General features: G+C 43.0%; 1 protein-coding gene and 1 pseudogene across 1 annotated transcript; both read right to left on the bottom strand.

Moving 5' to 3' along the window:
• Window positions 1-24002: 24002 nt before the first annotated feature.
• Window positions 24003-33391, bottom strand: LOC116313077 (ribonuclease inhibitor-like; the record flags this gene model as incomplete). Its single annotated transcript, XM_039604356.1, has 7 exons — window positions 24003-24466; window positions 24720-24760; window positions 28943-29116; window positions 30742-30915; window positions 31197-31370; window positions 31677-31850; window positions 33207-33391. Coding segments are annotated over 7 exons (1386 nt in total), but the record flags the coding sequence as incomplete, so codon positions are not given.
• Window positions 33392-36845: 3454 nt separating this feature from the next.
• LOC116317373 lies at window positions 36846-45415 on the bottom strand (annotated as a pseudogene).
• Window positions 45416-72089: the final 26674 nt, after the last annotated feature.

Raw genomic sequence — 72089 nt, 5'->3', positions numbered from 1 at the left:
GATGTGCTTGTACAAGATGCAACGACTGGTAGTTTGAGGAAATCCTTTCAAAAACATATTTGCTTGCACAGAGCAGTGAGCCTTTGTAGTGGATTTTTGTATGACATGTATACCTATAAATCTAACATGATGGATTTTTGTACTTATATATCGATCTGAATAACTTTCATGTGGAGTTTTAGGCATGCAGTGGTTCACACACACACACACACACACACACACACACACACACACACACACACACACACACACACACAGTCATGCAGCACACTCATGAGGCATATCTTCACTGTCCTGTACACACACACACACACACACACTATAAACCTACACTGGAGTGTTTTATTTTTATGTTATGTATTTAACTCATATATTTGATGTAGTTAGGCCAAGTATTATTCACATGGATATCATAAGATTATCACAAAAACTATGCTATTTGCTGTACTAATGTGTGACCTTTGACCATGTTGTGACCTATTGTCAGAGGGTAAAGCAAAGGGTTAACCTAGGGGTGTCACTTTGGGCCGGGCCCTCAGCCAGTGCCCCGTGTGAACTCTGGCCGGTACTTGACCCTGCACCTGCTGTTCCTGGGCGCGTGGGAAAGTTACTCAGCAGCAGGAGGTGGGACTACTGGTACCTTTAAAAGGGGGCCTGGGAAAGCCCTCGGGGCTTTTTTCCTGCTGTCTGTCCGTGGGGTTGGTCCCTACCTGCATGCGCTTACTGCGAACACCCTAGGGGAGCTTTGCTTTTCCTTCTGTTTTGCTGAGCTACACTGTTCAATAAAACAGCTGGCATAGAACTTTGCTCCTCTCCTGTAATTTTGTGTTTTTGACTTTAATTGGAATTGGGAAGCTGAGATCCACCTATTGCTAATCTGAAGAATTACTCTCCATTGTGGCAACTACAATTTGGCGACGGACGAAGGGACAAGGAGTTGGAGGCGTCAGCCGTGGACCTTAAGCGTTGTTGCCACTCTGCGCACCCAGAGAGCACCAAGCGGCGCATATAAGATAAGGTAAGCAGAGCTTTTTCTGCATAAAACAATTGGTGCTGTCTGAGTGCTGTCTGAGGGGTTCCGCCCGGGTTCAAGGTATACTTCGCCTCGCCTTGAAAAAAAGAACATTAAAATTGTCCTTTGTAATTGGAGAGTTAAAATTGTTACATTGTTAAAATTTTTAATATTGGAGACAGGAAGGAGCAGAGTTTAATGCTGGGATCTATGTGTAACTTTGCTGTGAACCACGGCGCCGGTGTGTGTGTGTGGCTGCGAGTGGGAGCTGCTGTGTGTGTAAAGAGGTTATCTGTCTTGACCTGTGTTTGGGTTGATGACTGCTGAGCCGTGAGGGAGTGTGCGCTAAGTGGGATCTGTTGCTTTCTGTTTTGTTGTGGGTTATAGTTCTTGGGGGAGTTTGTTCTGTTATTCTTTAGTGTCGAAGCTGAAGGATAGACTTGTCAGTGTGTGTAAGTTGCGCAGAAGTAAAAAGATGAAAAGTGATGAAAAGTGATGAAAAGTGATAAAAGTGATGAAAAGTGAAATATATGTCGGCACCCCCAAGGTGGTTACCGCTGGAAACCTAGTTATCCATTTAAGTAGATAAGGTGATACAGGCTAACTAGGTTAACCATTTAATTGGTTAACCTGGTTAACCCAAGTGAATTGCTAGGTAGTCAGGACTGCTCGGGCTTTGGGGGATTTTTGGGGATAAATTCCAAGCCAGTAACGCGGGGACTTGGGGCTCACAGTAGGGATCTGAGGGCCTTCGAGTCCACCGGTCTGGACACGCTGGGTAAAAATGCGCGCGTCGCGGAATGAAAGGCGACACCTTCGGCCAAAGTGTAAATATGTAAATAGCTGTTACTAACCTTTAAGTAAATTCGCTGCTGTAAATATTGCTGATTAGTAGTTTAGAGTATAGTTTCTTGTTGCTGTAAATATTGCTTAATATTAATCTATAAATATAACTAATGTATGGCTGTAAATATGAGTTAAAGGAACACGCGTGAGGGGATGGGTTTTGATTCATAAATTACAAAAAAGGGAAAATAGGTAAGGTAATACAACGTTGTAAAAGAGATGTTAAATTAGACAAGGTGTTAAAAAAAAATATATTCGGCCAAGGGGGGTGTTAAAAGTCATAATTAAGGTACGTGAGGAAGATTAGAAAGGGAGGTCGGCAAATAACTAGGGCAAGTAAAGTAAAAAAGGAAAATTTACTCTCAAGGTTTGTGTTAAAAATAGGGAAAAAAGAAAATCATTGTCAAAATTGGGATTAGACCCTTTAATGTCTTGAGTAAGTAGATACAGGGTTAAATAAACTAATATTGTGCTGACAAAATTGGAGTAGAGTGGAGTAAATAAGTACTTATCGGTAAATAGGGAACGAATAGAATCAGATGAGTAAAAATAATAACAAGGTATAAAAACAGAATAAAATAACTGTAAGGTTATAGAAAATAGAGCTCTAAAAAAAAGGGGGAAGAGAAAGGAAAGTATAAGCACTAATACTTGCAAATAACTAAAATAGTAAAGAAATAATAATGAGACTAACAGTAATTCTAAGATATAGCTGAGATAATAGTAACAGAATGCGAGTGGTGGATGGCATGGCATAAAGTTAATCAAACCGAACTTTAGTAGGAAGTGATTTAAATGAAATCAATAAATAAATGAAAAATAAAAGATATTGATTAACCTATTTGCATGGAATGGTGTGTATGGAAAATAGCTGGTAAAGGGTGGTGAGTGCACAGCTGATAAACCTGAGGCTCTGGCAACCGTTTCACGTATTTACAATAAAATCTGTAAGAGGATCTGGTGTTCAAAACAAAAATTAAAAAAAAAAAAACGGGCTTGCCCAGTGTGGGGCGGATTGTGTGGGACTTCCCTGTGCCGTTGCCGTAGCAACAATAAGCCAGTGCTCGCTTGGGAGTGCTGGGTAAAAAGTAAGAAGTAACAAATTTGTGACTGTGTCCTCACATTCCGAGAGGAGGAGAGCGTAGTAAAATAGATAAGCGTGCTGGTTTAATAAGCCACAAGCATAACATCTCATCCAAATTTAGTTGAAAGAGGTGTTGTAAAAAAGAAAAAGAGAAGAAAAGAAAAATCAATGAATTATAAATATATAAATAAAATAAAATACATTTATTTTCGGGTGTGTGATTGTGATACATGGGAGTCAGTCAGAGCAAAGAAGGTGGGACAGGTTATAGCCCTAAGGACCAGGTGATAAAACGACACCCGAGTCAAAGGCGGAGGATTTTAAAATGTATGCGTAAGTGGCATAGTAGAACATCAGGGGCACATCAGTGGCCCCCAAATGGTACCTTTAATATGGCATGTTGTGAAGAGGTGGAGCTAAGCATACATAAGAAAGTGGCCACTGACCTCCAAAAAAATCGTAAGCAAGAAAATAAAAGATTAAAGGAGCGAGAGGTTTTGGGGTGGTTTAGACAAGAGGGGGCTAAATTGAGGCAGAAGCTTGTGGAAAACAAAAGTGTGTCATCACAAGGGAAAAAATGAGAGTTCTGAATCATCACAGGTGTCTCCGTCGGCCCCTTTGTGGCCAGAGAGGCCTCCACCACACGCACACACAAATCAACATTCACAAGCGGGGCAGTATCCTCTGAGACACATGTCCTCTGAGCAAGCTGTAAGTAGTGATGGCACACAGGATGTGGACTGTGAATTAACAGGAAGACTCACTGTCACCCTAAAGGATAAGCGCAATGGTGTTGGAGGAGAGAATTGGAGACATGATGGAGAAGAAAGCGAGTGTTCCACTGGCACCTGTTATTCTGATGAAGTTGAACCTTGGTATAGGACAGAGCTGAGTCGCAATGAGGCCACATCTCTACCTGGGAATAAAAATGCAGCAGAGTCAGTAGCACCTCAGACTCAAGAAGTGCTGCACCCCCTAACCAAAAGAGATAAGCTACACGAAATGCAGCAACAAAATGAACAGGTTTCACATCGGAAAGAGTTAAACACCACAGTTCTGCTAGAAGAGACACTTGTACGGCTGGATCAGCTGATAAATAGACATTCACAAGGATTAAGTGATCAGGAGAAAACAAAGCATGTGAAGCATCACACCTTTGAGGCCCCTGTACCAGGACAGACAGGGCCCACAATCAGGAGAATAGAATTGGTGGGAACAATAACAGATAATCCTCCCAGAGGAAAGGAGGCAGCCACATCTGCTTGTTTCTCACCTCATGATACTGTTTCAAGTCGGCCTTTGTTAACAGATATCACAGGCCTACAAGACGCCATTTCCAGGGGTCAGCCGGTGGAAAGGAGAGAGAACGAAGGCCATGTGAGGGAGGATGACAGAGGAATGCGGTTGCGGAGTGGGAAGATGGTGCACAGAGCAAGCAGTCTGCCACATGATTTTCAAAGTCACAAGGATTCGGAAGCAGCATGGCTGGAGCAGGGGAGTGATGAGGGGTATGGAGCCCCTATGTGCCCTATCATGAAGAAAGGAGGGGTCTCAACATATGTGCCGTGGTCATTCATGGACATGGTGGGACTGGCTGAGAGACTGCCTGACCTTTCACAAGGGGCGGGCAAATGGATAACAGCACTCGAGGAAAGTACAGCTGGAGTGACCCTGGCCTTGGGAGATATTAAAGCCCTCCTAATGAAGGTAGTCGGCAAGCATGCAACAGTAAACATCTTTGAAAATGCTAAACTGGGTCGAGTTTGCCAAAGCAATCTGCTGGATGATGTAAATATGGGGATGCATCGTACTGTGTTGTGGGAGGCACTGAGGAAACAATATCCTGATGATGGAGACCCCTCTAGTTTAGAGGGGAGGTTTTGAAGGATGAGGAGTGTCCTCTAAGTGGCTGCATGCTTTTCAGCGCAAATGGAAGGATGAGACGGGAAGCGCCTGGAATGCCAATAAATCTACAGAGGCCTTATTCAAAAGTATGGTGAAAAAGGGATTGCCTGCTCCAGTGCAGCAAAAATTAGAGCAAGTGGTGGGCCTGAGTAAGATGGACTGGCCACTGTTTGTGGAGCATATAGTACATCATGTGAATTATCACAGAAAAGAGAAACAACGAGAGGAAGAGACCAATAAACACCTGACTAATAAATTAACACAGCTACAGTTGGGAGAGCTGACAAAAAACAAAAGGAGAAAACTAAAACACAGGCCCCGCTGATAACCACACTAACTGAGACACAAGCCCCAGTGATAGCAGCTACTCCATCTCAGAACTATGCCACGCCTCCCCCACAGGCTCAGACAGTTTTCCAGCCTGCTGCCTCATCAGCACATACACACATCAGTAACTCTCCTGCTCAAACTGGGCCTGCCCTGCCTGCTATACATGTGTACGTGAATCAGGGTGAAAACTCATACCCACAGGGTCGTGGACGAGGCAGGGAGGCGATGAGAGGAGGATTGATAAGGAGAGGACGAGGGAGAGGAGGACAATTACCAACATTTAGGCTCACCCAGCCTAACCCGCAGCAGAGCAATGTGCCTAAAGGAGACATCATATGTTGGAGCTGTAACCAACCTGGACATTTGCAATGGGATTGCCCTGTTAATCCTTGGACAGGGCCCTCAGCAAACTGGTTATAGGGGTGTCCGGAGGAGCCTGAGGGGGAGATGGAGCTACCTGTGGTATCATTAAATTCATCAAATGAGCCCATCATACCTGTAGAAATACAGGGACACGAATATTCATTTATGGTGGACACAGGAGCGACCTATTCATGTATTGGAACTGAAGGTGCTGGGCTCCCCCTCTCTACAGCATCAGTTAAGACAGTAGGCTTCTCTGGAAAAACACAAGTGATACCCCTCACCCAGCCAGTTCCAATGATGGTATCAGGAAAATCAATTGTTGCACCTTTGTTGTATTCAGCCGACACCCCAATCAATCTTATGGGAAGAGATATTTTGTGCCCTCTAAAAGCAAAAATAATGTGCACCCCTGATGGACTGTATGTGGATTTTCCACAGGAGGAAATACATAGAATGATGCCAACTCAAACTGAAAAAGAGGTTGAACGTCTGATGCAGCCTCTAGTCTATTGGCTGCAGCTAACACCTGAAGAATCCATGCTGAAGCAGGAATGGACAAAGTGGAAAATCTGGGTGCAGACACAGATGGGTGAAGTGGAGGAAGTCCGGCTGCCGTTACATTGCACATTGCTCTTCGACGGAAATCACCGCTTTAAGGATTATGAAGCCTGCTGGGATGAACTGCTTAATAAAAAGCCATTCCTCATAACTAGTGAAGACATTTACATTGGCCCACAAGGAGCGGCAGCAGCAGTAACCCTCCCTGATGAATTAAAAGACTGGTTTCAAGTGCAAAACTCTGTGCCGCATATCACTCTTTTGATTGCTCAGGGACATGAATCTCATGAGTTGGGGCCTATGATAAAGCAGGCTCTGCAGGTACCAGAATGGGAGCCTACAGAGAATAAATTGATTCATCTATCCAAAGATAGACAGTTTGTCAGAATCTCCATGAAAAATAGTGATGAGAGTGTTGCAACTAAAGTAATGCTAAATGAAAGGCCTGTTACTTTAATGCCTTTGTCTGCAGAACATGAACACCTGCTGAAGCAGGTTCCTGCCCAGCTGTGGTCAACAAACAAAACTGATGTGGGGAAAGTAAAGTCAGCTCAACCAGTAAAAGTAAAACTGAAGCCTGAAATTAAGTTGCCATACATTAAGCAATATCCACTCAAGCCACATGCCATTGAAGGTATCAAACCTATAATTGAGGGGTTGGAAAAGGCTGGTGTATTAATTAAAGCAACTGCCCATGTAACACACCTATCTGTCCAATTCAGAAGCCAAATTCTAAAGATTACAGATTGGTGCATGATCTCAGAGCTATTAACGCTATAGTAGAATCTGAAACACCTGTTGTTCCCGACCCCCACACATTGCTTTCCAACATTCCACCTGACACATGGTGGTATACAGTAATTGATTTGTGTTCAGCTTTTTTCAGCATCCCATTGCACTCTGACTCACAGTATCTTTTTGCCTTCACATACCAGAATCAGCAGTATGTATACACACGTCTTCCACAAGGGTTCACTCAGAGCCCTAGTATTTTTAATAGGGTTTTAGCCCAAGATTTGCAACACCTAAGTGTCCCAAGTGTCGTTTTGCAGTACGCTGATGATCTGTTGATCTGTAGTCCAACTAAGGAGCAGTGTGAGAGAGATTCTATTGCTGTCTTATCCGTACTGGCGGAGGGAGGACACAAAGTGAGTAAAGATAAAATTCAGTTTTGCCAACAATCAGTGGAATATTTAGGAAGACAGCTGAGAGGAGAGAAAAAACTAATTGCTCCATCTCAAATAGAAGCTGTGGTCAAAGCCCCTAAACCGCAAACGGTGGGGCACATGCTTTCGTTTCTGGGCATGGCGGGATACAGTTGGCCTTGGATTTGTGACTATGCATTTAAAACAGCTCCCCTGCGAGCCCTGATAAGGGCTGCAGGACAAAATAACTGCAGATCTGAGCTGCAGTGGACGGAAGAAGCAGCTGCGGCCTTTGAGGCACTGAAGGGGGACATGCAGTCTGCCCCAGCACTGGGTAATCCAGATTATTCAAAACCTTTTCACCTGTATGTAGCCAACAGAGGGAGCTATGCTAATTCTGTATTGATGCAAGATACACCTATAGGGAAGCAACCTTTAGCCTATTACAGCACAAAGCTGGATAACATTGAGGCTGGCCTTCCACTCTGTTATCAAGGGTTGGCAGCAGCTGCATTTGCTTTTCAAAAAGCAGCCTCTTTAACTATGGGTCATCCTGTCATCTTATACACATCACATCAGCTGCATGCGTTGCTCTCTAGCCCGAGATTTGTTATCACTCAGGCTAGGCGGACTGGATATGAGGTAATTCTGTCCGCTCCAGAGTTAACTATTCAAAGGTGTAATACTGTCAATCCAGCCTCTAGAATGATGCTACCTGATGAGGGGATTCCCCATGATTGTTTGCAACAAACTGATAAATTTATGCGAGCACGAGAAGATTTGTTTAATGAACCTATTACAGCTGATTTAACATTGTTTGTTGATGGGTCCTGTTTTAGAGATGAAAAGGGATGCCATGCGGGATACGGCATCGTTCAGCTTAATCCTGCCAATTCAGGTTTCACCACATTGCAGACGCAGAAGGTTGATCAGCCGTGTTCTGCTCAGTTAGCAGAATTGAAGGCCTTGACTGCAGCCTGTAAGCTGGCAGCAGGTAAAAGGCTTAATGTCTACACTGATTCAGCATATGCATATGGAGTGTGTCATGTCAGTGCTAACATTTGGAAACAAAGAGGTTTTCAAAGAGCTGATGGCACACCAGTGATACATGGAGAAGCTGTAGCACAATTAATAGAAGCTTTGCAGCTTCCCAGTGCAGTGGCAGTAATCAAATGCCCTGCCCATCAGAAGACAGACACCCTGATTGCTAAAGGGAATAACTTAGCAGATGAAGCAGCTAAGCAGGCAGCTACAGGAGACAAAATGGCACCATTGTTGTTACAGGAGTCACAGGAAGCACCATTGGTGACACTGCAATCACTCATTGAGGCTCAGAGTGAGGTAGATCCTCAAGAAAAAAGGTTATGGGAAAGGAGAGGTGCAATAAGAAGTGCCAGCCCTCCACACGAAGGGCTGTGGAGAAGCGAGCAGGGTCAGTTTGTTGACATGGGGATGGAGAATAGGCGAGAAGGGATGAGATATGTTCTTGTTGTGGTGTGTAGGTTCAGTAGGTGGGTGGAAGCAACACCCACCCGCGCACCAGACCATAGGTCTGTCGCCAAGTTCTTGAGTAGAGAGGTTTTTCCTAGATTTGGGTTACCGGACACCATTTCTTCTGATAACGGGCCACACTTTGTTTCTCAAGTCATACAAGTGATGTTGAAACTGTTGGGCATAAAACAGAAGTTTGGGTGTGTGTATCATCCTCAGTCACAGGGAAGTGTGGAACGGCAGAATGGAATTATTAAGGCGAAAATCACCAAAATTATAGCAGATGTGGTAAAAGGCAGTGGAGAAAAGCTAAGTTGGTTGCAAGCTTTGCCTTTGGCTCTCATGTGTATGAGATCTCAAACTAACAGAACTATGTGTTTAAGTCCTCACGAGTTGCTCACAGGAAGGCCGATGCCCCTTCCGTACTATCGAGGGCCTTATGAAGGCCCTTCATTAGAGCAATTAGAAAATGAAATGGGAAGTTATTTGCGACAACTAACTAGAATACATAAAGTTATCTTTCAACAGGTGAAAGGAGCCACAGCGGACCGAGACGCAGAGATTCCTGACCATCTGCTGACCATACGGCCAGGCGACCAGGTGTACTTGAAAGTGATTAAGAGAAGGTGGGACCAACCTAGAAGGAAGGCCCGTACACAGTTATCCTAGCAACTCCAACAGCTGTTAAAGTTGCAGGTAAGGGGCATGGTTTCATTTGTCCTCCTGCACCAAGGCACCTCAGCCTGAGCCAGGGCGTCACAAGAAAACAGAGAGACAGAGGAGGGGGCAGGCCAAGCCACCCCACGGGTGACATCGCAGCCGCACGAAGGGGACGGTGCCATCTCCCCACAGGGAATCAGGAGATCTCAGAGACTGGCAGCAAGGCACAGCTGTAGTGACTCAAACCACAGGGGGACCCCTCCCGACCACCAGGAGCACCTGTGTAGTGAAGGGGGGGGGCTCTACCAGCTGAGAGTTAACTGGTCCAGACAGAAGCCTAGTTAAAATAGATCCTCAAAAGAGTGGTTTAGCAAGTAGGGATATTTTAATACTGAAAAGGGGTTTAATCGGTGGGCGGAGAAAGAGGGCGAGCAGTAAGTGTAGCAGAGGAAAATGAAGCAGGTAGAGAGGATCTGATGCAGGGCAGGGAGTGTCAGGCTGGTGTGGACCAGGTCCAAGGGGGGGGAATGTTATAAACTTGAAAATTATGTTGATAGCTTTCACAGCTTGGTTGGGTGTAATATGTTTATACAGCGAAGGGAAGATAATGGGACCTGTAGGAGTTAAAAGCAACCAAAAACAGGAGTGGTTACATGACTGCTTATCAGCTGTAGCCGTTATAGCAGCAGAAAAAGGTAAATTGCCCATGAGGCAGAAAGTTACACTGACATACGTAAAATCTGATGAATATGGTTTGATCATGGTCTCCGACTTCAGGGGACTGCAGGTAAAAGCTTATGCAAGGAGCATGCGGTGTGACGGGGAGGGGATGGTGACATCACAAGTCATATGTGCTCCTGGGCATTGTGTAAATGTTCATAATGGGAAGGTACTTACCATAAGGAGAGCATCTCCGTGGGTGATAGTGGTTGATAGGCAAAAGCGAGGAGTGACTCAACAGCTCACCCCGCTGACTAGCTTAAAATCGACAACCCTAGAATCTAATGTTTTTTATCAGTGGTTGAAATTTTCAGCTAAGCTAGTGGAAAAACAGGATTGTATAGTTTGCCATAAACGCAGAATACCTCAAGTATTGCCGATCCCATTTGAAGGAGTGGAGAAATGCTTAGTTTCCCCAGGAAGGCATTGTTTTGCTCACTGCGTGTTATGGAAGGCCCATACACTGGAACCATACTGTAGAAGGAAGCAACCCCCTAAAGGTTTTAAGCGTAAAGGCAAGTGTGTGGAGGAAAAGTTAGGAGGATGCCCTCTGCGGTTGGGCGACACTAAACAATATCAGATACCGCCAGTAGTTCATGTAGCAGTAACCACGGTGTTCCCATTCTGCTTAGCGTCAGGATTAGAACATGAGAGCATCCTGTGGAATGACACTGTGGAAATGGCCAACCAATTAATTCAATGTGAATACCATAATTATCTTTTTCCTCGTAGTAAACAAACTTGGAGCATGAAAGTATGTAACACCACTAGTCGAGCTAAAATACAATGTGCTAGAGTTGTTAGTGGAGCAGGAGGATCAGGACCAGATGTATATATTGTAGGGCATAATAAGTCCTATGCCCAGTGGTTGCATGTCTATAGTTTAACAAATGGCACCTATCCATTAGCAGATGTGTTTTGGATGTGTGAAGAAGACAGACGAATTAGATCTGTTCTAGTGCCAAATTGGAAAGGCATTTGTGCCCCAGTCATGTTAACGGGTCAAATCTATGTGATTCATTTTGCAGACAAAGAAGAAAATGGAGTTCTAAAAAGGATTAAAAAAGACGCCAAAGCAGCTTCACAATTCCCTTGGGAAGAACATGCAGACATTTACGTTACAGCCGACCGCATGGTTAAAGGAGTTCCAGCTGAACATCAGGCTATAGAGGAGGCGTGGATGTTACACCCCTGAAAACAGGGGGAAAAGAATCACGAGAGTGATTTTGACTTGCGTCTCTCATGCAGCGTTTATTGCAGTGAAAATGAACGTTTTACATTCTGTACTGCTAAATGTCACATGGTGGAAGAGGAACACTAAAAAATAAACCAAAATACTAAAGTGCTTACTATATATGCCACAACAGGTCATTCCTGACAAAATCGCTGACAATAGCGGCATTTTTAGCTCCTACCGTTATCTTACTGGCCATTACACAGTACAAAACCCAGGCTCAAAGCCGCCACGTATATGTGCACAAAACTGTAACACAATGCTTCTAAAGCTTACAAAACAATGAAGGATTACCTCTTAAATATCTTAACAGTTTACACATAGGAAATATATCAACCTTTAAACACTTTTACCTGAAAACAGGGGGAAAAGAATCACGAGAGTGATTTTGACTTGCGTCTCTCATGCAGCGTTTATTGCAGTGAGGAGAACGCGCGAAAGCCCCCTAGTGGAGAATAGAGACACTACTAATCGATCCCAGAAAAGGCTTACTAGCTGATCACTGATGTATAGATTGCAGTTCTCTTAAGTAACATGAAAGCCATTAATATAACATGAAAAATAATAAACTCTTAACCATTTTCTTACCATATTTACATTATTTTTGTCCTTATATCAACTGATATGAATTAGTATTAAGTGAACAGTTTTATATGCAGTAGACCTTCAACAGTAGTCCTTCAACCTGTCACACTCTCCCCCACTCAAAAAATGTCGTCCCGACATTATACCAACAAAGTGCTTTTCAGTCTATATTCTCTTGTAGTCAGGACATCAACAGTAGAGTGAACCAATGTCCTCAATTCTGTGGGTTTAACAACAGTTTCACCACAGTCCATCACTGGTGACTGAAGACAAAGTCTATAACCAGTCCATATGTGAGTCTTCACAAAGTCTATCGTCTATGGTTATAATCCACAGATGGGGAAAAGTTAATGTCGTTTTCTTGATGACAGTCTGTAAGTACAGTTTTCAAGTCATCCATTAAAAAGTGTCGACTTACATTTGCTAGAGTCCATACAAACCAATGGGCTGGGTGCAGTATGACTGCACAGCTGGAAACCATGGGACCAGGCCCGGGTACACAGGAAGCAGTTGCGGTGCTGGCTGAACACTGTAGCAGGATGGGGTGCCCAGTTGGTCATACGTCATCCGTCTCGGCGGGTGTCTCTCTCGCTGTGGCCGCGGAGGTGTCTCCTCCTCAAGTCTCTCGAGTACAACAGGTGAAGGAGGGGCAGGTATGTCACCTGCACAGGGCTCTGCCTCCTCACAAGTTGTCTCCACGACAGCTGGGTCAGGTGCCTCCAGATGGTCTCCAGCAAGAGGCTCTGGTGTTGGTGCAAGAGCAGGGGCTGAAGCTGCAGGCTGAGACGTTGCTGTAAGAACTTCTTGTTCTGATGTCTGTGGCACAGGTTGAGGTGGTGCGTAATGACAGCAGTATTCATCAACACTGCCCTCATCATCAGAATCTGGCACAACAGCGACGGGTTTATCAGTCTTTTTCTGTTCATGTCTTGTACGATTATCTTTTTCAGGCACGTTTTCAAAAGGCAAGTGGTCACATGACATAAGCAAGTTTCTGTGAAGCACTCTAGAGCGCCCTCTGCCTCTCTCCGGTCTTACCTCATAGATAGGGAGGTCAGGCCCCATTTGTCTGACTACTGTGTGAATAGTGTCCTCCCAATAGTCTCTCAGTTTCCCTGGGCCTCCTCTAGGTGTCAGGTTTTTGACCAGAACTCTCTCGCCAGGTTGTAACACAGAACTCCTTACTTTTGTGTCGTAGTGTCTTTTGCTCTTTTCAGCAGCTTTCTTTGCATTCTCATTTGCTATAGAGTATGCTTGTTCCATGCCCTTTCTCCATTTTTCAACATAGTCTCTGTGATCACTAAAATCTGTTTCTGAGTACAGTCCAAAGAGCATATCTACTGGTAGCCTGGGTGACCGTCCAAACAGTAGGTAAAATGGGGAGTAGCCAGTGACTTCACAACGTGTGCAGTTATATGCATACATTAGCTTATTGATAGATTCCTTCCAGTTTGACTTTTGTGTTTCAGTTAGCGTTCTAAGCATTTGCAACAATGTCCTGTTCATACGTTCAACTTGACCGTTCCCCATTGGGTGATAGGGTGTTGTCCTAGAACCGGCCATGCCACACAGTTTCTTGAGCTGACTGAATAGCTGATTTTCAAATTCACCTCCTTGGTCATGGTGAATGCGGCAGGGGAAGCCAAACTTTAGGGCATAGTCATTGAATATCAGGTTTGCAGCAGTTTTGCCTGACTTTGAGGTGGTGGCATAGGCTTGCGCAAAACGTGTGAAGTGGTCAGTTATCACTAGAATATATTCATAACCGCCTTTGCATTTTTCAAGATGGAGAAAGTCTATACATACCAGCTCAAAGGGCTGCATAGTTACAATGTTTGTTAAAGGAGCTCTCGTTTCATGGCTGGGCTTTTTCTGCTTTACACAGGAACAAATGTTGGTCACATAATGCTCGATGTCTGCCTGCATGTGTGGCCAAAAGAAGCGTTCACGTATCAAAGACACTGTGCGGTCAACACCCTGATGGCCCATATTATTGTGCAGCTCTTCAAGTACAGTCGTTTTGAACTGATCTGGCAGAACTAGCTGTTTCCGGGCAGAAGTGAGTCTGTACAAGATGCCATTGTTATCTAGCCTCAACTTGCCCCACTCTCTGAACAAGCATTTTGTCTTAGGGTCAAATGTTCTTAGCTCTTTGGGCAGTGGTTTTGAATCTGTCTGTTTACACTGTAATACAGGGCTTATAGCAGGATCAGACTTTTGCGCTTCATTAAGCTGTTCTTTTGGTATGGGTGTAAATGTTGCTTCTGCTGGCTCACCTTCTGCTGTGACTGACATTGCTGCAGCTGACAGTGTCCATGTGGCAGGTGTGTCTTCCTGTACCTCAATGGCCTGGATAGCAGCTGAGATAGTGTCCGGTGGCACTTCCTCAGAGCAGTCTCTCATTAAGGTTTCTACATCAAGTGGCATTCTTGATAAAGCATCTGCGTCACTGTTTTCCTTCCCTGGTTTGTACTTAATGGTGAAGTGAAAATCAGCGAGCTCAGCGACCCATCTTGATGTGGTGGCATTCAGTTTGGCTGTTGACAAAATGTACGTTAGCGGGTTGTTATCGCTATAGACAGTAAATGTTGGGGCATAGTACAAATAGTCTCTGAATTTGTCAGTGATAGCCCACTTCAATGCTAAAAATTCTAGTTTTCCTGCATGGAAGTGGTAGTTTTTTTCAGCTGCTGTTAGAGTACGGGAGCCATAAGCAATAACTCGCAGCTTACCATCTTGTCTCTGGTACAACACGGCACCTAACCCCTTGTGTGAGGCGTCTGTGTGTACGATGAACGGCTGTGTGAAATCTGGGAATCCCAGCACTGGTGGGTGGAGCAAACAGTCTATTAGTTCCTCAAGTGCACTTTGATGCTGGTCAGTCCACACGATTTGTTTTGAGGAGGGCACAACTTGACTGGCTCTCTTTGGTCTTGCCTTTGGCCCTTTTGTGGTGTCTGAGTCCTCTGTGGTTTTGTCAGCTTTTAATAGTTCATACAAACAACCTGCTTTTCTGGAGAAGTCTTTTATGTATTGTCTGTAGTAGGAGAGAAGGCCTAACATTTTTCTGAGCTGACCAACATTTTGTGGTTTTATACCTTTGAGTGCTTTGACTGCTTCAAAGTCTGCAGGATCCACTTTACTGCCCTCTGCAGACACTATTCTGCCCAAATAGCGCACCTCAGACTTAAACATGTCACACTTACTTGGCTTAAGCTTTATACCAAAGCCTCTCAATCTCTGGAGCACTTTTCTCACGTCCTCCAAGTGATCTTTGAACGTCTTGCTGTAAACTAATGTGTCATCCAGATAGGGGATGCAGATGTTGTCGCGCAGCCCATCCAGGCACTCTTCCATACAGCGCTGAAATGCTGCAGGGGCATTCATAAGTCCAAAGGGGATGCGAATCCACTCATATAATCCCCAGGGGGTCACAAAAGCAGTGAGTGGACGACTTTGTTCTGACATGAACCCCTGGTGGTACGCTTTCCCCTGATCTAAAAGCGAAAACCAGGAGTTTCCACCCAAACTGTCCATAATGTCCTGGATGCGTGGGATGGGCTGGCGGTCAGGATGGGTTTTCCGATTCAGGTCTCTGTAGTCTATGCACAGTCTTAAAGTACCATCTTTTTTCCTAACACAAATGACTGGTGAGGAGTATGACGAGTCTGACTTTCTGACCCAGCCTTGTGCTATTAAATCATGCAGGTAACTTTTCATCTCTTGGTAGAGCGGCCGTGGCACAGACAGGTATGTGCGTTTGACTGGTTCGTTGTCTTTGAGTGAGATGGTCATTTTCAGTTTTTCAATACAGCCTATATCATTGTCTGTTTTGGAGAAAGAATGGCATTCCTCTCTGAGCATCTGTTTCGCTAATACTCTCTGCTCTTCACCCAGGTGGCTAAGATCTACAGGTGGGTCCCACTCTTCACTAGAGCTACACTGGGCTTGTGTGTTTGTCTGGTTAACAGTAGCTACAGATGTGGCTTTTTCAAACATCTGGGCAGGTAAAACAGCTGTAATAGTCTGAACCGAGCCAACTAACGTACGGCCTGGAATGACAATTTCATGGTCAGTGGGGTTAGAGACACCTAGTGTTATGACTGGTAAAGTACCCTTCTTAACTTTAACCAAAGTGTCAAAAACTCAAGATTGTCTGGCCACTGAGGGTTTAAGTCTGGCTCAAATATCATGACCATGTCCTGTTTAAATGGCCCTGCTGCTATACGACCCTCAACATGCATGTGGCTTTGTTTAGGTACAGTAATACAGTCTTTCTTCGTCATCACTTTGTACTCGTCAACTGTATCTGCACTAACAGCCTGTATAAAAGCTTTCACCTTGTGTCTTTTGAGGCTGGGAAATGCTTTTCTCACTGTGCTGTACAGTTTAGCTTGGTCAGTCTTATTCACAATGTATTCAATGACATTGTAACCTATAATAGGGCATGTGAGCTGAAAACCTTTCATTACCAACATAGGGATGGTCAATTTCTCAGTTTGTTTAGTTCCGGAAACAAGTTGGAAGGTTGTCTCAACCCACCCAAGATATGGCATGTTGGTCCCATTTGCTGCGGTCAGGGTGAGTTCAGATGTGTCCATAATATCGGCTACATCTCTCAGCTCCGTGTGTGGCAAATAGTCCTTTTTCCATTTCTCATCGATGATCGACACCTGTGAGCCTGAATCCCATAGAGCTTGAAGCCTCTGGCCGTCCAGGAGACACTCAACCAGACATTGCCTGCCCACCAGAGATGTGACTTTGTGAGGGGTGTCTACATGAGCTGGCGGCAGTGGTACCTGAACAGTCTCATTGTCTTTGTTAGTCTTTAAGCCAGTGCATTGTCTCTTATGTTGTCTCCAGTGTTGTTTCTGGCATGCTTTTGAACAATAAAGTGCGTTTTTACATGCTGAACACCGTCTCATGCCTGACTTTTCTTGTTTACAGTTGGAGCAATGTTGGGACTTGTGGATGATGGGCATGGTTAACACTCGTCCCTCGGTGGTAACCATTGCTGGTTTAAATGTTTCTCTTTATATGGTCTCATACCTCTGCTTCTACATCCAGCCTGAAAGTGTTCTCTACTCCCACAGAGGTAGCAGTGTGTGCAGCGCTCGTTGACTCCATTCTGCTGGCAAATGTGGCACCTCCTCTCACGGCGGGCTGGACTACCTGTGTAGTGCTGTACAGGATACTGAGGAGGTGGTGGTCTTTGGCGGGGGCCCTGGAAGCCATAATACTGTTGTTGCTGCTGGTCCCTATCATACTGCACAACTGGTGGTGGGACATATGACTGAGGACCCGGCACCGGCTGCTGTAGAGTCTCTTTAATCTGCGCTATCTCTGCACTGAGACCTTTTAGGCGGGCTACACCTGTCTTAAGCTCCGCTAACTCAGTTAAAAGCTCGGGTGGTATCTTAGCTTTAACTTCTTTCACAGGGTTCTTAGCAGGCGACACATCATCTGACTGCACTGCACTCACACTTGTAGCAGTCTGTGATGCTAGACATCTTTTCTTGTTTTTCCTTTCTGCCTCATTGGCACAAGCCATATTTAACCTCTCTAACAGCAGTTCATCAGGTGTCTTAGAGTCTAACAGGAGTGGCTGCATATCTATCCTGACACTGTCACTCTGGAAGCCTGTGAGTATGGTGTGTAAACACATACGCTGGACTAAAGCTGGGTCGTATTTGAGTCCTGACTCTGATTCTTGGGAAGCAAATAGGACTTTCTGCTTTAGATCTAAAACTCTCATCAGGAAGCTTTGAGCAGTCTCTTTCGGGGTCTGTACCTCAGAGGCAAGTTGTTTATAGAGTTCGGTGGCGCTCTTCTCCTGGAAATGGGAGCGCAGGATGCGGCGTAGAGTCGGAAGGGTGAGTTGAGCTTTTCCTTCCAAATAGCTACGTAGTTGTAGACCTGGCAAGATAGCTCTGATGACAGCATCTACAATGTCAAGCTCTGAGTAGCCTCTGCTCAGTCCATTTTCGATCTGGTGAGCAAGACTGGAAAATGTCAGTTTGTCTTTTTGACCTGGTTCGCCAATCTGGCCTGATATTTTGAAGTCTCTCTGCCAGTAAGGGCTTGGTCGTTGGGGGGCACTTGACACAGATGAGTTAGGGACAGAGCGATTAGCTTGGGAGTGAGAACTAACCACTGTGTTAACTGCATTAGCTGTCTCTGTTACCAGTGAGGTTGCAGTGTTTAGTTGATCTCTGTGCCCTGAATAATCCCCTTCATTTGCATTTGGTTCAGTCTCAACAATTGTCTCTTTCATTACTTCAGCAATCTTATCATTAAGCAATAACAGTTCTGACATTCCTTCATCCTCAAGTACTGTTATACCTTCTCTTTCAATGTGTATTTGGATGTGTGTTAGCAGTGACAGTCGTGTTTTTCTGCTAACATCTATTTTCTCTGCAATGCCAAGGAACTCACAGATTGACACTAGTTGATCTTTGGACAGAGTGTGCATTTCACGCACAACCTCTTCTCGCAGCTCTTCCACCGAAGACATTGTGGCAGTAGGCAGGAAGAATTTTGCATGTACAGGTGACGCCGAGCTGAGTCGTTTTTGCAGCCCCTGATGATCTCTGGCTGGCCTCAGGAAACATCCGCTAAAACACAGCTACCAGCTCGCCTCGACAGCAACACTTTCCTCCCTGCAGTCTTCCTGGGTTGTATGGGGGGGATTTAGCTGGCTTGGACTACGATGTGCAGATTGTGGGCACCGGACATCTAAGCAGCAATCCCAGCGGTGCCTCCAAATGTTACACCCCTGAAAACAGGGGGAAAAGAATCACGAGAGTGATTTTGACTTGCGTCTCTCATGCAGCGTTTATTGCAGTGAAAATGAACGTTTTACATTCTGTACTGCTAAATGTCACATGGTGGAAGAGGAACACTAAAAAATAAACCAAAATACTAAAGTGCTTACTATATATGCCACAACAGGTCATTCCTGACAAAATCGCTGACAATAGCGGCATTTTTAGCTCCTACCGTTATCTTACTGGCCATTACACAGTACAAAACCCAGGCTCAAAGCCGCCACGTATATGTGCACAAAACTGTAACACAATGCTTCTAAAGCTTACAAAACAATGAAGGATTACCTCTTAAATATCTTAACAGTTTACACATAGGAAATATATCAACCTTTAAACACTTTTACCTGAAAACAGGGGGAAAAGAATCACGAGAGTGATTTTGACTTGCGTCTCTCATGCAGCGTTTATTGCAGTGAGGAGAACGCGCGAAAGCCCCCTAGTGGAGAATAGAGACACTACTAATCGATCCCAGAAAAGGCTTACTAGCTGATCACTGATGTATAGATTGCAGTTCTCTTAAGTAACATGAAAGCCATTAATATAACATGAAAAATAATAAACTCTTAACCATTTTCTTACCATATTTACATTATTTTTGTCCTTATATCAACTGATATGAATTAGTATTAAGTGAACAGTTTTATATGCAGTAGACCTTCAACAGTAGTCCTTCAACCTGTCACATGGATTGTGTCCGGCCAAGTAGCAGGGTCTATACCTATTGCTGGCACGATTGTAAATGCTCAATACATAGCCAAAAATTCAAGGTGGATAAATTATTTATGGTATAACCAACAAAGATTTTTGAATTGGACTATTGCAGCCCTCCAGGGAGTTAGTGAGCAATTACATGCCACATCATTAATGACACTGCAAAACAGGCTTTTGATTGAAACTATGCTAGCCGAGGAGCAGGGTGTTTGTGATAGATTTGGGGATGATTGCTGTACAGCCATTCCCATGCACACAGGGGAGGCGGAAACATTACAAAGGTCTTGGAAAACCTAAAAGGATAAGAAATGACCATGTTAAACACTCTAATTGGAATTCCTCGTCTTACTCTGTATGGAAGTGGTTTCAGAGTTTATCACTTCTTCATTTACTTAAGTCGATAGGCATAGCCATAGGCATAATCCTATTAATACTTATGTTGCTAACCTGTTGTGTGTTTCCTTTGATTAAGATACTGATCGCCAAGACCTTGAAGGCAGTGACGCAGTTTCCTGTCCGGATAGACCAAAGTGTGGATTTCACAGTAGCAGTGGAATCGTCTCCTCAGAAGCCTCAGCAAGGACCAGATTATGCTGATATGTCTCATTATGAATCATTTGATGACTTGTTAGCTTATATTGCTATGGGGAGTGGATGCGTAGATGAAAATGGTCCAGTTGAGGAACCGCCTTATGGGGTTCCTCTAACATCCCTGCACAAGGTGTGGGTTGTGATTTCTTCACCCTTCCAGAGTGACACCGTAGTAAAAATTAAAGAAATTAAGTAAAAGTTAAAAGTTAAAAGAAAAAAAGAGTAAAAAAATAAAAAGTATGTAATCAATGAATACTGATTAGTTAAAAAAAAAAGAGTATAGTAACTGGGACGAGAACATTTATGTGTGGGGCGTGTCTAATTTTGTGCTTTATGTTACATAGATAAACAGTAATGGCAGAATCAGGAGTGAAGACAGAGTATTCAGACAGCCCTACTAGGCCTGGGACCAGTCAGTCACTGGAGAGACCCTTGTGGCGCCCATCCGCAGCCAACCAGCCAGAGGTCCCGCCCGACGTCAAAGTGGGAAGTTTTGGCTTCAGCGGTTGGCATCCATTCATCCTGCATCCGCCCAGGGGGCAGCCAGAGCCACAGAGGGCACCTCTCTGGACCCTAGTTCCAGAGCCACGCGCGCCTAGATCACCGATGACACCGCCACAGTCTCCTGTCTATTCTGGATCCTCAACACCACCTACTCCCAGGGCCTTAACGCCAATTCCAGAGTCTCAGAGGTCACCCAGACCGGGGCCAAGCCACTCTCAGAGCCCATACAGACCTCCGATCGTCGACCTTCTGTCACTAAGCCCCGTGTCCACTGCCAGCATGACCTATGAGCATTCCGGACATGATGAAGGGTCTACACGTTCTAACACCCCTGTCCAGGGAAGTGCAGCTGATTCCACTGTGCAAGAACACCTTATGCAACTCCCCAAGCCTGAATTCCAAAGAGAAATTCGAAAGCTGCCTCCAAGCTGGGCCCAGGAGATCAAAAGGAAAAGAAATAATTACAATGCCCGCTGTCAGTATGCTCAACGCAAGCAGATGTATGCAACCGCCCTGCAGACCACAGAGCACTATGCCCATCATCTCATTCGCCAAAACGATGCGTGGGAGCGGGCTTGGGAGAGGAGCACCCACGAGTTGGGTGAGGTGAGAGTTGAGAATGCCCGCTACACTGAGAGGAATGCTGATCTGATGCGAGAGGTGGCTGAACTACAAAAGCAAGTGAAAGGTCAGGAAGATCATTCCAACTTCATCACTGCAAAGTTGTCTGAAGCCCTTCACACCATTGGAGCCCAGAGTAAAGAGATCCAGAGACTCACTGCTGAAAATGTCAGGCTTCAGGTGGTCAATGACCAACTCATGGCTAATAAGGGAGTTGGTGGAGAAAGTGCTCCTGCACGCCAATCAGTGGGTGGGGAGTAAGGCCATGAAAGGACTGAAAGTCTGGCTTGAATGATGCCATATACTGTGATTATGCATAATATGTAACCTAAAATATATATTCATTTCATGTGTCTTACTTATACATCCTATGCCTTAATTAGCAGTTAACATATATCTATTAGTTGATCTTTCTTATTTTGAATTCTATCATAATTGATGACAATCACAGTGTGTTATGCAAGGTGCTCTGCAATTGTGGATGAACAATACTATGGCCATGGCAGGTTGGATTTTGTGTGTTTCATGTCGCCTTTGCTTAGCACCTGCTGTTGATTATCTTGTCTACTCATTAAACTCTGTAAGGAGCTTGCTTTAAAGTATGTTAGCAAAAAAAACAGCACACGCCATAGTTAGATACTCACCATTTTTGTTTTTTCATATTATGGGGTTTTTAGGTGGTACCTCCAGGTACCACAGGGGAATGTAGTGGATTTTTGTATGACATGTATACCTATAAATCTAACATGATGGATTTTTGTACTTATATATCTATCTGAATATATATATTCTAACTTTCATGTGGGGTTTTAGGCACGCGGTGACACACACACACACACACACACACACACACACACTATAAACCTACACTGGAGTGTTTTATTTTTATGTTATGCATTTAACTCATATATTTGATGTAGTTAGGCCAAGTATTATTCACATTAATATCATAATTATCTTTTATAAACTATGCTATTTGCTGTACTAATGTGTGACCTTTGACCATGTTGTGACCTATTGTCAGAGGGTAAAGCAAAGGGTTAACCTAGGGGTGTCACTTTGGACCGGGCGCTCAGCCAGTGCCAGGTGTGAACTCTGGCCGGCATTTGACCCTGCACCTGCTGCTCCTGGGTGCGTGGGAAAGTTACTCAGCAGCAGGAGGTGGGACTACTGGTACCTTTAAAGGGGCGGGGACAGCCCTCTGGGCTTTTTTCTGCTGTCTGTCCGTGGGGTCGGTCCCTATCTGCATAAACGCTTACTGCGAACACCCTAGGGGAGCTTTGCTTTTCCTTCTGTTTTGCTGAGCTACACTGTTCAATAAAACAGCTGGCATAGAACTTTGTTCCTCTCCTGTAATTTTTGTGTTTTTGACTTTAATTGGAATTGGGAAGCTGAGATCCACCTATTGCTAATCTGAAGAATTACTCTCCATTGTGGCAACTACACAGGTCCATTGTGAAACAGTTTGTCTCCCTGCTCAGAAACAGCGGTGGATAAACAGTCCTTTAAGGGGTGTATGGATATAGCTTCCTGTAGAGGGGCGAGTGAAGATCGTGACTCAGCCATTAACTGAGCTACTGACTGAGTCATGGACAGAAATATGGGTTGCAGTGATGCTAGTGGTGATGGTAGCTGAGTGACTGACTGAAATGGTGGCTGAACAGGTAATAGCGCTCTTGGGGAGGCTAATGGCTGTGCTACAAACTGGGGAGCTAACGGCTGAACAAAAAACTGAGCTGGAGAGTGGCAATAAAGTCCCGGCTCGGATGGAGTGGCAGAGGCACAGTCTTTTGGTTTAGCAGAAGGTTTATAGGCACCCACTTGGGACGGGTCCGTTACCACGAAGGTAGGTTCATCCCACTCTGAATAGCCCCAGAAAACAAAGTCCCGGAATCTGGGAAGCCAAAAGTATCCCGCTCACTTGCCGCATCTGGCTGCTCGAAAGTGAATGCAGACGGGGGATGAAGTCCAAGATCCAAAAGGAGAAATTCCTGCTCCCACGGATATAGCGAGCCCAGAAGCCATGGGAGACCGGTCACCAGACACTGTAGCTGCCGCTCTATAGCGCGCTGGGATTTGTCATCCTGGCTTTCCAGCCACAGGTCGATGAGCTCCTATGTGGCATCGATGAGATTCTCCCGTAGCTCCTTAGACGACCCGAAACACTGCCCAGATTTCATTTTAGACATAAGTATAAATGTGCATCACACGGAATTATTGAGCAGCTGAAACAGCTGACAGTTTTCATGTTTCATAAAAATAAAAAAATAAAAAAAAGTGAGAGACAACATATGCAGTGCTATACACACGTTTCTAAGAATATTATAACCAAGCTGTTACCAACATCCTGCACCACATTCTTGTTCACAATGTGCCTGACAAAGACAAGACTAGTTTCAAATGATTAAAGCTGTTGTTATTTATTATATAGCAACATCCATTATGGTACCTCAATACAATCATTTTATGGTTATAATGGCATTAGCAATATTGAGCCAACACTTCAGCTTATATGGCCGAAACATTTTCAAATGATGAGCTTCCAACAATGAATGAAACTGATATTCACTGTGAAGCTTTGAGTGGAAAAAGACAGAAAAACAACATGTAGATCCTGGAATAATGGGAGCTTCCATCTTTAAAGGACTGAAGAGGAAGAAGTTTACAAGGAATCATTTAGAACAGTTTCAAACATCAACTGATTGAACTGAAAAACTTGTTTCTGAGTGAAAGAGACAGACATGTACAGACTGAACTATCTGTTCAACAGTCAGAGTGTTTCTCTAACAAGAGGACACTCTTTACACTCCACTCAGCACAGGGACACTGAGGAAGCAGAACTGATTCTAAATCCAGGATAAAGAGTTTCAGTGAATGTTGTGTTGAAGGTGTGGAGGTGGATCAGAGTGTCAGAGGAGACTCTGTAGAAGGACAGAGTGCCAGCAGGACAGTCCACATACACTGCTACTCTGTTAGAGACAGAGGAGGAGGAGGAGGAGGAGGGGATGGATGTGTATCTTTTATTGTGCCTGACAGAACGAGGACCATTATTAGTGCAGTACAGACACCAGGACTGATCATTCCGTCCAAACACACAGTCATCACTGTCTCCTTTCCTTCCGATTCCTCTGGAACTCACTGATACATGAATGTTTCCTCTCCACTCGACCTCCCAGTAACAGCGACCAGTCAGACCATTTCTACACAGCAGCTGATAAAAAAAATCAAATCTGTCTGGATGATCAGGATATGACTGAACATCCTCCACATGTTTGACCTTCCTGTTGTTGTCAGACAGTTGAAGGTTTGTGTGTACTGTGTTTGTGTCAATTGTGAGTTGACAGGAATCTGATGGAAAGAACAAACACAATCCAGCTGCAGTTATTGATCGATCATCTGTTCATTGATTGACACTTTGATGATGACTCCTGACATCAGAGATGTGAATGAGTGATGTGACAGTTTGAAGATGGTTGAATGTGTACTGCTTTGTTTTCATGAATCACATTAAAAACACACTTACACTTCCTCAGACCTGGTCTCAACCATCGGACTCCTGCAGGCTCCACCCTGAAAGGAGGAGGTGAGTCAGACCAGCACAGTCTCTTTCAGCATGCACACATGGACATTGCATGGCTCACATACACATACTGTTAGACACTGATAAAGGAACAGTTCCATCAACCCAAAAGTGGATAAAACTGCTGATGATTTGGACTGATCCTGGATCTGTCAGTACACCACAGTATTAAAGGAAATATGACTGATTCAAACTGTGACCTTCATTATCTTTATATTCCTCCTCTGTTTAGCTGGAAAGGACACCTCCCTGCCTTTGCTGCCAGCTGTTTTTCTCCTTTTTTGTGTCAGTGTGGTTACTGTACATGACCTCTGACTTCTGAGTGAATGCAGTGTTGTTTTCATGTGTTTTAATGCCACCTGAAACCTGTTTATGTTGTGACTTAACTGCAGATTTCTCCACATGCATAAAGGGAAATTTCTGCCTCTGTCACACAAACAGTGGACCATATATTTGTATTTGAATATTTCATGTTAAAACTATTAAGGTACTATTATCACTCACTCACAAGTATGGTGTTACTCCAACAACAAGCCACGGCGGACTCCAGATCTGCTGGAGCAGAAAAGGAGGGCTTTCAGATCTGGAAACAGAGAGGAAATGAGGGAAGTCCAGATGGAGCTATGGAGAGAGATAAGAAGGGGGAAAGGAAAGCTACAGGAGGAAGCTGGAGGAGCAGCTCCAGCAGAGGAACACCAGAGGTGTGTGGAGAGGACTGAACACCATCACTGGATGGAGCACTGTGAGCAGAAGGGGTCCAGAGTCTGGAGACCAGGTTTGGGCTAACAGATTGAACCAGTTTTTTAACAGGTTTGATTCAGTAGCCTTTCCCTCCCCCATCCACCAGTTTTTCAACTGGTTTTTCCGCTCTTCACACCTCCTTCACACTTCTCTGCAACCCCCCATAGCACCGGGGACATCAAATACACCTCACCTGACCCCCTTTTCCTTCAACGACTCTACTGCCTCCTCCCTCCAAGCCAGTCATCAGGAGCCATCCACCCACACCCTACTCCTCTCCATTACAACTGACCAGGTGCGAAGTCAGCTGAGGAAGATGAAAACCAGGAAGGCCACGGGTCTGGATGGAATCAGCTCCAGACTTTTGAGGGACTGTGCAGATCAACTCTGTGAGGTTATCACATACATCTTTAACCTCAGTCTCTGTGGAAGACCTCCTGCTTGGTGCCAGTCTGAAAGACAACGCACCCCAAGGAGCCAAACCAGTGACCCATTGCCCTGACTTCACATCTGATGAAGACCATGGAGAGGATCATACTACATCACCTTCGCCCCCTAGTCGGAAGAGATCTAGACCCGCTGCAGTTTGCCTACCAGCCGGACATCGGGGTGGATGATGCTGTCACCTACCTGCTGCATCGGGCCTTCTCTCATCTGGAGAGCACCAAGTGCACTGTGAGAGTCAAGTTTTTTTGATTTCTCCAGTGCCTTCAATACAATTCAACCCTCAGTGCTAAGGAAGAAGATGCAGGAAGCGGGAGTAGACCATCAGCTGTCCTTGTGGATTATTGACTACCTCACCAGGAGATCCCAGTATATGAGGCTTTGGGACTGTTTATCTGAGGTGGTAGTCTGTAGCACGGGGGCCCCACAAGGAACAGTACTCGCCCCTTTCTTCTTCACCTTGTACACCGTGGACTTCAGTTATACCACTGACATTTGCCATCTCCAGAAGTTCTCAGACAACACTGCCATTGTGGGTTAGGTGTCGGAGTGAAACGAACTGGAATACAGGGGGGTCATCAAGGACTTAGTCAGCTGGTGCAAACAGAACCATCTTTGCATCAATGCCAGCAAGATGAAGGAGCGGGTGATTGACTTCAGCAAGAAGCCACCCCCCAGGGTTTGGACACTGAAAGGGTGGAGGAGTACAAATACCTGGGTCTCAATAACAAACTGGACTGGTCCACAAACAGAAATGCACTTTACAAAAAGGGTCTAAGTCGTCTCCACCTGCTATGGCAGCTAAGATCCTTTGGGGTTAACAGGACACTCCTAAGGACATTTTATGACACTGTGGTCGTGACTGCTATTTTCTATGCTGTGGTCTGCTGGAGTAGTGGAATGGCAGAGAGGGACAGGGGGAAACTCAACAAACTGGTCGGGAGGGCCAGCTCTGTCCTGGTGCTGAAGTCAATCGAGCAGGTTGGGGAGGAGAGAATGTTGTCTAAGCTAACATCCATCATGGACAACACCTCCCACCCCCTGCATGAGACTGTACAAGCACTGAGCAGCTCATTCAGCAGTAGACTTTTACACCCACATTGTTGGAAGGAGCGCTACCTCAGGTCATTCTTACCAGCAGTTGTCAGACTATATAATGCGGGTTAACAGTCTTTTGGTCATCTTACTCACCACTTGTTAGTTTACTGTACATTTTATACATATCTCAATACAACTTTTTCAATTTTTCTGTACATATTCTGTACTTTGTTACCTGTATATACCTGTATATACAAACTTTGTTTGCTTATGTTTATAGAATCACCCTGTGTCTTCCTTTTATATTTTATTTTCCCTTGCTGTAAGAGCTTTGTAACACCGAAATTTCTCATCCGTGGGATAATAAAGGTTTATTCTATTCTATTCTATTCTATTCTATTCTATTCCACTCCATCCTTCTAATCAGACTTTCCCATCTAGGTATCTCCGACACAGCTCTCACTTGATTCCAATCATATCTCCTTGACCGCTCCCAATTTATTCAACTGAAATCATTCTGCTCTCTTTTCCCAGTCACTACTGGTGTACCTCAAGATTCAGTCTTAGGCCCTCTTCTCTTTATAATATACATCCTTCATCTTGGTACCATTTTCCACAAATTTGATCTTCATTTTCACTGTTTTGCTGATGACACCCAGTTATATCTCTCCTGCAGGCCTGATTCCTCCCTCCCAACTTCTTTCCTTACAGAATCTGAATTAAAATCCTGGTTCAGCTCTAATTTTCTCAAGCTTATTCAGGATAAACCTGAAATCCTCCTTATTGACACTAAATCCAACCTACTGAAGGCAAACCATTTCTCACTCACTATTGAAAACTCCAGTTTTCCCTTCACCTCAGGTTTAGAGACTTGGTGTCATCCTAGACTGTTCACTATCCTATAAATCTCACATCAGTAATCTCACCTGTTTTGCCTATTTCCATCTATGCAACATTAAAAGATTACATCCTGCTCTTTCCACCCAGTCTACGTCCATTCTTGTCCCTAGTCTCGTTACCTCCGTATTGAATATTGTAATTCTCTCTTGCATGGTCTCCCGCAAAAATCCCTCCATAAGCTTCAAGTGGCTCAAAACTCTGTTGTCCGCATTATTACCAGAACCCCCTGCTACCAGAACATCACTCCTGTTCTTCAGGAACTTCACTGGCTCCCTGTGAAATTCCACATAGTGTACAAACTTCTTCTGCTCACCTTCAAGGCCCTTCATAACCTTGCTCCTCCTTACCTTTCTGATCTGTTAAGCACCATCTCTTCTGCCCACTCAATTTGATCCTCTTCTTCTATCCTGCTTGCTGTGCTTTCTTTTCGCTTCACCACCATGGGAAGCAGAGCTTTCAGCTGCTCTGCTCCCAGACTGTGGCACTCTCTACCCACAGATATAACAAACATTGGTTCCCACCCCCAGTTTAAATCCCTATTCAAAACCCCTTCATTCAAATTTTCATATTCACTGTGAACCTACTGTTTGTTTATTTTATCTTGTGCTTTTTTTTCCTTTTTTCTGTGTTGTCATTGTTCTATTATGCATTTTATTCTATTGTTAAGTGTCCTTGGGTGTCTTGAAAGGCGCTTTAAATAAAATGTATTATTATCATTATAATATGTCCTAGACCTGCCTCTGTATGGAGATTAACCTGATCGTAATTAGGTTGAAAGGAAGAGGAATTTCCTTTAAATGACTGCACGATTAAACATAGAGATATCTGTCCAAATGTTGAATAAATGATGAGACAGTTCCTGCAATTGGCCTCCTTGGAGACCCCCGACATTAAAATCTATTTTATTATTTAGCTAGACTAGTGTTTCTGTTCTTGGAACTGTCCCTGCATTCATGTCATCTGCATCTGCATGAAATAAACATGAAGTGAGTGAAGGACACAGGAAATGTTTACAGCTCTTCCTCATTCATCAGTCATTCTCTCCATACCTGAGAGTGTCCAGTCTCCAGCTTGGATCCTTCAGTCCAGCCATCAGCAGTTTCATTCCTGAGTCGCCTGGATGATTGTAGCTCAGGTCCAGCTCTCTGAGATGTGAAGAGTTGGAGCTCAGCACTGAGGCCAGAGAAGTACAGCCTTCCTCGGTGATCAGACAGCCTGACACACTGCAGACAAACAATTTATCTGAATTCAATTCAGTAATAGCTTTATAAAGCAACACGTTGTAATAAAGTTGTGCAGCAGTAGACTACAACAGTGATTCTCAAACTGTGGTACGCGTACCACTAGTGGTACGCAGGCTCTCTCTGGTGGTACACGGGAAATCTCAAATTTTTTAAAGACTGTATACCTCCGTCTTTGCATTGTGGAGGTATGCAAAGACGACACGAGAGTTCCAGAGGCTCTTCTGGGAACCAGAGTCAACCAGAAAACATCTCCCCAAGAGTGAGTCCTCTATGAAGAGTAGAGTCCTTATCGCCCGTGGTCGCGGCCACTACAGAGTGTTAGCGGGCTCATTTCGCTGGGCCTTAAAACTGCAAAGACGGCACGGCGCCGTCACGCTGATGGTAAAAACACAGCCCTTTTCCGTGGTGCCGCTGTGTCGCAATCCCAGCCATCATCGATGAGTCGTAGGCCCCCGCGAGAATCGGTGGGGGCGCAGGAGATGCCGTTGGTGAGTCAGAAACTATTGCCTGGATAGTGCGATCCGCTTCTTCTGCGAGTGGCGCGGTAATCCTTTGCTGCTGTGGGTGGCTGGCTACACAGCTATGGTTAGCATAAGATAAACACAGTGAAGCTGGAGGATGAATCCTAACTTTTTCCACTCAATCAAAGTTAATGTGAGGGTTCCCGATGATTAGGGACAAATGTAATCACATGGCAGGACGCTGTGAACAGACCAAAATTCAGTGAAGAGAACAACTGTGATAATCCATCCACAATACGAGGTTAGTCATTAATATACTGCTGCATGGACTGGGCTGTAGTTACATCGTAGTGATGATAAAAACCGAGAGAGGCCGACAGTGATCACTAACTTTTTTTTTTTGCTTGTTCAGATTAAACAAAACAAAATACAAAGCATTAAAACATGTTAAAAACACAATGGCTTTAATAAACCTTCATAATAATAATAATAATAAACCTTATTAAAACCTTAATAAACCACTGCTCTACAATATTACAGAGAACACAATCTGGCATTTCCTTAGTACCTTAGCAGTACTTGGCTACAGTTGGAAAAAGAAACTCCCTTTTCACAAAATCTCCAAGCAACACAAGAGAGTGTGTTGCTTGGGCTATATGGTATCATGAGGTCTTCAACATATGATGGAATGCAAATAAGCAGGATATTGTTTATGAGAATAATAATTGAGACTTTAAATCTCAATTCATCAGGGTGCATATGAAGAGAAGCTAATGAGGGATAAATGTGCTCTATCTAGTCCCTGTAAGCACTTCCAGAACTATCTGAAGTCTGCATGAATCACGTATCAGTCCTGCATTTTAGAACAGCCTGATAATACTGAATTCGAATAATCCAGCCTAGAAGTAACAAGTGTATGACTCAGCTTTTAACCCCAGTCTGATGAAGGTGGTTCTCAATTTGTCAATACTGATCACAGGAGAGAAGGCAGTGTTAACTTTTATCTTTGTTCATATTAGAGGATATAACATGATCTGATATGAAAACCTTTACAGAGAGCAATTCAAATAATCATTTAGCCATTTATTCAGTAATTTAATACAGATTCTAAATAATACTGAGTTGAAAAGAGTGAATACTGACCTCAAAGATTCCAGTGTACAATGTGGGCTCTCCATTCCAGCAGATAGAAGTGTCACCCCTGAATTATGCAGTTCATTGTTACTCAAGTCCAGCTGTCTCAGACTAGAGGATTGGGAACTGAGAGCTGAGTACAGCATTTCACAGCTTCTCTCTGAGAGATTACAGACACTAAGTCTAGAAATAAAGAAGTCAAACACACAAAAAGCTGAACTTAAAGTGTATTGATGGTGCACTGACGAGTTACTAGGTCTGGCAATATTTAAAGTTGTTTTTAGGAATGGCTGGAATTGCTATTCATTTATTTTAAACACATTAATCAATCAATTTGCTATAATTTAGAAATAATGAAAAATACTAAGACATAACAACAAATTGATAAAGCTTACATTTATTAACTGAAAGTTGTAATTGGTTAATTAAGTTATTTCATGAAAAATAAATATGATTGGTCTGACCTTAAAGTTTTCAGTGTACAATGTGGACTCTGCAGTGCACTAGACAGAAGCTTCACTCCTGAATCTTGTAGGTTGTTGTTACTCAGGTCCAGCTCTTTCAGACTTGAGATCTGCGAACTGAGAACTGGGGACAGAGCTTCACAACTTATCACTGAGAGATAACAGCTACTAAGTCTAGAAAAAAAGGAAACACACACACACACACACACACATACACAAACATAGAAAAGCTGAATTTGAAGTGTGTTGATGGTGCAAGGATGACTTTCTAGATGTGGCAATATTTAATGTTCCAACACTGCCTAAAATTGGTGTTTCCTTATTTTAAACACATCACAAATTTGGCAATTTACTGTGATTTAGAAAGAATGAACAATACTAAGATACAACAACAAAAAGACGAAGCTGACATTTATTAGCTAAAAGCTTAAATTGGTTAATTATGTAATTTCATGAAAAATAAATATCCGTTAATCTCACCCTAGTGTTTCCAATGTACAACTCGGACTCTCCAGTGCAGCAGACAAAAGCTTCACTCCTGAATCTTGTAGGTTGTTGTTACTCAGGTCTAGCTCTCTCAAACTAGAAGACTGTGAGCTGAGAGCTAAGGACAGGGCTTTACAAGTTCTCTCTGATATGAAACAGCCACTAAGTCTGAAAAGCCCCCCAAAACCCAAAGAAAAACAAATAGATACACATATAAAAAGGTATTTGTGTACAAAACCAAAACACGTAATTTGTCTACATATAGAAAACTAATGTCACTGTGCGCAAAAATTCATAGTTCCTGAAATAACTTAAATTTTAAGCTGAGAACACAGGAAAGTTTCAAATTGCACAGTAAATCACAATTATAGCTCTAAATGAAAACCAGTAAGGAGCTGGTTATAGGAGTCGGCTGTACAACTCTCTGGACCTGAGAATGCGGCAATGGAGAGGTATATCACTGAGTCGCTGGAGGCTGGCTTAATTTGCCCATCTTCCTCACCTTTGGCAAATGGGTTTTTCTTTGTGGGAAAGAAAGACTGGTCACTCTGGCCCTGTACTGACTATTGAGGCCACATTGATACCAATGCAAATAAACAAATATCCAATGCCAGTAATCACATCTGCTTTTGAACCTCTGCAGGAAGCTGTCATTTTCACTAAACTGGACCTTCACTTGGTGCGTATATGTCAGGGAGATAAGTGGAAAACTGCCTTCAACACTCCTCAAGGACATTGTGAATACCTGGTAATGCCATTTAGTCTAACTAATGCACCAGCAGTGTTTCAGGCCTTGATTAATGATGTGTTACGGGACATTTTGAATTATTTTGTTTTCACTATCCAGTGATCCAGTACTGTCCGCAACTGTTGGATGTATGCTGTGGGGCTGGGGTTTTCATGCATTTTTAAAAAATAATTCCTTTTGAAGCATGGTTGAATAGCAATGTCTGACTTTCATTGGTTAACATTCATAGAATTTTTATTTATTATTACTTTTGTTATTTCTGTGACCATTATGAGTTCTTGTTTTATTGACCGAAGGGTACCAACATTTTTTTTGTATGTGTGTATTGTCATTAGAAGACTGTCTCATATAAAGACTATCACTTCTATAACCGACGTCCTGTCCATTTTCTTGGCCAAGAGAATTTGCTACATTTTTTGGTGCCAAAACCTGGGAGAAATGAGCAAAAAGGATCCACATGGAGGTGCAGCCAAAGCTGTTAGAGTGGCAGAGGATGAGCATCAGAGGGAAATGGAATGGACAAAACAAAAATGTGGAACAACAGTTATGTAAGTTACTTTGTAAGTGATTTATTGGCATCAACAGGTTTATTAAGAGTTTTTAATTATGGATTTAATTTTCTGCCAAGAAAGAGCCTTTAAGACATATTGTCATTACAGACTGCATTTCCCCAGAATCCATCCTGAACATTTATGAACTAAAGAAAGTTTTTAACATCAATCAAAGATCTGAAATAAAGAAAAAAATAAAACAACAGTTGCAGTCAGTGAACTCACCTCAGATTCTCCAGTCGACAGTTTGGACTCTCCAGTCCAGCACACAGCAGCTTCACCGCTGAATCCTGCAGCTCGTTTCCACTGATGTCCAGTTCTGTCAGATGGGAGGGATTGGACTTCAGAGCTGAGGCCACAACTTCACAGTGAGTCTGTGAGAGTCGACACTGAATCAGTCTGTGGTTGGAAAAATATCAAATGCGTTATTATGAAAGAAAAAAATCTGCATTATAAACAGAGTGAATGATGACAAAACAGTGACATCATAATCTGATGAACATCTGGTCTTCTCGGTTTTCTATCGCCCATTTGCTGGGAGTAAGGGCACCCTCCGTTTGCAAGGTGCGCCTGCTGCTTTCAGCGCAGGGAGGAGAGGGCGGGGTGGCGGGGGATTCTCTGGCTGGCTGGAGCAGCATCTAATAACCAACTCGCAAAATAAAACAAAATAAAAACAAACCAACAAACACGAAAACACCAGACATTATAATACAGACTTATAATTTGCATCGATGTTTTTTCGAAATTCTATACGCGAAAAGTGAAAGCGAGAACCCTCGGTGCGCCTGCTTGCTGCTGAAGTAAAAGTAAACTTTACTGTCATCTCCGCTACATACAGTCCAGTATATAGAGAGATGAGACGACGAGGCTCCAGTTACAACAGTGCAAGTAAACAAACAATAAATATAAAAAGAGTAAGAAAATAAATATACGCTTTTGGACTAGGGGTAAAGGGATCAATGACAATGTAAAATTTAAAATTTACAGTTTGATGATTTAAAGTCTCACACACAACGAAAGAGGAGGGGGGCGGCTGCTTCCAAATAGAGCACATTTCATTCATAATGTTGTAAATCCAAGCCCATTATGTATTCATGATTTGAATCCTGGGTTGTGCGAAATCCCAGAAATAAACCCTAGACAAACTGAATCTGTGAACTAAGGTGTAGGTCTGTTAGGTTATGTTGTGGTGATCCTCGAGTTGGGGGATTTGTGTTCATACTGGAGTGCAAAATTAAAACCAATGGAAGATGGAGAAAAAAGTTGAAAGCCATCAGGTGCTCAGTTTAGAAAAAAGAGAAAAGAGGAGGAGGAGAAATGCGCAAAAGATACAGGTAAGCAGATGTGTCATTGGATAATGGCAGGTCATCCTGAAACAATCAGAATCAGAATACTTTATTAATCCCTAAGGAAATTATGTGGGTTACAGTTGCTCCAAGAAGAAATGGTAAAAATAGTAACAGTAACAGACTAAACTCCAAACAATACATTATGTTACAGATTTTACAGATTTTAATATTAATTAGTCATTGTCAATTGTTGATTTGTCCTGTTCTCATTGTATGACGGATTATGATGGCTGTTTGGTAGCCGTTTGCATACTATGTGTACTCTCTCTCTCTCTTCATATGTATGTGTGTGTATGTATCTCTGGTGAAATTCAGTATGGTTCCGACAACAGTTTTATGTTAATGTACAATCCTTAATATGTTTTATGTGTGTGTGTGGGGGGGGGATAAAATCATATCTCTCTAACAGGAGCTTTTGTGTTAAGGTGGATTGGTCTTCTCTGTGGCCTCTCTGCCATGGGCCACTATTGTTTTCATTTTATCTCTTGCCACTGGGTGCAATCTTCCGAAAACACAACATTTCATTTCATTTAAATGCTGACCTCTCGTGTGGATCTCGCTTTTCTCAGAAACAAAAATCAGGTAAAAAAAACAAAACAAAACAAAAAAATCTGGTAATTCTTTGTTTTTACATTCATCAGGTCCCAATCAGCCCAAATAGCAAAGAGATATTGAAAATGCATGCCATGAAAGAGTTAGGGTCTTGGGAGGTTCATAGGGGTTGGCCAGGTCACTCTGTCACGCCTGCAACTGGTGTAGAATGCTGCGGCACAGTTTTTAATTGGTAAAAGAAAATTTGATCATATTACTCCAGTTCTGGCCTCCTTACACTGGCTTCCAAATGAATTTAGGATCCATTTTAAAATCCTTTTACTGGTTTTTAAATCCTTGCAGCACCTGTATATTTGTCCGATCTGCTGAAGCCCTAGGTCTCCCCTCGTTCACTCTGGTCAGCTGAGCAGCTGTTGCTCTCAGTCCCTAAATCACCGTTGAAACTTAGAGGAGACAGAACGTTCTCTATTGTGGCTCCGAAGCTTTGGAATGATCTTCCTGTTCACATTAGGCAATCTACATAAGTGCTGGTTACTTATTTTTATTCACTGGCATTTGACTCAGTGGGTAACTGACACTTTTACTTATATTCTATTGTTATTATTATTGTTACTTATTATATCATATTTATTATTCTTAATGTACCTCTTATATTTCTGTTGTTCAGCACTTTAAAAACAACACGTGGCTGACCAAAGTGCTATATAAATAAACTATGCTATGCTATGGGGCACTGACACTCACTAATCCCTGTCCTCCTTCCTTCTGCTTAGTATATAGTCTCAGGGTGCTGGACTTTGGGTGAAACCCTCCATGCATGGTCAGGAGCTTCCTCGTCTTAATGTCAGTGGATTCTATCTCTTCCTTTGACCAGCTTGTTCTTATGATTAAGCTGACTCTTCAGGACTTGCCTTACCCTATGCAGGTATTAACTAAAGTTCTTCCAACTACTGTAGCCAGTCTTCCCAAAAAAGAGTAATCTGACTTAGTGGTATACAAAGTTTTATATGACAACGTGCATCTATTTGATTGGTTAAAAGTGATGGGCAGGAAATATAAGATAAGATAAGATAAGATAAGATAAGATAAGGTATAATAACATTTATTAGACACCTTAATCTATCCATGAAGCCAGATAACACACACTAATTAGTTAAACTGCAGGAATGTCTTAAAGACATAAAGACCTGGATGGCCGCTAACTTTCTGCTTCTTAATTCAGATCAAACTGAGGTTATTTTACTCGGCCCTGAAAATCTTAGAAATATGGTATCTAAGCAGATTCTTACAATGGATGGCATTACCTTGGCCTCCAGTAACACTGTGAGGAACCTTGGAGTCATTTTTGACCAGGATATGTTCTTCAATGCACATATTAAACAAATATGTGAGACTGCTTTCTTCCATTTGGACAACATCTCTAAAGTTAGAAATATCCTTTCTCAGAGTGATGCTGAAAAGCTGGTTCATGCATTTATTATTTCCAGGCTGGACTACTGTAATTCATTATTATCAAGAAGTCCTAAAAACTCCCTGAAAAGCCTTCAATTAATCCAAAATGCTGCAGCAAGAGTACTGACAGGGACTAGAAAGAGAGAGCATATTTCTCCTGTTTTGGCTTCCCTTCATTGGCTTCCTGTTAAATCCAGAATTGAATTCAAAATCCTGCTCCTCACATACAAGGTCTTAAATTATCACTAGTTCCTACAAATTAATAAACATGCGTGAGAACAAAAGGGACATCAAAATTAAGTGATATAAACCCATAAAAGATTATAATAATAAATTAATTAATAATTGAATATAATATTAACAGCTAATTTAATTTTGAAAAACAATCTGAAATCTGTTATTTTCCTTGATTTTATTTTCAGACTTTTTAATAACCTACAGAAACCCTGGTGTATTTCTGAATAACAAATCTACTGCTCTATGCTGATGATGTTGAATAATCAAGTGTGACTTACAGAGCCTTTCTGCAGTTCCTCACAGCTGGAATCAGTCTCTGTCATCCCCACTCTGATGTGTTGTACTTCTGCAGGTCCAACTCATCCAGAACCTCCTCTGACATCTGCAGCATGAAGGCCAGAGCTGAGCACTGGATCTCAGAGAGTCTCTTCTTTGATCGGTTCTCTGACTTCAGGAACTCTTGGATCTCCTGAAATAATGAGAGGTCGTTCATCTCCATCAAACAGTGGAAGATGTTGATGCTTCTGTCAGGAGAGATTTTATCACTGTTCATCTCCTTCAGGTTGTTGATGACTCTCTGGATGGTTCCTGGACTGATCTCTGTCTGACCCAGCAGACCTCGTAAGAGTCTCTGGTTGGACTCCAGACAGAGGCCATGAAGGAAGCGAACAAACAGGTCCAGGTGGCCATTTTTACTCTGGAGGGATTTCTCCATGATTGTCTTTATGAAACCATTCAGACCAGACTCATTGTAGTCTTTCCCCAAGAACTCTTGCACCACCTCAGTGTTCCTGTTGGTGTAACAGTGGAACATGTAGACAGCAGCCAGAAACTCCTGAATGCTCAGATGAACAAAGCAGTAGACTGATTTCTGGAAGATCTCACACTCTCTTTTGAAGATCTCTGTACAAACTCCTGAGTACACCGAGGCCTCTGTCACATCCAGACCACACTGCTCCAGGTCTTCTTGGTAGAACATGATGTTTCCTTTTTCCAGATGTTCAAACGCCAGCCTCCCCAGCTTCAGAAGAACTTCCCTGTCAGCCTCCGTCAGCTCCTGTGGACTCGTCTCATGTCCCTCATGGTACTTGTTCTTCTTCCTCTTTGTCTGAACCAGCAGGAAGTGTGAGTACATGTCAGTCAGGGTCTTGGGCAGCTCTCCTCTCTGCTCTGTAGTCAACATGTGCTCCAGAACTGTAGCAGTGATCCAGCAGAAGACTGGGATACTACACATGATGTGGAGGCTCCTGGATGTCTTCATGTGGGAGATGATTGTGCTGGACAGCTCTTCATCACTGAATCTCCTCCTGAAGTACTCCTCCTTCTGGGCGTCAGTGAAGCCTCGTACTTCTGTTAACCTGTCAACACATGTAGGAGGGATCTGATTGGCTGCTGCAGGTCGGGAAGTTATCCAGACGAGAGCCGAGGGAAGCAGATTCCCCTGGATGAGGTTTGTCAGCAGCTGGCTGACTGATGACTTCTGTGTGACATCAGACAGCAGCTTCCTGTTGGTGAAATCCAATGAAAGTCTGCTTTCATCCAGGCCGTCAAAGATGAACAAAAGCTGAGAGACAGCCAGCTTCTCTGCTGTGACCTTCTGTAATGTTGGATGGAAAACATGGAGCAGCTCCAGAAGACTGTACTGCTCATCTCTGATCAGGTTCAGCTCCCTGAATGAAAGCAGAACCACCACACTGACATGTTGGTTCTCCAAGCCCTCTGCCCAGTCCAGAGTGAACTTCTGCACTGAGAAGGTTTTTCCAACACCAGCCACGCCGTTGGTCAGAACCACTCTGATGGGTCTCTGTTGGTCAGGTAAGGCTTTAAAGATGTCCTGGCACCTGATTGGAGTGTCATGGAGGGCGTCCATCTTGGAAGCTGTCTCCAGCTGCCTCACCTCATGTTGGGTATGAACCTCTTCACTCTGTCCCTCTGTGATGTAGAGCTCAGTGTAGATCCTGTTGAGGAGGGTTCTACTTCCTGTTTCATCACTTCCTTCAGTCACACGTTCACATCTCCTCCTCAGACTGATCTTATGTTCATATAAAACCTCCTGCAGACCAACATCTGCTGAAAGAAAGAAAAACAGAAAGAAAACTCTTCAATGTCTGAACAACACAACAAGAAGTCCAGTTTTCAGAAATGAGTCCATCAGCAGACAGATGTTCAGTCTTACTTTGTACACAGCTGCTCTGACTGGCTGTCTGCAGTCCGGCTCTGGTTCTGGATCTTTCTCCACACTGGGGACAGGAGGAGTCTCCTGATGAAGCAGACTGGTCCCAGTATGAGCAGATGCACTGTCTGCAGAACCAGTGACCACAGCTGGTAGAGACTGGATCCTTCAGGACATCCTGACACAAAGCACAGCAGGATAGCTGCTCCTCCTCACAAACACCACTCCTCTTCCTCTCTCTGTGAACACATTTCTTCATCACTAAAATCATGTAGTGTTAGTGAAAAATATCCAGATTTGACCAATCTGCAGTTCCTCACAGTTCCTTTGATTTCATCAACACTAATGAGCTGCTCTTCCTGTCTGCCTGTCTTATTAAACACTGAGTGATGAATACAAACTCAACACTTCCTGCAGAGACTTCACAATAAAAGCTTTCCATCAGAGAGAGACAGTTATGACTTTCACTGTTTTACAGCCACTGTGTGCAGCTGATCCTGGGTCAGTTCACTCTGAAGCAGCTTAGAAGTATCTGTTTAGAGCTCCGCTCTCACACAGATATTTCTGATTTTCTCTAGTTAAACAAACATGATGATGATGAGCAGGTTTCTCTTCTAGTATAAAACTCTGTGTCTCTTTGGTTGGCTCATGATGGCTGTTCAGGTTGTGTTTATGTTTAGCTCTCTCCTCCCGCTAGCATTTTGCCTGCCTGGGTGGAGCTTGTAATGGGCTCTCGCTCTTATGATGATTACACCAGCTGTTGCTGATTTACCTGGGCTTACCGGTAACCATTTAACACTGCGGCATGGAGTAGTTCATCGCTGGGACAATGAACCTCCTGTGTTCCTGATCTCAGCTCCTTGCTAAGAAATCTCTCTCTAAACTCACCAGTTGGGTTAAATTTGTGTATATATTTCCCCGGACCTGGTTACAGACCCTTCCTGTGATTCCTGTGTGTGGCTGTGTGAGTGGAGAGCAGGACAAGAGTGGCTGAAGAGGAGTGAGTGTGGACTCCTTCCCTCTTTTCCCTGGAGCCCTGGACCCCCTCCCCAACTCATTGTACATATATATGACATGACAGGAGAACTGTGTTGTCAGCATATTTCATCAGCGAAATATGCTGACAACACAGTTCTCCCCTCGCAACACCATGGGCCCACTCTTCAGGAGTTTGCAGAGTGGTGTGACAGCTCCAAACTTGAACTGAATGTGAGCAAAACCAAAGATATGGTGGTGACCCTCTCCAGTAGGCAGAGGGATCTAGCTGCTTCAGTCACCACCACCATCCATGGGAAGCCAGTGGATGTATTTGAGGAGTACTAATACCTGGGAACCATCTTTGATAACCTCCTGAAATTCTCTGCCAACACAGAGGAGACTCTCAGGAGGTGCCAGCAACGGCTGTACCTCCTTAGGATCTCAACTCCTTTGGAGTCAGCACACCCATCATGATGACTTTTTACTACGCCTTCCTGGAAGGAAGCATCATGACCTTCTCCATCACCGGATCCACTCCCTCAGCCTCCAGAAGAGGAACAGACTGCAGCACACTGCATCAGTGTGCTCTACGATCATTGACCTGCCTGTCAGAACTCTGGCACAGGTTTTCAGCCAACAGGCCCTTAGACAAGCAGGCAAAATCATCAACGACCCCTCTCACATTCTTCAGCCCGCATTTCAATGGCTCCCCTCTGGGCGACGCCTCCACTGGATTTCCTGCAGGACTGAGAGGAGGAGAGCCACCTTTGTCCCCAAAGCCACTCTGCTTTTTATCTTCAGCCGATAAGACCATTTCCCTCACCAGAAACATAAACTGCACTCTTCTTATACTACTGACACTTTATTGTTTTAGTCACTTACAGTTATTTATTTATTCATCTTTCAGTCACTTTAATTTTAAAACTGTGTAATTTGTGTATATACTGTATATTCTGTGTATTTATTATCTCACTCCTTTTGCCTGTTTATGCCCTGTCCTTATCTTCAACGTCATGCTGCCCTGTTGTATGTTAATTGCCCCTTGGGAATAAATAAAGTCTCTCTGATTCTGATTCTGATACATACTGGTACATATATAGAGCACTGTGGTTCACCCCTTTCGTAAATAAACTGTCACCTTTTTGTTTGTCAGAACTCAGTCTGTGCTTGAGTTCCTATGTTAGCAATGACATTTTGTTGGGTTCCCTCTCTTCAGGTCCCTGTAAGTGTTTGATCGGCTTTTCTAAAACATTATATTTATTCTGCTTTGACTGTTTTCTCTGCTGAGGGTCATTGTTGCATCATCCACTTTTTCTTATTACTCAAATATCCCGATATTTCCTTTTAAAAAAGTTGTAGAGCTCTCCTGGCTTGCTTAGTCTTTGCTCTGTACTGCAGTACTTGCATTGGTTCCACTGGACAAGTCTGCATGTGAATCTACAATTGCGCTGACATTGTGGCACAAATACAGTAAACAAACACTACGAGCACCTTCTTTCATGTGCAGTGGCTTTCTTCTTATTCTTTTACTGAACACTGTATGAATATCTGAAGTCTCTCACTGCCAGCATCCTTCCAGCCCCACGACAACAAGACCAACTCACATCTTCACAACACCTTTTCTTTGGAGAAACTGAGAAGCCAATAGCTCAAACTTGCCCATAGTCCTGCTCATCACTGCTCACTCCTACCTGTGTTGGTGCTGAGTGGACAGTTATAGCCTGCTGCTAGCATGAATGCTAAATGAACTGCTGTGGATGATCAGCAGAAAAACATGTTGTGAATTTAACTGTTTGCTGTATTTAAAGTGTTTTTTCTCTGTTTATCTGTATTCAAAGTCCATTCAGGGCTTTAGCTGACAGCTTTTTGTGCTAACAAACTAAACTCTCTTAGTTTAAGCCAACAGACTTTACCAAACACAAAGCCTGCTGCTGCCTCCATGGGTTAGCCTGTATGACTGGTGTTTGCATCAATGAAATTTAAATCACACTAACGTGTCCTCCAAGGAGTTTGGTGGGAGCACTGAGTGAAACATAAGAGCTCTGGGAAAATAACAAAAAGGGCCGTGTGAGAGCAACTAAAGTGATAAAAATACTGTTTGAAGAAAAAAAACACTTTGATTTTCTCTCATTTCCTAATGCTGGGCATACACTGTGCGATTTTTTGCCCATTTTTGAGCTGATTTTTCAGTCGTGCAACCATTTTGGTGATTGGCCCGAGTTTCGCCTTCATTGTATGTCGTGCATCGTGTAGTATACATGGGGTAACAAGAAGCGATTAACACCTCATGACCAGCTCCCGATCATCAATTGCTTGGTCGTAAGAAAATCAAAAAATCAAGAATTCCTGTCGGCCGTCTTGAGGGTGTGACCGCAGCTTCTCACACTGCACACATGCAAACACAGAAATGAAAGTGAAAAAGACGGAGCAGCATGGCACTGCAGCGTGTGATCTAGACACAAGCGATGGAGGCACAACTTGTACAACTTTGGTAAACTCATCTGAGCCTTTTCGATATGGCCTCACAAAATTATCATTACAACAAAGACCGTGAAAATAGTTGGATGGACATTGCTGCTCATTCACAGCTGCCTGATCAATGTTTTTCATTAGCAATTTAGCAAAGTTAATGGTGGTGGTGTGTGTCTATGTGAGTGAAAGACAGAGAGGGAGAGAAAGATTTTGTGCTAGAACATTCATGTTATGGACGCACAGTGTGAGCACTCGGGTCTTCTTGATGCATGCTCAATCATTCAGGTAAGTAAATCTCCAAAAGTTGATTCTGTTCATCTGGACGTAGCATTTTGTGGGAGAAACGTTTCTTCACTCATCCAAGTGACTTCTTCAGTCTCAGCTGACTGCAGGTTTCTCCAATCTTATAAATAGTACATTTGCATAATGACTGCGCTACATCCAGATGAACAGAATCAACTTTTAGAGAGCACCCAGGTCGCATCAGTGTGAGACCCTGCATCGTGTCCTATGAACTCTAACGCCTGCGATTCAATCATAGAGTTTGAGCAGGAGCTGAATAACATGACTGAAAAAAAAAATGTACAGTGTGTACCCAACTTAACAAAGTCCAAACCCTGTGAACTATCCATCCATCCATCCATCCATCCATCCATCCATCCACCCATCCATCCATCTTTTTCCGCTTTATCCAAGGCCGGGTCGCAGGGGCAGCAGCCTAAGCAGAGAAGCCCACACCTCCCTCTCCCCAGCCACCTCCTCTAGCTTATCCGGGGGAACACCAAGACGTTCCCAGGCCAGCCGAGAGATATAATCTCTCCAGTGTGTCCTGGGTCTGCCCCGGGGCCTCCTCCCAGTGGGACATGCCCAGAACACCTCGCCCAGGAGGCATCCTTGTCAGATGCCCGAACCACCTCAACTGGCTCCTTTGGATGTGGAGGAGCAGTGGCTCTACTCTGAGCCCCTCCCGGATGGCCGAACCTCTCACCCTATCTCTAAGGGAGAGGCCAGCCACCCTTCGGAGGAAACTCATTTCCGCTGCTTGTATCCGTGATCTCATTCTTTCAGTCACTACCCACAGCTTGTGGCCATAGGTGAGGGTAGGGACGTAGATCGACCGGTAAATTGAGAGCTTCGCTTTTACACAGTGTGTGAATGTGTGTGTGAATGGGTGAATGACTGGATATGTAAAGCGCTTTGGGGTCCTTAGGGACCAGAAAAGCGCTATATAAATACAGGCCATTTTACACTCAGTTGTCTCTTCACCACAACAGACCGGTGCAACGTCCGCATCACTGCAGCCGCAGCACCAATCCGTCTGTCGATCTCCGGCTCCCTTCTCCCATCACTCGCGAACAAGACCCCGAGATACTTGAACTCCTCCACTTGGGGCAGGAACTCATCCCCGACCCAGAGTGGGCACTCCACCCTTTTCCAGCTGAGAACCATGGCCTCAGATTTGGAGGTGCTGATCCTCATTCCCGCTCCTTCAAACTCGGCTGTGAACCATTCCAGTGTAAGCTGGAGGCCATCACCCGATGAAGCCAACAGAACCACATCATCTGCGAAAAGTAGACATGAGGTTCTGAGGCCACCGAAGTGAAAGCCCTCCGTCACTTGGCTGCGCCTAGAAATCCTGTCCATGAAAATTATGAACAGTACTGCCGGCCCTGTGACCTATTTTAGCTTTAATAATTGTGCATTCAGGTATCCTGAACCCATCTTTGGACATTTATAAGTAATTATTTTAAAACTCAAAGATCAAAGACTCCTTATGTGGATGTTTGGAGAAGGAAAAGAGGGACAAAGTGGAGCGTTGAGCTAAGGCTTCATTTACTGGAAACCTACAGTTATGTTTTCTTACTTCTATTGTTTGCATGTTCACAGCTGAAATAAGGCTGCCTCCTTTGCTTCATCCTGTTGTGTTTGGGTCCAATCCTGCATGCCACGCAGCGCTACAGGACAAAGTCTAATATTTTTTATCTTTTTAATGAATCTATTTATCCAGGAAAACAGAAAATATAAAGGAGCTCATTACAGGTCTCTGACCTCATTGGTCCAGGTTCATCACTGAAGTTTGGAGGTTTATATTTGGACCAGTCACTCCTCACAGACGGAGAGCTGGATCCTGTAGACTGTGACCTCTGACCTCTGCAGACACAAACATGTTTTATTCAATGATACATTCTCTGATAAAGTCATTGAAGCAGCTGTGATCACACAGACTACAGGTAATGCAGCTGTTTCCTGTCAGTAACAGTCCTCTTAGATTAGAGTTCAGCTTTTTACAGGAAAACAAATGTCCCTGAATGCAACAGTGAGAAACAGTCTGCCTGTGTGGCTGTGATAGATGCCGTTAGGAGCGTTCATGTGTTTGCAGTTAGACGAGGAGATGTTACCATCATGGACATGTTAACAAATCCTGCAGCATCACGTGACACAAACAGATTGTGTTTCTGTCATCTGCAAGCATTGGGAAGTTCATTAATAAAGGCGAGCTGGAGACGTGACATCCAGCTGTTACACACATCTGGGCTCACACGACGAGCCTTTGTCTAATAAAGCAGCTGCTCTCTGAACACTTTTCTGAAGAGGAGCTGCACAAACCTTTGTTTGCTTTCTAGAGCAGCGTATCAGCCTCACAGAGCACAGCTGGCACACTTGTTTCTGTTAGCTTAGCCACCAGACTAAAGTCAAACTATCCACTGCTAGCAGCTGTTTCTATCATAGCTTAGGATCCAGATGTGTGATGTTTAAATTTACACCTGTGATTAAAATAAACAGGTAAAAACAACCAATTATGTCCAAATGTGTCTGAAACGAGATAAACTGACAGTTACAGCTGAGCCTGTGTGTCCTTTGAGATACTGCTCTCCTACAGAGATGCATTTTAGAAACCAGGAAACATCAAAATCATTTAAATCAGACCCAAAGTGACATCAGTTCATCTTACTAACAGCTCACCTCTCTGCAGCACAGTCTATAAAATCAATGGGGGAAGTTGTAGACCGGCAACTCTTAAAGGACACACAGCTGGAATCTGAATCAGAATCTGAATCAGGTTCTGGTCCAGGTGGGTTCCTGTAAATAATGATGGAGCAGTGATGTGAGTGCTGAGCTGTGACATGGAGAAGAGTCATGGACAGTTAGAGATGGTCATCTCACCTCTGAGCTTTGGTCTGGCTCTCATGTTCCCCACACAGAGTGCTTTTAGAGGGAGGGACTCCCTCCTCTCTGTCCTCACGCTGATCCATGCTGCTCAATTCAGCTCACACACACTTTCTACCTTCACCTGCAGAGGAAACACAAATCATTCATGTGCACATCAACTGAAATCCTCCTTTCCATCATGTGTGCTGTCCAAATATCAGCTGCTTCTTTCCTGCTTCATGTCAGTGTCATCTGACAGAATGACAAACCCACTATGTGACAACATTTGATGGATGATGACATAGAAATGTGAAATGATATTGACCTAAATCTGTCCTAATGATAATGATGAGCTTTGATGAGTTGTGATTGTCTGAGTTGTTACTAGGATGTAGAAACACTGGGGCTCAGCCCAGAAATCTTTGCTATTTTCACTTGATAACAGCAGCTGTTCAAAGTTACTGAGTGTGTTTGACAGTAAATGAATGTAAATGTGAGACACTGTGTGCTCACAGCTAAAGGCTGCAGTCAGCTGTGTTAGAGCGTCTTTCACCCAATGATCCTTCAATAAACACTCAGAGCTCGACGTTGGTGAAGCAGTCATGTGTGAACTTGTGTGCTGACATGTTCACAGTGTGAGTTCAGCTTTTAAAGGCTTCCTGTTTCATATTACACTTCCTCCTCCTCACAGTCGGCCTCATTTCACAGCTGCAACTAAATTTCCTGAAGAAAATCCACAAACAGCTAAAAGCGAAGCATCACTTCCTGTATGAGGAGCCAACAGTCTGTTTACATGTCATATCTGAGTTACAGCTAGAATAAATAATCATTTACAAAGTCTGCTGCTCTCTGTGTAACCATCTGACCATCAACTAACTCTGTGCTGCTGCTGCTCTCATTCACACAGTGCTCATGTAGATTTTAACTTTTTTAAGAGCTCTTAGCATGCTGTCTTACTAGCTTAGCGTCAGAGCTCTGCAGGTGTGTCGTGTGTAAATATTAATCACAGCGACAGTAAAGGAGGTAAAGGGCTGTGACGTCATCATGTGCCCTGCGTCCTGTGTGGACTCTGAGTGAACTCACAAAGTACAAACTATAAGTACACAAACACAAACGTAGCTCAGAGTGAGGACACACTCGGCCTCGTTGGTCCAGCTGTGAGTCCGTTACCGTGAACTATGGAGCGGCAGATTTGTGCTGAACTAAGCTGCACACAGCTGATGTTAGCCAGGAAACATTACACACTTTAATGGAGAGACCGGAAATACAAACACACACAGTTTGTTGTGTGAAGAAATCAAACATGAACAAACAGTAAAGTTCCTAAAGACAAACTGTTAAAGGAGGAAACAAAGCAAACTCACAGTTTCTTCACACCAACAACAAGCTCCACTCCACACCTGGACACTAACATGGACACACAGGTGAGCTGCTTCCTGGGAGGAGGTGGGACTCACCCTGAAGCTCAGCACAGGTGGGAGGGGCTCAGCTGTGTGTGTTGATGTGTTAACTTTAAAAATATGTCGTCTGACTGCTCAGACTGAGTCAGAGTAAAGTTCACATGCTGACGTGTGGAGACATGAAACCTTGTTGTAGCTGCAGGTGTGAACACACTGATCCCAGATCAGCTCTGCTGTATTTGTAACATGAACATTTCTGCTGCAAAGCTTCAAATGTTCAGCATGTTTCTCTGTTTCCAGTCTATAGATCCAGTCACACTTTCTACCTTCACCTGTGCAGTAAAGACTGAGAGCAGAGCTGAAACCAACCATCCAATCAGTGAGCAGCATCAACACCTGAGCTTCATTCAGACTCTGTTATTGAAGATGTTGTTGGTACAAAGTTCATCTGCTGTTCACATGAATCCTGTGATGAAAGATTTATTTCACTGAATGTTTCTTCAAAGCTCATTTCAACCTGTTGAAGTCATGAATGAAAGTGCAGACTGAGAGTGGATCACATGATGTTTAAGGTGAGTCATGTGACATGTTCAGTATTGTCACACATGTCTAGATTGTCCCTGATATCATAACTGCTCAAACACTGATGATTATATTTGAAGAATTATTACTGATGGCAGCAAAGTTTGAATGGAGCTCTCTGTCTGTGCTGATTTGTCGCCCTCTGGAGGTCAAAACACAAACTGCATGATGTCACTGTAACCACCACAGTGACAGGAAGTGTTTTTAAATGATGAAACACTGAAATGATGCTAACGGCTGTCGTTACGCTCACTGATAGCCAGAGATAGGCAGTAATGCGTTACTGTAATCCGATTACTTTTTTCAAGTAATGAGTAAAGTAAGGGATTACTATTGCAAAAACAGTAATTACATTACTATTACTTTCCTGTAAGCACACTGCGTTACTGCGTTACTAAAACCGCGATTTTTTTGCAAGTGTCTCATGACAATGACGTAAGCGAGTGTGACATTCGTGGCAACAGCTGTGTGCAGATCAACATAATATAATAATAATATGTATAATATATATACTCAATAATATATGGAGTGTGGAGAGACTATGAGCGTGCAGCGTTTAAGGTGTGGAAGTACTGACCTTACTTTGAGTCTGATTCCGTAAAAAGTGACAAAAATATTAGCGTCCACTGTTCACTGCGTGGGAAGAAAACTTATTTTTACAGCGAAAAAAACCCCTAAACTTCCGAGCAAGCACCGACTATGCTGCCACGGAATGAGAAATTCACAGAGAAACTCGCGGATTCTTCCACTAACCGTTGCGCTACACCTGCACCAGGGCAAACATCCGCCATCCCAGGTGAAAATAGAGCAATAGGACCGCTGAGTCTTTGATTTTATTTATTTTCTGCTGTGTTTCACTTGCATTTATTTGAGAGTGTAAACACAAAAAAATATTTTATTTTATGTGCTGGAATGTGCAGAAAATAGGTTTAAATGTTAAACACATTTCTTCCAGTCAGAGAATGTTGCATATAATTTAATTTTTGCTTGATGTATAAAGTTAAAAGATTAAAACTGATAAAACCAAATTTTAAAAAAAGACTTTTCCATTTGATTACATTTTGTATGATGGATTATGCAGAAAAAGTAGAATTGGGCTGAAAGATCTATCGCTTTATCACCTATTCAGGTTGTAAATCGTGTTTTTAAAAAGTAACTGAGTAACTAAGTAACTAGGTAATTAATTACTTTTGAAAATAAGTAATCAGTAAAGTAACGGGATTACTTTTTTGGGGAAGTAATCAGTAAATAGTTACTGATTACTTTTTTCAAGTAACTTGACCAACACTAAGAGACTAACATTTGATCAGCATTTGATTGTTATTATTATATATCCTGTTTATGTGGATGCACTTTTCTATCAGTGCTGAAGCAGACGTCACTGATCACATGACTCTGAGGGATGTTTCCAGCACCTCGCTGAATCTGAGCCATGAAGATTTAAGGCAGCTCTGAAGGCAAAGCAGGTCTGAGCCTGTGTTAGCAAGCTGTACCTAATAAAGTGGCAGCAAGGACTCAGTCAGTAATGATAACAGCCAGCAGGGGGCAGCACAGAGAGGTGAGGGGCTGTCAGAGAAGCAGGCTGACATCAGACTGGTCATATTCCATCATCTATACCTGAAATAATCATCAAACACACGCAGAGCAGAAACATGTGGAGCTCAGTCTCAGTTTGATCCGTCAGAGGTTTACCTCAGGCCTGCTCCTCTGCTTCCTGTTTACAGCGCACACATCATGCTGTGTACTGAGAGTCATGTGGTCAAAGCGAGGCCGTGATACTGTGACAGAGAGTGAACACAGTTATCCTAATGTGTGACATCACTTCTAACCAGAGAGCATTCAGCTTTCACAGCAGCCAACATCCTGTCACACTGAGCATGTGCAAACACAGCTCTCAGCTTCCATCACTCACAAGCTCCACCCTCCACTTAAAAGCCCAGAACAAAGCTTGTGACCAACACAGCGCAGACAGAGGTGATGTTCACACTCTGTTTCTGGGTGGGAAACTCACTTGTATTTCCATGGAAACAGACACAACCAGAGTTACAGGTTAAATCCCCCTATACAATAAAAAGAGTCTCAACATGCTAAAAACCCTGCTGGCAGAAATAACTCTACACTGAAAAAAAGGCCATGTTGGATTTACTTGATTCAATAGTGGACATCGGTTGCACACAAATGTTTTGCTTTGGCAGAAACTTAAACAATTGAGTTCAATCAACACAACTTTTTCATATTCAATAAACCTGTGCATTTTGTGTTCATAAAACGCGATTGAAACATGTTTAGATGAAGTACGTTGAGCTCTTGGAATATTTTAATCCTTCACAATTTTGTCATTTTATTTCAACACTATTCAATAACTTTTACCCCAATACTACTTGGTCACTTAAATACTACATGTTCTCTTCATATTATATAATGTTCAACAAAGTCTAGATCCTGGTTACCATAAAAATTGAATGGATGTACAACAACTACCATCCTCCTATCTTTATCCTGGTTGCAGGGGGGCTGGAAAATAACCCTGAAGTGATAGGCAGGGTACACCCTGGACAACTCATAAGTCTATCACAAACAACCATTTGCACTTACATTGACAGGTAATTTAGAATCACCAATTAACCTAACTCTAACAACTGCATGACTTTTAACTGTGGGAAGAAACCAGAATACCCAGAGAGAAACCAGTGCAAACTAGTGTTATGGGTTCGAAATTGAGGATGAGAGTAAAACAATGATGGTCCAGAAGAGGTCAATCAAACAATTGATTTTAATGAATGCACGCAGCGTGGAGAGGTGTAAACTGCCAAACAGTTGTACATCTCTACCCAAAATACACTCTAGATTGCTTTTATAACATCAGGGTATTGTAACGCCCCTTCTTGCGTTTACAAGCACATAATTTGCATGTACAGAACATTCATGTATTTTAAGAATTAACTGCAACATAGAGGTTCCTCCTTGTGGCATACTCTTCCGAATATAGTGATGACCTAAGGCCTTTGAGGTCACCATGGACTGGACATCCTTCCGTCACCTGTAACTAAGCAAACTCAAATACCACAAGAAGCTGAATACATTCAGGCCTTTGCTCAGCTACTATTTTACTGTAACAATATACTCAGCATATGAGTTATGATACATATATATTTAACTCAATCATTTTAAAGTAGTTATAGCTGCACCTGTAATAAACCTGTTAATATTTGATTATGATAACCCCTATAATATAAATTATAACATAATGCCAGCAACTTCAATAAACACTTTGATGAAATGATAATTACTGCAATGATAAGATGATGGTTATGTAAAATAATCCCTGTAATTCCACAATTCCCTCTCTTGACGTCTTCCAAAGACGTCACTACACTATTCCCAGGTCCACTACCTTCGCTCTGACCCTCTCTAGCCGCCCCCTGACTCAGCAAATCCGACAACAACCTCATGTCCTCTAGGTGGTCCAGCAATAAAACACCAGCTCCCACTTGAAAACACTTCATGCTTAAGTGGTCTCTGCTCCTTTTCTGGGTCCCTCTCTAGTGGAAATCTTCTCCTGTAAGGGATAGAAAACAAACAGCCTCTCTCTGCTATACCTTACTAACTCACTGTGTTCATCTCAGGTTCCTGTCATTATTCAACGTTGGTTCACAATATCATATCAGGCCAAATGATAAACCCTACTGCCACGTCTACTTTGTTAAGCTCTTCAGCTAGACTCTGTACCGGTTTGCCAATCTGTGTGTACATGTCTCTACACTTTTAATGTCTAAATGCACATCTGGATGTATGTGCACTTGTATGTCTATCTGCATCTATGAGTCAGTGGTTTTTCAGAAAAAAGGCGTTAAAGTGAGAAATGTTTCCTGACTATTAACTCCTGATACTCAAGGAACTTTCCTGTTTGCCGAACTTCCTAGGTTTGGCCTTTTACACTTTTACTAAAGAAATTTTAACAGAGCCCAAAGAGATTTTTATTCTGCTCCTGTGCTTGACAGGTTAAGCGAAGTTGTTTTTTGTTTTGTTTTGAAATTTTTCCCTTCTGTGTGTGTGTGTGTACATAAGTAAGAATATAATAATCAACATAAGATCCCTGGTTTGCAAATGATTTTCTGCCCCCGCTGCAGGGCAACATCCTACATCATTTTGTGGTGAGTCTATGTTGGCTAGTTTAATACAGATATGTAACAGTTGCTTGATTGCATGGCCCACGGAGAGTTGCACAGTTTTAATGTATGTGGAGAGTGTTTTCACAGTTTAAACATAGGTTACTCACATTTCTAGCCTGATTGTTTCCCAATAAAAGTGAAATCAAACATTACATTTGATTTTACTTATGTATTATCCTGTTCTGGGCTCTATCCATTATATTAACTTTATTTAATCTCAATACTCTTTATGTGTGTGAGCAACGCTTTTAGTCTTATTAAACACAACCCAAGTAAAATGCACACCATCCCCATGTCAGCCTAAATCTCCGCTAAAAAGCACACTTCAAAATTTTCTATCTGGATTTACGCCTCTTTTGGCCTCAAGCATATACATAACATGCCAAGGTTACTGTTAATGCCCGTTAGACAAGTTTCCATTATCTACAACATTTTGTTTCACCCGGCTCACCCTCACACATTTCCTGTTCACTTATTGCATATTTATCTTTAACACCTTTTACCTCAGTAGTTGCTAAGCAGAAACAAAGCAACCTGTGGTCCACCTTTACCCTGTAACATAAACCCCTGTCATGTTTGTGTCTGTAAGCATGTTTTGCATTCATTCATTACACTCCACGCCATTCCTGCAAATTAGGAGCTGTAAAGTTGAAAGCTGCATCAAGTCCAGGCCTTTGGCCTGGCCTATATTTAAATCATGTGTGTTTGTAAGCGTGCGTGCAATTCACCTGCTATGTTCTCATCATCCCTCAACATGTATCACCTGGACACTCTCACCAGTGAAGCTTAAAACCTGTTTGGACGGAACATCAACTCTAAACAAGCACAGTTACGCATTGTGTATAAAATTAACTCAACCTCATGCTAACCTACATAAGTACCTGTCTTAAGAGAGACCTCTGCACAGCTCAGACGCCAGTTGCAAGAGCTCTCTAACATTAGAATCATCAGCTGTGACTTATGTAGTGTTATTTCGGTACTTTATACTTCACACATTTTTGAACGTTGTTTATATGGGGAGTTCCTCTTTTTGTGTCTATATTTATTAATATGCCTTGTGCACTAGAGCTTCCTGTTTTTCAGTCTGGCTGAGAGCATCAGGAGAGAAGCTCCAGAGAGGCATATAACAAAAGAGATCTCCTCAACGTGTTGTATATTTTCAATATTTCCTTATTATTTTGTCATAAAATAAATCACCCAAATAACTTAAGCTGTGTGACAGCACCTTGCGTTTACGCCGGGCTGTGAGCTGCCCTGAAGCTACACCCCCCTTTTACCCCATTTACTTTCTCAATCTTAGTTTAAACTATTCCTGACCTTCTCCTTCTCTCGTCTGATCATCTCAAGTACGTCCTGTACCAAATTTGCTTCCTCTTTTCAAGTCCCACATTTAATTACAAGCTCAAACATATTTGCCCTATATTGCTGTCTCGACGTGTTTCCTGTCCACTTAACAGAGTTATTCTCAGAGCTCAGAGCTGAGGTTCCCCTTTTCTAAGTCTGTATGTTCTACAAGAGAGCAAGTCGGTAAACAAGTTTCTCATCACAAAGGTTGTTAGGTAAAGGTCACGTAGACATTTGCTTAGTACCCTAAAGAGCACCTTTCATGTAGCTAATCGCATATATTAACACCCCCTTTTTGTGACACATCTCATGTGTTACAAACTCAAAATCCTTCACTCAAGCTTAGGAAATTAAAAGAAAAGGTTAGTCCTATCATATTAGGCATACATGCTCCGGCCCTTCAAACCTGTATTTAAGGAATGAAATCAAATTAATCATCATGTCAAATCCTTTCTTGGCTCCATCCACAGCCTGCATCCTTGAAACGTCCTACAAACAAAAGCCTGTGTGTTAACCAGAACATCACCTTTATACTCACTTTCTCCACTGATGATCCAACCTGTGTTATAACCCAAAATAAACTTACACAGAACAGTTATTAATCATGTGTCCCCTCCGTTCATGGTAACTTAAGTTACATCAATGTTTCCCTTTAGCATTTAGCATTCTATAATGTAATAACATAATCCAACCCCAGTAAATAATTTTCTCAACGCACACATCAATATCCCAAAATCAACATCCCCAGATTTAAGTCTCCCAGTTGTCCTGTTTGTCAACCTGTTATTTATTTCCCCTCTTGGTCCCATCACTCACATTCACTCCCATGCATTCACACGTGATATTTTTGCTGATCTGCAGCCCTCTGCGCACGTCATCAGATGCTCCACATCAGCAAAATGAGCTCAATCATTTGTTTTATTTCGTTTTCCTTTTTAGGAAAATAGTTCTCTATACTTTTAACTGGATTGAATCGATCAATCCATTTTTAGACAGAGACTTGCCGCCAATCAGTCTCTGATTGTAATCAATTATAATTCTGTAATGCCCACCTGATTTTCGTACTTGGTAATTTTGTCAACGCCGTCAGTTCACTCTCTTCCAGGCCTGCTTAGAACAAAAATGAAAAAAGAGAGCTGATTATTAGCTCATCAAAGTACAAAACAAAATCACCTGACAGGTTTTTCTAAGTGCACTGTTATAAAACTATGGGCCCTTTTAGACATGTCCATGTTTATCAAAACTCCCTCTATTAAAATGAAAACAACAGCCCCAAAAATCTTAAACCATCTTAAATTTCACCCATTCAACGCACTGAAAACCTTGTCCAAACTGCACCGTTTTTACACACAACCATGTCCCCTTAGACACTTCACCATACTTAGATTCAGCCTAAAATATAAACACGTTATAACAATGTGTCAACACTAAATTATAAATTTCTTGTCCAAATCTGCACCTTCAACAGAAATGCATGTTGAAACCTTAACACCTTATTGAATTATTTTCATTTTCTTTCTATACTAATCACTTGTTTTGATCACTCAGTGCAAAAGCACTGCTAAGTCACCCTTTTAAACTAGTTTAATCCGTTTATTCAACATTCACACCATTCTATCACTCATACAAGTAGCAAGCCGATCTTCATTGCGTATGTTTGTGTGTGCTATTTTGCATATATGGCTTCACAGTCTCACAGACACTTTCCCATTCTCCAGTTAAAGAGTCAGTTTTCTCCGTCCCCCAATCACTAACCCAAATTTTACTTCCCCACCTTAAATCACAGCCCTGCTGGTCTTCCACCACCAGTTAGGGCTTGCTGTCAGGTTCCTGGACACTGTGAACAATTCAACCAGAAACTTGCCTTAACATATCCATTCATGTTAACCTGTAGTTTCATCCGACTCCTGGATCTGGAGAATTGGTCCAGGTCTGCTTGCCCCTAAAAATAACAAACTAAAACATTTTCATTATTATCACGGACGCCTAAACGACCCATTTCTCTTTTTCTAGTCAAAAATACCAATTATGCCATGTATGTAAGCGTGTTCTTCCTTGCGTTATGTGGTCATGTAAATGCAGTGTAAGCTGTTTTCTTCATTGCATCCTTATATATTCATTGCATTTTCATGTATTCATATTTAATTTATGCATCTTTTCACTGAGCTCTAGATTCAAACTATCTCACTTCTGATTCGTTTCAAAAATAATCTCACATGTAACAATTGGTATATGTGTGTTTTCTATTCATTAATATAATTGTCAGTTATTTTGATTATCTTTACCTTTTGTATTGTTTACCTCTTTGTTGTGATATGGTGGACATCCCTAAACTATCCCGAGTTCAGGGTTCAATTTCAATCCAATCATCTCCTATCTTCTCGCAGTCAAACTCGTCCAGCTTCATCTCTCACTGGTCCTTTTCCATTCACAGTGTCCTGTTCGGGCTTCAGAGCCCCAGCAAACACAGTCGGTTTCTTCTCTGTTTTGATCTTTCAGTATTTCCTCTTCCTTCAGTCTTATTTTCATTTGCTCTGTTTTCTTCTCCATTCATCTTTTCAGTCTTTTCTTCCAAGATTGCTCCAAGCTTGGCAAATATGACAGTCAGTGCCTTCAAGCAGACATATCACGCTGTTCTTCACCAGCATGCATGTTGCATCTCGTGCTTTCTGTCATGCTGCTGGACTCATCAGTCGTTGTCAGTGTTACTGCTTTCGCGTGCACTGTCTTTTAGCTTCCGTTACTTCTTCACATCCACGATGTTCTATCGATCTTCATCAGGAAATTGACTGTCCTTTGCGTTTCTTCTCGGGTCAAGGACAAAGTGAGAGCTCAAGCTGCACAATTTCGAGCCAAAGACTGGCTTATTTTCTCCCAATTCCTTTAATCTACTTTTCTGCTGCTGAACTCAAGGTTGCAAAGTTGAAAAACGCCCACCTGTATTGACACACTAAACCATATAATTAGTAATATATGCATTTTTCCTTAAAGGCTTCATTTGCTTCATGTGCCTAGAGTTAACTCATCTATCTCTCTGTGTTCTTTCTGTACACACTCAGTTCCTTTTATGGGCATGCATTTCCTGTCCCACACACACACACGGGTTTCCTGTTTCTACAGCTTCTGCAGAGACTTCCTTTTAATTTCACAATCTACAAATAATCAGTAATTCTACTAAAAACCATATGCCTTCATTTCACTCACACACATTTTAATAGCGCTCTTTCACATCAGGACAACTAAGACTTCTCCACACACATCACCATTCTTTAGGTCAGTTTTGTAGCATCAATCACACAATCATTTCTTGAGTGGGTGTACTAAGTGCATATACTTATGTGTTTTAAACAGAAAAATAAACTCAACCTCTCATCTTCATAGACCCAAAAGTAAGCATATTATTTCCCTAGTCAAAAGTCAAACCGTTACTCACAGTAATTTTTAATCTAACAGCCTTTGTGTTTTGAAACTAAAAGAGGAAGGAACAGCGCCCAATTTAAACTGCGCATGTTGTCACTCAACAACACACACACAGAAAATGTAACTGTATATATTATCTCAAACTGAAACAAAACCCATCTAAAAATCCTAAAACATCTTACTTCGACACCCCAAAACACACATCGCTTACAGACATCTTTATTAATTAAATTATCTCAAATTCAATTTCAGTTCTCAGAACCCAGGTAACGGTCTTAAGTATCAACAGTTTATGTATCCTATCTCAAAACCCTCAAAAGTCATACAGTCATGGCAAGAAATAAAACTTTACTTACATATTGTAATAAACAAAACCAGCGTCTTAAGTACATGCATCAGCAATGTCTAGCAGTCTCTATAAACTTCCTCATACTCTATGGACCTCTCAGCTGCCTTATTTGCATTCTCACACACACACACACAGTCTAAAAATAATACCAGCCTGACTCACAGACTCAGACAAGTCTCTTAATATATTTACACAGACGTCCTATGATTACAACTGCACAGATTTTAGGCCTCTCATTCCAAAACCTACACAATTTAGACAATTTTTAAATTAACCCTCCAAGGGACAAACTCCCTGAGTTTTTTGTGATCAATTTAACCAGTCTCGGCCCCGGGCCGTGGTCAAATATCTAAGACCCTACACAATTTAAAAGCGTCAACCAACTCAACCCCTGCCGAAAAGCTCTGTTTTGGGGACATTTCACATCCCAGGCTTCCCCGAAGTTTTAAGTTAAAAATTAGACGCCCGAAACCCGGTTTCTACTGACCAAAAAAGTGCAAACCACCGTCCCGGACGGTAAACTGACCCAGTCAGTGGCCTATTTTGGAGGTTCCCAAGTTCTCCACGAAATGCCAAGTCGGACTATCCCTATCCAAGGAAGATCCCGAGCGTCCTCAGGAAATTTGGAGCGTCACCTCCGAGAAATGCACTTCTTAGAACTGTCCACAGTTCCGTTCTATACAATTTAATTACTTTTGAAGACACCAAAAAATCATAAACCCACCATATTGGTGTCCAAGCCCGGCTTTATATTCAATTGAGACTTTAATGTCACAAACTTCACCAATTACCTATTATTCTAAATTCTCTTTATTCTAAATCCTCTTTATTCTTATTCCTTTGGGACTTTAACCCGGTACCTTTAGTGAGACTCTAACTCACTTTTACTTATAACTTATCATTACTTCAACTTCAACTTCTCATGAGATTTTCACCAAAATCAAAACAGACGTTTACCAGTAATTTTCAGTGAGTAGACTTTCAATTTTGTCAGAACCAATTCAGCACTGTTTGGAAATAATTCAACAGGTAGTGCCTTACCTTTGAATAAGCCGGCTTATGTCCACTCACTTCGACCACTGACTCGTGTCTGCCTGTTTGAGCACCTTGGACCCTCTCAGTCTCAACCTCCAACTTTTCTCCCTCAACCCTCGGCCAATGCACCAAATGTTATGGGTTCGAAATTGAGGATGAGAGTAAAACAATGATGGTCCAGAAGAGGTCAATCAAACAATTGATTTTAATGAATGCACGCAGCGTGGAGAGGTGTAAACTGCCAAACAGTTGTACATCTCTACCCAAAATACACTCTAGATTGCTTTTATAACATCAGGGTATTGTAACGCCCCTTCTTGCGTTTACAAGCACATAATTTGCATGTACAGAACATTCATGTATTTTAAGAATTAACTGCAACATAGAGGTTCCTCGTTGTGGCATACTCTTCCGAATATAGTGATGACCTAAGGCCTTTGAGGTCACCATGGACTGGACATCCTTCCGTCACCTGTAACTAAGCAAACTCAAATACCACAAGAAGCTGAATACATTCAGGCCTTTGCTCAGCTACTATTTTACTGTAACAATATACTCAGCATATGAGTTATGATACATATATATTTAACTCAATCATTTTAAAGTAGTTATAACTGCACCTGTAATAAACCTGTTAATATTTGATTATGATAACCCCTATAATATAAATTATAACATAATGCCAGCAACTTCAATAAACACTTTGATGAAATGATAATTACTGCAATGATAAGATGATGGTTATGTAAAATAATCCCTGTAATTCCACACTAGCCAGACTGTGGATTTGAACCAAGGATCTTTTTACTGTGAAGCAACAGCACTAACCACCATGCCACCAATCCAGACTTAACAAAAGTAGGAAAGCTATGATTTCAAGGCTTGATGCAGAATTTTTTTGTACGTTTTTGTCCTTGACAGGTTAAACCACAATAAATAGCAATAGCATACACGTGGTGTGTGTGTAGTTGTCTGCCTCTTATAACTCCAGTGATTTTCCTGCAGTTTGACATCTCGTGCGATCTTGTGAATTTCATGAGTTCAGCAACTAACCACTCTTACTAGATTGTATCAGGTCATCTCAACAAGAACAAGTTGTTGGATTTCATACAGATCCTTCATGATTTAATTACGTTTATAGAAACATGATATTATTGTGTTTAAATTACAAGTTAGACTTTTTTAATGTAACAACCACCCAATTTGCTCGATTTGACTGAGATGGATGCCTTCCTGAAACCACGATCCAAAGCGTACAAGACTGAAAGTTATTGACTTACTTCACTCGAACATGATATGAACAATTTAATCTAGCCTCTCTGCATATCATGTAGTTTCTACACTATATAGTTACACTTAACTTTAAAGCATGAGGCAATTGTGTTAAATACACGCAAGTTGCTGACATAAATCCAAGAGCTGGTCAATCCCTTTTTTTCAGTGTACACTGTCAACACAAAGGCTAAACAAATGTTTCCATGTGCTAAAATTCCCATAATCCCACAGTCCAGCCACACGCGGGCAAATGTTCCTTATCTGAAACAGGAGAGGAATTTCTCTTCCGGGATGGAAACCATGCCGGCCAGAAGAACAACGGGGCGGGGCTCCTGTCGCAGACCTGTCTCCTCCTGACAGCGCGTCACAGTCCCGCCCCACTCCACACCTGAACACGGCCTCCGTCGTAGCACCGCCAGATGCAGGCAGAGGGACACCCCTGCCCTGCTGTGGATTGCATCGCCTCCCACTATGCTGGCTGCGCGCGTTTCTTTTCCTCCTGCTCGCCTTTCGTGCGTCGCCTTCCCATCTCTGCGCTCACCATCCCCTTTAACAGGTCAGCATCCCCCCCCTCTGTCCCCTTCTGGCTGCCTCTGCCTCAATTTTATCCCACACCTTAGACATTCACATTACTCACACTCTCATTACACATACATATAGGATCTTGGGGGTGGGCACGCCACACAGAATCCAAATTACCATCAGGGTGTACACCTCACCCCTTGCGTCGTTGCCCACCTCTCAATTTTAAATACACGTAGACATTAAGGGCTAGCAGGAGGGGCTATGTGCTTACCTGCTGCTCTCTGGCAGGTAGCTCCATGCCCTCCTGGGTTTTAAATGCACCTTAGAACACACATGCATCAACACTACATATGAGCGGGTGGAGGGAGGTTTGGAGTCTTCACACACCCCGTTCTCTGCGGCCTGCTGGAGCGGGGGGCTAGGAGGAGGAGTTGGCCGTCCGACTGGGGTCTGGAATGTGGGGCCTCCCTGCTGCTACAGAGTCGGGCGGTCTGCTTCTCCCCACCGCAGGGAAAAGGGTAACACCACCTGGGTCTGGGTGCAGTTTCCCCTCCAGGGCAAGGGTACCTAGACCCGGTTCTTAGAGTACGCTTGGGGAGTGTGATTGTGTGTACAGCGTCTCTTTATGTCTGTCTCCACGTTGGTTGAGTGTGGAATAATTGCTTATGGGAGCATGAGGGTGGGAATGGATGTTTGTATCTGTGTGTGCCTGTATGTCTGTGTCTATATGTCAGGTTGGGTATCAGACGCCACCTCTCTGGGGACATTTCAGGCCCTCCAAGGTTTGGAGGCCTATCTCCCCACCACTTCCCCTGCCGGTGGCGGACGCCCTCAGACATCAGTGCGTTGGTGGTTCTTTGTGTCCGGGGGTGGGCGCCCAGGTACACACTGGCTCACTCCTTGGCGGCTGCTTATCGGGGCATGGAGCCTGGGGCTCGCTCGGGCCACTTCGGAGGCGGGGTGCTCTCGGCCTCTCGGCCGGGAGCTCGGTCACTCAGGCACAGCTGGCTGCCGGCGGAGCTCACGGGCACGTCACTGCAACCTTCGGCTTCTGCTCCGCGGCTGCTGAGTGACCCCTCATCTGGGACTCTCCTCAGCTCTTTCTGGGATAGTGGCGCGGCTGCCCCTCTGTTGGTCTTCCTTGGTCTCTTGTGTTCTGGGGGCCTCTGGATGTCTGGAGTCTTGATCTCCTCCATACCTGCTTCATGCCCTGGAGGACGGGGCTGTGGCCCCCCACACCCTCTAGCAGATCAATACATGAAGGAACCTTTTAAAAACAAGCGCGTTCATGCTCACAGGTGTACACACAGGTGATCACACACAAACTACACCCTTTTTGGCTCCTACCTCAAAGCACACTGTGCGCTGTCGATCTTACGTGCTGCACAATAATGTTTAATATTTAGTATTTACTGTCATATTCCCATAGATCATTGTGATGATGTTTATTACTCTCGTTTTCTTCTGCTTGCTTTCTTCTTTCTTTCTCAACAGGTGATCCAGGTGATCGATATATGTATTTTTTATCTGCTTATTCTGTTGGTTTTGGTTTTTTGCCCTTCTCCCCCGTCCCTCTTCTCAGCTGTTTTTCTTTCGCTCTTTCTTTCTCCCTTTCTTTCCCCAGTCAAGTCTGTCCCGTATTCAGCAAGTGAAAATAAAATAAACAATAAAAAGTGAATCAAATGGACCATTACGGCAAGGCTGGGATGGTCCATTTGGTAAAGTAAATCCGTTGGGCATCTTTCTTCGCCTTTAGACAATAATTCTGATGGCAAAAGAACCAAACGGGACAGGTTAAAAAAAACCAAAAAACCAAAAAAAAAAAAAACAGGTCAGCCTGGCGGCTGATAGGCCGCCTCGGGAAACGCCCCCACCTCCACAGGTGCTACTATTGTGCGCTTAGTCCAGAGTGGATTAAAAGAATATTGTGCAACAACACTAAAACACACAATATCAGGATAAAACCTGATATTTAAATAAACAAACATAAATATGACAATAAAATCCTGCAAGTAAAACCAACACTATGCACCAATGCACAGTCTGATCAAACTGTGTGACATCAGCATGTTTCAGACAGCTGTGACATCAAAGATCTAATCAAACTAATAATGAATCACTTTGTTTGTGCAGCAGCATCAGGAAATGTTCAGGAGCTCGTCTCTTCCTTCCAGCTGCTCTGATGGATCAATAAACCTGTGATCATGTTGTAAAGTGAAGGCTGTTTGTTTCTGCACTGTGTGAACTTGACACACACACTGAGTCAGTTTCTGGAGTGGAGCATCCAGCACACAGTCTGACTGCAGCTCTGCTGGACCTGAGCGATCCCTCTGATCTTCTTCTTTCTAATCCTGTCCATCCTGCTCACCTCCAACCAAACTCTCAGCATCTTCAGCTCTGCCACCTGCAGCTCCTCCTGTCTGTGTGTCTCCATCACAGCAGGTCTCACTGCATCTCCTCCTCTTCACTCTTACTGCTCTCCTCCTGTCATAAATCAATCAGCCCTGACCTCCTCCTCATCTCTGCTTGTTTAAAAGTAGATCCAGTTTAAAGTCAGCTTGAGTTTGATGTCTTTATGTCAAAGCTGCTCATGATGTTGAGCTGCTGATGGAATAAAAACAGTGAAAAATCTGCCTCAATATAAAAGCATGTAGTCCAGACTTAAATGTAGCCTATTGTTAGCTGAGGTCCACACACAGTGTTTGACAGTGTAAACTGTGTGAAAGGGCTGCTGGTGGAGCTCACTAGCTGTGGCGTGTCCAGCGGGGTGGCCTGGGGGGGCACAGGCCACCCCCCCAACCAGACTGGCCACCCCAGGTGCCACCCCGAAGCCAAAACAATAAAATCCAATGAAATATCAAATGTACGATTATGTTTTCACAGTGAAGCTCAGATATCCGAGTGTAAGTGAATGCAGCATCGGCTTCTGCGCTATGAGCATCATGTTAGCAAAGGTAGGAGAGCCAAGCACGAAAGACAGCACCGCAGAAAACAGTTTTTCGGCGAAAGATTAACAGTTTAACATAGCTGGACTGGCCATCGAGCATGGCGGAGCTTCCACAGCGGCCAGCAGGTGGATGAGGGAAGGGTAGGCAGGAGGAGGAGAGACCCGAGGCAGCCGCCAGTCCGAGTATCAGGTGAACTAAACTTCAGGTAAGAAGTTATGACCTGCAGTCTATCTGGGTCAGATATAAACCAAGTTTAGGTGGAGTTTATTTTCGTTGTGCTGACTTTTTACAGTCAGTTACAATAACTCTTACTGCGTGCTAGCTAGCATGTAGGAGTTTCTATACAGCTGGGTGGGTGCTGTGATGTTACTGATGGTGAACTTTATTTTATTCATACGGTTAGTTAGTAGAGTTGCCAATCGCCCCTTAAAAATGAAATGGTCCCTCATTCAGAGACAATATTACAGGTTTCGTATTGAGCTGAGAAAAGACGCAGTTTGTCCCGAACTTCAGCTAGAATGAAAAAAAGACACAAAGCTGGAGTTATTCTGTGTCTTTGCTGCACAGCTGCCTCTTCTTCTCTCATTCTCTCCCCCTCCCTCTCCTGTTGCTACTTCAATCATGAAACTGATCAATGATCAGCTGATCGGCTTTTCTCTCTCATTTGTTTATCGCCCACTTTGCGCCAGAAAGAGGAAACCAGCGGATGTTGCGCTAAACAACAGCAGCACGTTTAAGCTTGATCAGCTGTTGTTAGAATTTATTTAATATTAATTTCTAGTATCAGCTGATGTTTGCTGGAGCCACAGCTGTAAAGCTGCTGGTCATGATGTCGGTTTGGTTATCTGGTGAGAGGGAAACATGAAGATGAAACCAGGAGATGTCCTTACTGAATCATCAGAGCTGAACAGGTGATGGAAACAGGTTTACCTTTTTAGGTGACATGAATGAGTTGAAGGAAGTTATGAACTGTTTCTGAGAGACAAATAACACCAGGATCCTTTTCTAAGTAGCTGACAGCTGGTAACTGTGCAGGGGCGGATCTAGCAAAGTTATGCCAGGGGGGCCAGGTAGGGCATTAACAGGGAAAGGGGGGCACAAAGATATACTTTTCTATCTTATTCTCATTTAAAATATCTAGCTTTTATTAAATAATTATCTGAATCTTGCGAACAAAGTTTTTATCTGACGTAAAATTGATAGAAATCATACATATACCAACAAGACTGTACATCACTGTCACAACAGCGTTTGTTTTCATTCAAAGGCTTTATGGCTTTAATACCTGGTGGGCCGGTCTCTGGTCAAAATGCCCAAATTTTTGTCCCAGTCCAGCCCTGCAGGTTAATACTGGCAGTGTCACCATGCCAGCTGACTGTATTTCATCATCAGCCAGTGTTGTTCTTTATACATCAGTATTACCAAAGTTTACCATAAGGCAGCATAGAAAGTATTTACTTGCTTTCAGGTTTCATTCAAATGTTAGTCTTTTCATTTGTTTCCCCACTTTTTTCCTGTTTCACAATCAAACACCAGTTTGTGAGAAGATTATCTTCTTTTTTTTAATAGGCAGATAAAGTTTTGCATTGGCTAATTTGCTAATTGTATGTTAAAAATGTTTGTATTTTAATATTCAAAAATGTTTTTGCCCAAAACATATGTGCCCTATATGTCAGTAAAAATACTATGCAAATATTGCTGTCCTTGAATGCTGAGTAAACACTGACAAAGCACTGATTGTATCTCTTGTACTTCATCAAGGCAGTATCTAAAAACTTTGCACCGTAGTGGTTAAAACCTCATTCTAATAAGAGTCAAAAGCAAATTCAGTTATTAGGTTTACAGGGTTATTGAATGATGGTTAACGGTTGGTAGATTTTTTTTTTAACATTATCTGCCAATTACATCTGCCACCCTTCTCCAAATCTGTGCCCCTACCTGGCCCCCCCAACAAAAATTTTCTAGACACGCCACTGCTCACTAGGATGAGCAGGTGACCATGTGCCACGAGGTGGAGAGCAGCTGGCCTGGCTTTGATTCTGACCACGGCCCCTTTCTCTCGCCCTCTGCTTTGCTGTCACTTATCTTCACTGCTCTGTCCAATAAAGCTGAAAAAGGCCCCAAATCAAAGAAATCTGCTGCAGCCTCTGAAATGTCTTCTGTTTCCTTCCCGACGGCTTTTTCACCGTCAGCCCATCAGACAGTCCAGCAGCATTTATGATGATGTCATGATGTTGAAGAGACTGCTATGGTGGCCTCCCATGACCCCCAGCCTCATCTACACTGAGATGCAGACATTTGAAAACAACTGAATAATAGTCCAACACAACAGTCTGTGTACAGACACACACTGAGCTTTCATAGAGTCAAAGGAGTCAATCAAACACAGCTAGTTGAGTCATTTCTTGTGTGAGTCTAAAGTGAATCTAGTATTTGAAAGTCCACTTCCTGTATTTGTTGTTGAAGACTTCTTCAGCTTCTTCTCAAGGACATCAGCTGCTTGTTTGGCAGCAGAGGCAGTTAAGAAGCTTCCTGAAAAACACTGAACAGTGAGTTCACTGTGGCATATGACAAATTCAGCTTTCTATGTGCAAATGTGTCTGTGTCAACCTTTCAAATGCTGTTGAATCCAAAACATCAGCGGCTCCTTGGCTGCTCACTTCATGCACTTCTGTCTTTGTGACAGTCCAATGACATCACAGCTGTTTCCACCCCAGTGTCTCAGGACTGGACACCTTTAAACATGTGGAGGATCAAACAGCCGTCCAGCTAAACATACATGAAACTATCAAAGCTGACAATCATTCCAATAACATCTAATGGTACATATATATAGACACAGGACTACAAGGAAATGGCTCTCAGCATCTGGCTGTGGGAACAAATGAGTCCCTGTTTGTGTTCAAATTGTGTGCATGTTTTAGACGTGTGTCACATGTAGAAACACAAAAATCCCACAATGACACAAAGATGTGTTTGACACAACTGTGCAGCTGTAAGTTGTTTCTAATGATTCATTGAAGCTCTTCTAACATTCTGGAGACAATCAGTCCATGAATCTGTTCAACACCACAACAATTTGACTTCAATGTGAACGTTTGCCATTAAATAACCTTCTTCATCCAGCTGACAGCATCCTTCATTCTATGATATGAACAGTTCCTCCTGTTGATGACAAACCTCTGACATGATCTGCTTGAGGAGCTTTTTCATGTGAAGCTCTCTGAGCTCAGGGCTAAGTTGCTGTGTTTCATCTTTAAGAGCTGCTGCCTCCTCGCCGTTCTTCTTCTCCTAATGACACCATTTCTGCTTCAGATCTTTCACTGGGCCTAAAACAGATGAAGAGTAGATCTACTGCTGTTCACTGTTTGTGTCAATATGGAGAAATATGAAAGACAAACACAGCACATACAGAGAAATGTAGACAGAATGTGCAGCCAGTGCAGTAAATGGTCTAAATATCAGCTCTTTAGAAAATGATCCTGATGAACATGAAACTAACATCCAATGAGAAACACAGCTTCCTTGTTTCATGTCCAATAACAAGAAATGAAGAGCTAATAAAGAGCTATTCTATTGTAAAATGCTGAGATGATTATTAGACAGAACCCAGCGGCTCACCAAAAGCCTGCATTGCAAATCTATATGAAAGTAATCTATGCTCATATATGGCAAAATCCTTTAACTGTCACTGTGTTTTTCATCTGTGCTCTTGTTGGTTGGACAAGTTTGTAAATGACAAAGAGCTCAGTGGACTTTGCATCCATCAGATCCTGTTAGATGTTTGTTTTTTTCCTTCACAGCTTTGTGATGAAGGCTAAAGAACAGAGATATGAACTATTGCCAATATGAATCCTGATGCATGACGTGGGCACAGACCCACCAAAGCAACACTCAGCTCACCTCATTCCAGGCGCTTGTCTGCTGGAGACCATGAGCCTTGTTAGTCACACATTAGCACCGTGGTAGGAAACAGCCTCCATCATTTCATTAGATCTGAATTTGGACTGTTTCCTCTGGATGAGAACCAAGTCTGTCAAATCTATTGATCCAACACAAACTATCAAACACATTGGCTCACAGTCAGATTGGCTTTGTATGGATGGTGTAACAGGGGCTGGGAAAGGATGCTGAAAGCTGAATATAATACAGAACAATAACAGGACATATAATCATGTAGAAACATGATCTTCAACAGGCACACTTCTATTATTCATGATCACAAACACAAAGAACTTGTGCAGCCCTGATATCAGCCCTAATATATGAGTGTGTTTGCCCAAAGATTGAAACAGCATCAACATGACAGCTGTAAGAAATCTTCTCTCAGCCTTGTTTGGCAGAAGATCCCTGCAACAAAGATTGTAGCTGAAAGATGACGTGTGTAAAGTTTGTCTTTGGGAGGGTTGAGGCTGTTTTTAGACCTTTGATAGTTTCCAATCCAGTTCTCAAAGACAGAAATAAACCAAAACAACATCATTAAGAACAGATCATGGAGCTGTTTCCTGCCTTGTTTCTAGCTTCACATTACAAGACTTTACTACAATAAAGATGCTAACATGTATCTGTAGGAACAACATCATTGAATCTAGAACAACTGGAGCCAAACCAGTGGCTCTGCTGGGATCACTGGTGAGCCAACACTTCCTTGTTGGATGCAGATTTCAGGGCTTCCTGTTGCTCCTCCGTTATAACTGTTCTCTCTTCTCAACACATGATGACACAAAGGAATCAGCAGTGATGAAGATGATGCTGAAGCACACATTTCACACATATAACAGAGCAGTCCAGTTACACACACCTCTGCTTGACATTAGGCCTCAAACAAAGACACAAAACACTAACTTGACTCTAAATAGAAGAAACTGGCAGCTTTTTCTGTTCTGTGCTTATTTATATTTGACACACATGCTTCTCTTTGTGCAAACACACATCGCACTATAAGGGTAACCTAGCACACAATGATTGGACAGCACAGTGATGATGCTGGGAGATCCTATACTGAAGCAACACAGAAACACTGAGAACTTTAAACATTGATTATATTGAGATAAGCAGCCGACCCAGTCTAGATAAAGGCGAGCAGCTGGGACCGCTGCTGCACCAAAACAGGTTTCAGTGTTTCCATGTGTGTGTGTGTGATGTCTTTACTTATACTGGTCAATAGACTTTAGTCAACACATGATTGAAAGGTGTTACACATGAAATAAAAACAGTGTTTCATCTTTATTCCTCTGAAGCAGCTGCATTATAACCAATCTGCTCCTTTGTGGCCTTTAAAACAGCTTAAATAACTGTTGTTATATTTGTTTCTGCTCCTCTTGGACAGACGACTCTTGAAAAGACATTTTTGAATTTCAATGTGACTTTAACTGGATAAATATGGGATATATAAACGTCCCTCTGCAACAAACTGATTCCAGCTTCGACCTCATGATAGGAATGTTTTTGTGGCTCAAGATGACCTGATATCTTTCATGATGGAGACATTTGACACATGTTTCACACATGGTGTTCTTCTGGTGTTTCCTCCTTTCACTGAGTGTGAAACACTGACGCTGTGCTGTTGTTCACAGAGCTGATTCTAGCTGCAGCTGGACTCTGTCATCTAACTGAATGTGTTGGTGCTGATCACGGGGCTCTGAGGGGGGAGCAGCAGGAGGACTCTGGATGCTGACATCAGTGTATCTGTGGAAGCTCACACAGCGTGTCTCTGTCATTCAATATTTTGCTATATATTGTATCTATGCAAAGATGAACAGACTGTGTGTTCACTGGTCTCTGTGCTGCTGACTGCTTTGCTGCAGCTCTGATGTCATCATCACTCCCTCCTCCACCCTCAGCAGTCCCAGCATGCTGCTGTGGTGCACCCACCCTCACTCTACACCTGAGCCATAGACCACACCCTCCACCTCAATATACACCACACAGTTTTCTCTGCTATGGAAATGAGATCAGGAGGAAATCATTATTATTATTATTTAATAAATGCTCACATTAATGTGGGCTTATTTGTTTCATATTAGAAACATTAGTCGAGTGTTTTAGTATAAAATGGTGAAAGTCCCTCTTTTGCTCCTCCCTCACCTGTGGATGGACGGTGCTGTTACCGTGGTGACAGCTTGGATGTGTTTCAGTCCTGCCTGGTTATCACTGCAGGAATCTTTCACATTTATTACAGGTAATAACTCTGATTTTTCTGTGTATTATGAACTAAATGTATCCTGATACACACAGAGATGGATGAGCAGAGGTCACATGATGAAAGAACAAACATGGAGTCTTTGATTTATTTAGATATTTATTGATGAATGCAAACAAACCCTGACACTGAACCATCGTCCAGCTTTCACAGAACAAACCTGATCACATGACCTGCTGACCCAAACAGTGAAAAGCTCCATGGCAACAACAACAAACAGCCTCACATATGTTAACAGAGGCTGTTAGAAGCACAGAGTCTTTACAGTCTTTCTCCTGTTTGTACACAGATCTCTGCACATCTTCATCACAGTTACTCACAGACGTGCAGAGTGTGTGGATATCAAAGCTAAGTTTTGTGGTGGATTTTTGTTTGATATGTTTAACTATGTAACTATATACACTATATATCTATGCACACTGAACATATATATTTTAACTTTCATGTGGAGTCTTAAGCACAAGACATTTTTTGCTTCACCGAGGTTTATTAAGTTGGTACATTAACAGGGCAGTTAATGTAAGGGGAGAGTTCTCCTGAATAATTTACTCTCCGGTAACTAACCTTCCCTAATACACGCTCAACGTCTTTCATGCAGCACAACCAAAACAGTAACATTGTAACAGAGATCCTGAACACATCACGATAAAATACCATACAAAATAAACACACACACACACACACACTTTGAACCCACACTGAAGTGTTTTTAAGCATGTAACCTGTGTATTATATGTTATAAGATTGTGCCACTTGCTGTATAAGATTTAATAATTAGGATTAATGTGTGACCTTTGACCATGTTGTGACCTATTGTCAGAGGGTAAAGCAAAGGGTTAACCTATTGGTGTCACTTTGGACCGGGCCCTCAGCCAGCGCCAGGTGTGAACTCTGGCCGCTATCTGACCCCAGCAGCTGTGCTGGGCGTGTGGGAAAGTTACCCAGCAGCAGGGGGCGGGGATACTGGTCCCTATATTAGGGGACCAGAGGACACCCCCGGGGCTCTTTTTCCTCCTGCTGCTGCTACCTGTCCGTCTCTGTGTTGCTCTGCTGTCTGTGCTTAAGGCTGTACACCCCGGGGTTTTGCTTTGCTTGCTTTCTGCTATGTAATTCTCTTGCTAAATGTCTGTATGTATTTTTCCTGCTGTTCATATGATTCAGTGTATTAAACTCTGTTCCAAGAATTCTACTCTTTTACAGAGCATCATTTTGAGTGTCTTGGTTTTAATTGGATTTGGATCTCCACATCGTTGGTGGAAGAAGGTTATCAGAATGGCTTCAAAATTTGCGACCACAGTTTCCACCATGTTTGTAGTCTGTACTGGGACTCATGGAGCATCTCTCTATGAGCACTCAGTGCTTTAAACAGTGAGTCCCAGTTTAACCAGCAGCCTTCACACCACACATCACACAGACATGGAAACTTCAAACCCTCAGACTGAAGTCACTGGCAGTCTCTGGCACCAGCGACTGCGCTAACAAACATACAGCAAACAGTGAAGGTTTGTAGAGAAAGCTGGTTGGGTAATACCAAGTATGCAGTGGAGGAGGCGGGGTTACATTACTAGATGATTAAACATGAAACTATTTTGCTGATAATAATTGAAACGATTACAGAAAATCAAGATAATTCATAATTTTATAAACTGGAATGATGAAATTATATTGGCTGGTTCTGATTATTGGGGGGTCATGCCCCCCGTAACCCCCCTGGAAATGACGCGCCTGGTCCTGAGGTCAAATCCACCATCTTTGTTTCAGTGCTTCATGTTCTCCCGTGTTTGTGTGCGTCCTCTCCGGTACTCCGGCTTCCTCCCACAGTCCAAACACATGCAGTTAGTGGGGTCAGGTTAACTGTGAGTGGTTGTGTCTCGGTGTGTTATTCCACCTTAATAAATGACTTCCTGTTAGCATTAAGTGCTTCTGTAGGACTGATGTCATTTTCATGGTTGGATCATTTAAATGAAGCTGGACTCAGATGCAGTAAATAAGTTGATTGATCATTAATGAATAAAGCTGGTCAAATCCATCACGTGGACACATGTGATTGTGTAGTATTGATCCCAATGCTGGTATTAGTCCTGGATCAATAACACTGGATGGATGCGTTCAGCATGGAGCCCCTGAGCTGTGTTACAGACAAACATGAAACTCACAGGTCTGTGTCATTCACAGTCTGTAACACTTCTAAACAACAGAGGCTGACCCAAGTGCCTCAGAGCCAGGCACGCTCACATCACAGCTCTCTAAAGAAGTTTCAAAATAAGAGCTGAAAGCTGTGTTTGCTTGTGTTAGCTTATTATTGTGGAGACTAACATTCAGTGATCATGTGTTCAGACTCATAATGATTACTCTCATAAATCCTGATCTTTGTATTTACTGTGTGTTGGATCAATAACTGAGATTCATCGTATCACACAGCTGTGCTGCTGCTGCTGCTGGTGATGTCAGCACATCTGGAACAATACGAGGTATCTGCTACCAGACTGAGCAGGACGTGAGACCTGTGGACTGTTTAAAGCTGTCCCTCCACAGCTCACTCAGACCTGATCCACACCTCAGTGAGATTCTCTGACTTCCTCAGTAGAGACAGAAACCATTCAGATCTGGGACGATCAGCTGACTGATGATGTCACACAGACTGTGTTTTTCAGGAACAGTGATTCTGATGTGAGCCTGCTAGCTGACAGCAGACCTGATGAAACCACATGTTCACATCTGTGAGGACAGACTGGACTCTTTGACTGCACCTTGGTTCTCCTCAGAGGTCTGTACAGGAGCATGTCCACCCCACTGAAGATCTCAGTCACTGTGAAACATAGAAACCTGCTTGTGTGGCCTCTGCCTCACATGTAGATGCAGCTACAGGTTTCTCTGTCAGTCAGACTGAAACAGTGTCCTGATGCTGCATCATTCAGCTCTGTGCCCCAGTCAGCATCACTGTGTCTACCAGTGTCAGTGTTTCTTTTCCTGTAACACTCAGCACAGGCTCAGCTGGTATCCAGTGTTGGACTTTCAGCTGCTGTCATAGATCCTCTAACATAGATCAGCTCTGCTACATGTTGTTAGATCAGTGCAGCTGCCTGTCATGTCCTGATGTTTCTCTGGGTCAGCAGCTTCTCCATCAGAGGTTCACATGGAGCTGATCCAGTATCTCCAGTAACTGTGTTCTGTGCCTCACTGGTTCATCCTTCTGTCTGTGTGACGTCAGTCAGATGTTAAACTCTGTAATCTTCACTGTGTCACAGAGTTCAGTGAGTCCCGTTATTCACAGGATCAATCAGATCATCAGAGAACAGCTGATCAGCAATCAGTGGTGCCAACAGCGCCTCCTGTGGTGAGAGGATGCAATAATGCAATGTAGCATTTTACACTGAACACTTCCAGTCATGGAAACTGTCTGTTGGATCTGTGTGACGTTGCTTTCTTGTGTTGCTTTCTTGGTTAGAGTTCCTCACAAATGTCCAGATTATTCTTCTAATGAGGCGTCGAC

The sequence above is a fragment of the Oreochromis aureus genome, linkage group 3 (assembly GCF_013358895.1).
Source record: "Oreochromis aureus strain Israel breed Guangdong linkage group 3, ZZ_aureus, whole genome shotgun sequence".
Taxonomy (NCBI): domain Eukaryota; kingdom Metazoa; phylum Chordata; class Actinopteri; order Cichliformes; family Cichlidae; genus Oreochromis; species Oreochromis aureus.
The sequence above is the reverse complement of the archived record's forward strand: the minus strand, read 5'-3'. Positions and strand labels throughout refer to the sequence as shown.